Source organism: Manis pentadactyla, chromosome 18 (assembly GCF_030020395.1).
Source record: "Manis pentadactyla isolate mManPen7 chromosome 18, mManPen7.hap1, whole genome shotgun sequence".
Classification (NCBI taxonomy): Eukaryota; Metazoa; Chordata; class Mammalia; order Pholidota; family Manidae; genus Manis; species Manis pentadactyla.
This window is the reverse complement of record NC_080036.1, coordinates 4,158,037-4,229,580: the sequence shown is the minus strand read 5'-3', so window position 1 is coordinate 4,229,580 and position 71,544 is coordinate 4,158,037.

Sequence of the window (71,544 nt, the reverse complement as noted above, 5' to 3'; positions counted from 1 at the left end):
TAGTGAAGTCTTGCTGAGGAAGGCTGGCTGTCAGAAAAATTCCCGCATACAACGAATTTACCTTGTAATTCTCAAAAGTTGCGTTTTTCTGCTACTTCCTGGATGCTTCAGAGAGGCCCAGGTAGTCTGGGTGGTATGGAAGCCGGTCTCCCATTCCACAGTCTGAGCTGTGAAACCTGAGTGAACATTTTTCAGTCCCCAAGCATCATGTAAGCAACAGGTGTGTGAAAGCTTCTCCAAAGCGTGGTTGTGATGAGGCCCCAGACCTCAGAGCTCTTGTCCTGCAGAGAAGGTATGGGACTGTCTCAGACCATGTGATTTGCTACTCAGCCATATTCAGAAAGGCAGCCAAACACTGCTGTGAAAACTAGAGCTTCTTTCATATACTTACACTCCCAGATACGAGAATACTGTGAAGAGGTCTTCTGCCCAGCCTCAGGGGAAGAGGCAAAGAAAGCTGCTTCCTGCACAGCATTTTAAGCAGGACGGATGGGCGTTCTGTTCAGCAGGTGAAAAGCAGGGAGGACCAGGATCCTCGGTCAAGTAAGCTCCTCCTATGGCTAGTGCAGCTTAATTCAAACGTGCAATGGAAATTTTTCTGGGGTCACTGAGATCAATCTTCACTATCTAACACTTTCAGTTGCTTTCTCCAAATTCATACACCGTGGAATGCCCAAACGTACGTGTGCATTGTGTCCTCTCTGAATCCAGCTTAAGTCCGAAACATACGTGTGCTGAGAGTAGGACTTGCAACAAGTTTTAGGGAAGAGGCAGTTGGAGTCCTTCATCTGATCATCCTTTCATCAGAACAAAGCATTTCTCTGGGCCACAACTCTATCAGCCTGAACTGACCACGTGCAGCACAGCACTCTCGTGATCTACATGGAGAAACCATCCTTTGCTGTCTCTCTAAAGCTAAATGCTTAAGGGCAGCCCTAAGACCTCTGCATTCAAGCACACTGAAGAAGGCCTTTCATGCTTGGATCTTTCGTCCAAACACTTGGAATCATGCGGGTGGTCCTGGTTTCCTGTAGGTGCTAGAAGAGGATGCAAAAGGCCACCTCATCACTTACTAGCAATGCCATGATGACGCCTTAGCTGTAAAGTGTCCGAAACTACTGCAGGAGAGCCTTATGCCAGACTTTGAAATAGGAAACAGTACACCGTGCACTGAGGAGACCCTCCCTGAGAGAACACAAGGTTGCTTTCGCCTTGCATGCAATTTGCTCCTATGTGGTATGGAAACCAGTAAACGTTGTAGTGGAAGGCTGTATTCTCTATACGGCCTCTATCTCAAAGACGTAAGTGGGCCCGGAATAGGCATTTCCACTAGCCACATGGGAAGTTAGAGAAGATGCTTTCAAATAATCGCAGTGGAGGCAAGTCAGCTTTGGATTCAGCTTATGTGGGTGAAAGGAAGCAGTGCAGAACGCCCCATTCAAGGAATCATTGACATCATTGCACTAGATGCTGAAACAGCTTTCAATGTGCTTTCCGTGTCTTTCCTGTGTGCGTGCACTCTAAGCACCTGAGTGAAGTCTGCTGGGTGGAGCAGTCTTAGGCTGAGCAGCAGATGCTCGCTGGTGGGGCCAGTCATATTCAGCCTTGCTGTGGAAGACTTTCTGTGAGAAAAATTCCCGCGTACAACGAATTTTTCTTGCAGTGTGCTTTCAGAGTCTGTCTTGTGTGCCTGCACTCTTAGCGACTGGGCGATTAATCCTGTGTAGTGCTCGCTTTTGCTGAGCGGCGAAGGGAGCTCGCTTGTTTTGCCATTTTAGTGAAGTCTTGCTGAGGAAGGCTGGCTATCAGAAAAAATCCCGCATACAAAGAATTTACCTTGTAATTCTCAAAAGTTGCATTTTCCTGCTACTTCCTGGATGCTTCAGAGAGCCCCAGGTAGTCCGGGTGGTATGGAAGCCGGTCTCCCATTCCACAGTCTGAGCTTTGAAACCTGAGTGCCCATTTTTCAGTCCCCAAGCATCATGTAAGCAACAGGTGTGTGAAAGCTTCTCCAAAGCGTGGTTGTGATGAGGCCCCAGACCTCAGAGCTGTTGTCCTGCAGAGTAGGCTCTGGGAGTGTCTCAGACCATGTGATTTGCTACTCAGCCATATTCAGAAAGGCAGCCAAACACTGCTGTGAAAAGTAGAGCTTCTTGCATATACTTATACTCCCAGATACGAGAATACTGTGAAGAGGTGTTCTGCCCAGCCTCAGGGGAAGAGGCAAAGAAAGCTGCTTTCTGCACAGCATTGGAAGCAGGACGGATGGGCGTTCTGTTCAACAGGTGAAAAGCAGGGAGGACCAGGAGCCTCGGTCAAGTAAGCTCCTCCTATGGCTAGTGCAGCTTAATTCAAACGTGCAATGGAAATTTTTCTGGGGTCACTGAGATCAATCTACACTATCTAACACTTTCAGTTGCTTTCTCCAAATTCATACACTGTGGAATGCCCTAACGTACGTGTGCATGATGTCCTCTGTGAATTCATATTATGTCTGAAACATGCATGTGCTGAAGTAGGACTTGCAACAAGTTTTAGGGAAGAGGCTGTTGGAGTCCTTCATCTGATCATCCTTTCATCAGAACGACGCTTTTCTCTGGCTACAACTCTATCAGCCTGAACTGACCACATGCAGCACAGCACTCTCGTGATCTACATGGAGAAACCATCCTTTGCTGTGTTTCTAAAGCTAAATGCTTAAGGGCAGCCCTAAGACCTCTGCATTCAAGCACACTGGAGAAGGCCTTTCATGCTTGGATTTTTCGTCCAAAGACTTGGAATCATGCGGGAGGTCCTGGTTTCCTGTACGTGCTAGAAGAGGATGCAAAAGGCCAACTCATCCCGTTACTAGAAATGCCATGATGATGCCTTCGCTGTAAATTGCCCGAAACTCCATCAGGAGTGCCTTATGCAAGACTTTGAAATAGGAAATAGTCCACCGTGCACTGAGGAAACCCTCCCTGAGAACACAAGGTTGCTTTCGCCTTGCATGCAATTTGCTCCTATGTGGTTTGGAATCCAGTAAACGTTGTAGTGGAAGGCTGTATTCCCTATAAGGCCTCTATCTCAAGACGTAATTGGGTCTGGAATAGGCATTCCCACTAGCCACATGGGAAGTTAGAGAAGATGCTTTCAAATAATCGCAGTGGAGGCAAGTCAGCTTTGGATTCAGCTTATGTGGGTGAAAGGAAGCAGTGCAGAATGCCCCATTCAAGGACTCATTGACATCATTGCACTAGATGCTGGAACAGCTTTCAATGTGCTTTCCATGTCTGTCCTGTGTGCGTGCACTCTAAGCACCTGAGTGAAGTCTGCTGTGTGGAGCTGTTTTCGGCTGAGCAACAGATGCTCGCTTGTAGGGCCAGTCATATGCGGCCATGCTTTGCAAGACTTTCTGTGATAAATATTCCCGCGTACAACGAATTTTTCTTGCATTGTGATTTCAGTGTCTATCTTGTGTGCCTGCACTATGAGCTTCTGGCTATTAATCCTGTGTAGTGCTCGCTTTTGCTGAGCGGCAACGGGGTGCTCGCTTGCTTTGCCATTTTAGTGAAGTCTTGCTGAGGAAGGCTGGCTGTCAGAAAAATTCCCGCATACAACGAATTTACCTTGTAATTCTCAAAAGTTGCGTTTTTCTGCTACTTCCTGGATGCTTCAGAGAGGCCCAGGTAGTCTGGGTGGTATGGAAGCCGGTCTCCCATTCCACAGTCTGAGCTGTGAAACCTGAGTGAACATTTTTCAGTCCCCAAGCATCATGTAAGCAACAGGTGTGTGAAAGCTTCTCCAAAGCTTGGTTGTGATGAGGCCCCAGACCTCAGAGCTCTTGTCCTGCAGAGAAGGTATGGGACTGTCTCAGACCATGTGATTTGCTACTCAGCCATATTCAGAAAGGCAGCCAAACACTGCTGTGAAAACTAGAGCTTCTTTCATATACTTACACTCCCAGATACGAGAATACTGTGAAGAGGTCTTCTGCCCAGCCTCAGGGGAAGAGGCAAAGAAAGCTGCTTCCTGCACAGCATTTTAAGCAGGACGGATGGGCGTTCTGTTCAGCAGGTGAAAAGCAGGGAGGACCAAGAGCCTCGGTCAAGTAAGCTCCTCCTATGGCTAGTGCAGCTTAATTCAAACGTGCAATGGAAATTTTTCTGGGGTCACTGAGATCAATCTTCACTATCTAACACTTTCAGTTGCTTTCTCCAAATTCATACACCGTGGAATGCCCAAACGTACGTGTGCATTGTGTCCTCTCTGAATCCAGCTTAAGTCCGAAACATACGTGTGCTGAGAGTAGGACTTGCAACAAGTTTTAGGGAAGAGGCAGTTGGAGTCCTTCATCTGATCATCCTTTCATCAGAACAAAGCATTTCTCTGGGCCACAACTCTATCAGCCTGAACTGACCACGTGCAGCACAGCACTCTCGTGATCTACATGGAGAAACCATCCTTTGCTGTCTCTCTAAAGCTAAATGCTTAAGGGCAGCCCTAAGACCTCTGCATTCAAGCACACTGAAGAAGGCCTTTCATGCTTGGATATTTCGTCCAAACACTTGGAATCATGCGGGTGGTCCTGGTTTCCTGTAGGTGCTAGAAGAGGATGCAAAAGGCCACCTCATCACTTACTAGCAATGCCATGATGACGCCTTAGCTGTAAAGTGTCCGAAACTACTGCAGGAGAGCCTTATGCCAGACTTTGAAATAGGAAACAGTACACCGTGCACTGAGGAGACCCTCCCTGAGAGAACACAAGGTTGCTTTCGCCTTGCATGCAATTTGCTCCTATGTGGTATGGAAACCAGTAAACGTTGTAGTGGAAGGCTGTATTCTCTATACGGCCTCTATCTCAAAGACGTAAGTGGGCCCGGAATAGGCATTTCCACTAGCCACATGGGAAGTTAGAGAAGATGCTTTCAAATAATCGCAGTGGAGGCAAGTCAGCTTTGGATTCAGCTTATGTGGGTGAAAGGAAGCAGTGCAGAACGCCCCATTCAAGGAATCATTGACATCATTGCACTAGATGCTGAAACAGCTTTCAATGTGCTTTCCGTGTCTTTCCTGTGTGCGTGCAATCTAAGCACCTGAGTGAAGTCTGCTGGGTGGAGCAGTCTTAGGCTGAGCAGCAGATGCTCGCTGGTGGGGCCAGTCATATTCAGCCTTGCTGTGGAAGACTTTCTGTGAGAAAAATTCCCGCGTACAACGAATTTTTCTTGCAGTGTGCTTTCAGAGTCTGTCTTGTGTGCCTGCACTCTTAGCGACTGGGCGATTAATCCTGTGTAGTGCTCGCTTTTGCTGAGCGGCGACGGGAGCTCGCTTGTTTTGCCATTTTAGTGAAGTCTTGCTGAGGAAGGCTGGCTATCAGAAAAAATCCCGCATACAAAGAATTTACCTTGTAATTCTCAAAAGTTGCGTTTTCCTGCTACTTCCTGGATGCTTCAGAGAGCCCCAGGTAGTCCGGGTGGTATGGAAGCCGGTCTCCCATTCCACAGTCTGAGCTTTGAAACCTGAGTGCCCATTTTTCAGTCCCCAAGCATCATGTAAGCAACAGGTGTGTGAAAGCTTCTCCAAAGCGTGGTTGTGATGAGGCCCCAGACCTCAGAGCTGTTGTCCTGCAGAGTAGGCTCTGGGAGTGTCTCAGACCATGTGATTTGCTACTCAGCCATATTCAGAAAGGCAGCCAAACACTGCTGTGAAAAGTAGAGCTTCTTGCATATACTTATACTCCCAGATACGAGAATACTGTGAAGAGGTGTTCTGCCCAGCCTCAGGGGAAGAGGCAAAGAAAGCTGCTTTCTGCACAGCATTGGAAGCAGGACGGATGGGCGTTCTGTTCAACAGGTGAAAAGCAGGGAGGACCAGGAGCCTCGGTCAAGTAAGCTCCTCCTATGGCTAGTGCAGCTTAATTCAAACGTGCAATGGAAATTTTTCTGGGGTCACTGAGATCAATCTACACTATCTAACACTTTCAGTTGCTTTCTCCAAATTCATACACTGTGGAATGCCCTAACGTACGTGTGCATGACGTCCTCTGTGAATTCATATTATGTCTGAAACATGCATGTGCTGAAGTAGGACTTGCAACAAGTTTTAGGGAAGAGGCTGTTGGAGTCCTTCATCTGATCATCCTTTCATCAGAACGACGCTTTTCTCTGGCTACAACTCTATCAGCCTGAACTGACCACATGCAGCACAGCACTCTCGTGATCTACATGGAGAAACCATCCTTTGCTGTGTTTCTAAAGCTAAATGCTTAAGGGCAGCCCTAAGACCTCTGCATTCAAGCACACTGGAGAAGGCCTTTCATGCTTGGATTTTTTGTCCAAAGACTTGGAATCATGCGGGAGGTCCTGGTTTCCTGTACGTGCTAGAAGAGGATGCAAAAGGCCAACTCATCCCGTTACTAGAAATGCCATGATGATGCCTTCGCTGTAAATTGCCCGAAACTCCATCAGGAGTGCCTTATGCAAGACTTTGAAATAGGAAATAGTCCACCGTGCACTGAGGAAACCCTCCCTGAGAACACAAGGTTGCTTTCGCCTTGCATGCAATTTGCTCCTATGTGGTTTGGAATCCAGTAAACGTTGTAGTGGAAGGCTGTATTCCCTATAAGGCCTCTATCTCAAGACGTAATTGGGCCTGGAATAGGCATTCCCACTAGCCACATGGGAAGTTAGAGAAGATGCTTTCAAATAATCGCAGTGGAGGCAAGTCAGCTTTGGATTCAGCTTATGTGGGTGAAAGGAAGCAGTGCAGAATGCCCCATTCAAGGACTCATTGACATCATTGCACTAGATGCTGGAACAGCTTTCAATGTGCTTTCCATGTCTGTCCTGTGTGCGTGCACTCTAAGCACCTGAGTGAAGTCTGCTGTGTGGAGCTGTTTTCGGCTGAGCAACAGATGCTCGCTTGTAGGGCCAGTCATATGCGGCCATGCTTTGCAAGACTTTCTGTGATAAATATTCCCGCGTACAACGAATTTTTCTTGCATTGTGATTTCAGTGTCTATCTTGTGTGCCTGCACTATGAGCTTCTGGCTATTAATCCTGTGTAGTGCTCGCTTTTGCTGAGCGGCAACGGGGTGCTCGCTTGCTTTGCCATTTTAGTGAAGTCTTGCTGAGGAAGGCTGGCTGTCAGAAAAATTCCCGCATACAACGAATTTACCTTGTAATTCTCAAAAGTTGCGTTTTTCTGCTACTTCCTGGATGCTTCAGAGAGGCCCAGGTAGTCTGGGTGGTATGGAAGCCGGTCTCCCATTCCACAGTCTGAGCTGTGAAACCTGAGTGAACATTTTTCAGTCCCCAAGCATCATGTAAGCAACAGGTGTGTGAAAGCTTCTCCAAAGCTTGGTTGTGATGAGGCCCCAGACCTCAGAGCTCTTGTCCTGCAGAGAAGGTATGGGACTGTCTCAGACCATGTGATTTGCTACTCAGCCATATTCAGAAAGGCAGCCAAACACTGCTGTGAAAACTAGAGCTTCTTTCATATACTTACAGTCCCAGATACGAGAATACTGTGAAGAGGTCTTCTGCCCAGCCTCAGGGGAAGAGGCAAAGAAAGCTGCTTCCTGCACAGCATTTTAAGCAGGACGGATGGGCGTTCTGTTCAGCAGGTGAAAAGCAGGGAGGACCAAGAGCCTCGGTCAAGTAAGCTCCTCCTATGGCTAGTGCAGCTTAATTCAAACGTGCAATGGAAATTTTTCTGGGGTCACTGAGATCAATCTTCACTATCTAACACTTTCAGTTGCTTTCTCCAAATTCATACACCGTGGAATGCCCAAACGTACGTGTGCATTGTGTCCTCTCTGAATCCAGCTTAAGTCCGAAACATACGTGTGCTGAGAGTAGGACTTGCAACAAGTTTTAGGGAAGAGGCAGTTGGAGTCCTTCATCTGATCATCCTTTCATCAGAACAAAGCATTTCTCTGGGCCACAACTCTATCAGCCTGAACTGACCACGTGCAGCACAGCACTCTCGTGATCTACATGGAGAAACCATCCTTTGCTGTCTCTCTAAAGCTAAATGCTTAAGGGCAGCCCTAAGACCTCTGCATTCAAGCACACTGAAGAAGGCCTTTCATGCTTGGATCTTTCGTCCAAACACTTGGAATCATGCGGGAGGTCCTGGTTTCCTGTACGTGCTAGAAGAGGACGCAAAAGGCCACCTCATCACTTTACTAGCAATGCCATGATGACGCCTTAGCTGTAAAGTGTCCGAAACTACTGCAGGAGAGCCTTATGCCAGACTTTGAAATAGGAAACAGTACACCGTGCACTGAGGAGACCCTCCCTGAGAGAACACAAGGTTGCTTTCGCCTTGCATGCAATTTGCTCCTATGTGGTATGGAAACCAGTAAACGTTGTAGCGGAAGGCTGTATTCTCTATACGGCCTCTATCTCAAAGACGTAAGTGGGCCCGGAATAGGCATTTCCACTAGCCACATGGGAAGTTAGAGAAGATGCTTTCAAATAATCGCAGTGGAGGCAAGTCAGCTTTGGATTCAGCTTATGTGGGTGAAAGGAAGCAGTGCAGAACGCCCCATTCAAGGAATCATTGACATCATTGCACTAGATGCTGAAACAGCTTTCAATGTGCTTTCCGTGTCTTTCCTGTGTGCGTGCACTCTAAGCACCTGAGTGAAGTCTGCTGGGTGGAGCAGTCTTAGGCTGAGCAGCAGATGCTCGCTGGTGGGGCCAGTCATATTCAGCCTTGCTGTGGAAGACTTTCTGTGAGAAAAATTCCCGCGTACAACGAATTTTTCTTGCAGTGTGCTTTCAGAGTCTGTCTTGTGTGCCTGCACTCTTAGCGACTGGGCGATTAATCCTGTGTAGTGCTCGCTTTTGCTGAGCGGCGACGGGAGCTCGCTTGTTTTGCCATTTTAGTGAAGTCTTGCTGAGGAAGGCTGGCTATCAGAAAAAATCCCGCATACAAAGAATTTACCTTGTAATTCTCAAAAGTTGCGTTTTCCTGCTACTTCCTGGATGCTTCAGAGAGGCCCAGGTAGTCTGGGTGGTATGGAAGCCGGTCTCCCATTCCACAGTCTGAGCTTTGAAACCTGAGTGCCCATTTTTCAGTCCCCAAGCATCATGTAAGCAACAGGTGTGTGAAAGCTTCTCCAAAGCGTGGTTGTGATGAGGCCCCAGACCTCAGAGCTGTTGTCCTGCAGAGTAGGCTCTGGGAGTGTCTCAGACCATGTGATTTGCTACTCAGCCATATTCAGAAAGGCAGCCAAACACTGCTGTGAAAAGTAGAGCTTCTTGCATATACTTATACTCCCAGATACGAGAATACTGTGAAGAGGTGTTCTGCCCAGCCTCAGGGGAAGAGGCAAAGAAAGCTGCTTTCTGCACAGCATTGGAAGCAGGACGGATGGGCGTTCTGTTCAACAGGTGAAAAGCAGGGAGGACCAGGAGCCTCGGTCAAGTAAGCTCCTCCTATGGCTAGTGCAGCTTAATTCAAACGTGCAATGGAAATTTTTCTGGGGTCACTGAGATCAATCTACACTATCTAACACTTTCAGTTGCTTTCTCCAAATTCATACACTGTGGAATGCCCTAACGTACGTGTGCATGACGTCCTCTGTGAATTCATATTATGTCTGAAACATGCATGTGCTGAAGTAGGACTTGCAACAAGTTTTAGGGAAGAGGCTGTTGGAGTCCTTCATCTGATCATCCTTTCATCAGAACGACGCTTTTCTCTGGCTACAACTCTATCAGCCTGAACTGACCACATGCAGCACAGCACTCTCGTGATCTACATGGAGAAACCATCCTTTGCTGTGTTTCTAAAGCTAAATGCTTAAGGGCAGCCCTAAGACCTCTGCATTCAAGCACACTGGAGAAGGCCTTTCATGCTTGGATTTTTTGTCCAAAGACTTGGAATCATGCGGGAGGTCCTGGTTTCCTGTACGTGCTAGAAGAGGATGCAAAAGGCCAACTCATCCCGTTACTAGAAATGCCATGATGATGCCTTCGCTGTAAATTGCCCGAAACTCCATCAGGAGTGCCTTATGCAAGACTTTGAAATAGGAAATAGTCCACCGTGCACTGAGGAAACCCTCCCTGAGAACACAAGGTTGCTTTCGCCTTGCATGCAATTTGCTCCTATGTGGTTTGGAATCCAGTAAACGTTGTAGTGGAAGGCTGTATTCCCTATAAGGCCTCTATCTCAAGACGTAATTGGGCCTGGAATAGGCATTCCCACTAGCCACATGGGAAGTTACAGAAGATGCTTTGAAATAACCCCAGTGGAGGCAAGTCAGCTTTGGATTCAGCTTATGTGGGTGAAAGGAAGCAGTGCAGAATGCCCCATTCAAGGACTCATTGACATCATTGCACTAGATGCTGGAACAGCTTTCAATGTGCTTTCCATGTCTGTCCTGTGTGCGTGCACTCTAAGCACCTGAGTGAAGTCTGCTGTGTGGAGCTGTTTTCGGCTGAGCAACAGATGCTCGCTTGTAGGGCCAGTCATATGCGGCCATGCTTTGCAAGACTTTCTGTGATAAATATTCCCGCGTACAACGAATTTTTCTTGCATTGTGATTTCAGTGTCTATCTTGTGTGCCTGCACTATGAGCTTCTGGCTATTAATCCTGTGTAGTGCTCGCTTTTGCTGAGCGGCAACGGGGTGCTCGCTTGCTTTGCCATTTTAGTGAAGTCTTGCTGAGGAAGGCTGGCTGTCAGAAAAATTCCCGCATACAACGAATTTACCTTGTAATTCTCAAAAGTTGCGTTTTTCTGCTACTTCCTGGATGCTTCAGAGAGGCCCAGGTAGTCTGGGTGGTATGGAAGCCGGTCTCCCATTCCACAGTCTGAGCTGTGAAACCTGAGTGAACATTTTTCAGTCCCCAAGCATCATGTAAGCAACAGGTGTGTGAAAGCTTCTCCAAAGCTTGGTTGTGATGAGGCCCCAGACCTCAGAGCTCTTGTCCTGCAGAGAAGGTATGGGACTGTCTCAGACCATGTGATTTGCTACTCAGCCATATTCAGAAAGGCAGCCAAACACTGCTGTGAAAACTAGAGCTTCTTTCATATACTTACAGTCCCAGATACGAGAATACTGTGAAGAGGTCTTCTGCCCAGCCTCAGGGGAAGAGGCAAAGAAAGCTGCTTCCTGCACAGCATTTTAAGCAGGACGGATGGGCGTTCTGTTCAGCAGGTGAAAAGCAGGGAGGACCAAGAGCCTCGGTCAAGTAAGCTCCTCCTATGGCTAGTGCAGCTTAATTCAAACGTGCAATGGAAATTTTTCTGGGGTCACTGAGATCAATCTTCACTATCTAACACTTTCAGTTGCTTTCTCCAAATTCATACACCGTGGAATGCCCAAACGTACGTGTGCATTGTGTCCTCTCTGAATCCAGCTTAAGTCCGAAACATACGTGTGCTGAGAGTAGGACTTGCAACAAGTTTTAGGGAAGAGGCAGTTGGAGTCCTTCATCTGATCATCCTTTCATCAGAACAAAGCATTTCTCTGGGCCACAACTCTATCAGCCTGAACTGACCACGTGCAGCACAGCACTCTCGTGATCTACATGGAGAAACCATCCTTTGCTGTCTCTCTAAAGCTAAATGCTTAAGGGCAGCCCTAAGACCTCTGCATTCAAGCACACTGAAGAAGGCCTTTCATGCTTGGATCTTTCGTCCAAACACTTGGAATCATGCGGGAGGTCCTGGTTTCCTGTACGTGCTAGAAGAGGACGCAAAAGGCCACCTCATCACTTTACTAGCAATGCCATGATGACGCCTTAGCTGTAAAGTGTCCGAAACTACTGCAGGAGAGCCTTATGCCAGACTTTGAAATAGGAAACAGTACACCGTGCACTGAGGAGACCCTCCCTGAGAGAACACAAGGTTGCTTTCGCCTTGCATGCAATTTGCTCCTATGTGGTATGGAAACCAGTAAACGTTGTAGCGGAAGGCTGTATTCTCTATACGGCCTCTATCTCAAAGACGTAAGTGGGCCCGGAATAGGCATTTCCACTAGCCACATGGGAAGTTAGAGAAGATGCTTTCAAATAATCGCAGTGGAGGCAAGTCAGCTTTGGATTCAGCTTATGTGGGTGAAAGGAAGCAGTGCAGAACGCCCCATTCAAGGAATCATTGACATCATTGCACTAGATGCTGAAACAGCTTTCAATGTGCTTTCCGTGTCTTTCCTGTGTGCGTGCACTCTAAGCACCTGAGTGAAGTCTGCTGGGTGGAGCAGTCTTAGGCTGAGCAGCAGATGCTCGCTGGTGGGGCCAGTCATATTCAGCCTTGCTGTGGAAGACTTTCTGTGAGAAAAATTCCCGCGTACAACGAATTTTTCTTGCAGTGTGCTTTCAGAGTCTGTCTTGTGTGCCTGCACTCTTAGCGACTGGGCGATTAATCCTGTGTAGTGCTCGCTTTTGCTGAGCGGCGACGGGAGCTCGCTTGTTTTGCCATTTTAGTGAAGTCTTGCTGAGGAAGGCTGGCTATCAGAAAAAATCCCGCATACAAAGAATTTACCTTGTAATTCTCAAAAGTTGCGTTTTCCTGCTACTTCCTGGATGCTTCAGAGAGGCCCAGGTAGTCTGGGTGGTATGGAAGCCGGTCTCCCATTCCACAGTCTGAGCTTTGAAACCTGAGTGCCCATTTTTCAGTCCCCAAGCATCATGTAAGCAACAGGTGTGTGAAAGCTTCTCCAAAGCGTGGTTGTGATGAGGCCCCAGACCTCAGAGCTGTTGTCCTGCAGAGTAGGCTCTGGGAGTGTCTCAGACCATGTGATTTGCTACTCAGCCATATTCAGAAAGGCAGCCAAACACTGCTGTGAAAAGTAGAGCTTCTTGCATATACTTATACTCCCAGATACGAGAATACTGTGAAGAGGTGTTCTGCCCAGCCTCAGGGGAAGAGGCAAAGAAAGCTGCTTTCTGCACAGCATTGGAAGCAGGACGGATGGGCGTTCTGTTCAACAGGTGAAAAGCAGGGAGGACCAGGAGCCTCGGTCAAGTAAGCTCCTCCTATGGCTAGTGCAGCTTAATTCAAACGTGCAATGGAAATTTTTCTGGGGTCACTGAGATCAATCTACACTATCTAACACTTTCAGTTGCTTTCTCCAAATTCATACACTGTGGAATGCCCTAACGTACGTGTGCATGACGTCCTCTGTGAATTCATATTATGTCTGAAACATGCATGTGCTGAAGTAGGACTTGCAACAAGTTTTAGGGAAGAGGCTGTTGGAGTCCTTCATCTGATCATCCTTTCATCAGAACGACGCTTTTCTCTGGCTACAACTCTATCAGCCTGAACTGACCACATGCAGCACAGCACTCTCGTGATCTACATGGAGAAACCATCCTTTGCTGTGTTTCTAAAGCTAAATGCTTAAGGGCAGCCCTAAGACCTCTGCATTCAAGCACACTGGAGAAGGCCTTTCATGCTTGGATTTTTTGTCCAAAGACTTGGAATCATGCGGGAGGTCCTGGTTTCCTGTACGTGCTAGAAGAGGATGCAAAAGGCCAACTCATCCCGTTACTAGAAATGCCATGATGATGCCTTCGCTGTAAATTGCCCGAAACTCCATCAGGAGTGCCTTATGCAAGACTTTGAAATAGGAAATAGTCCACCGTGCACTGAGGAAACCCTCCCTGAGAACACAAGGTTGCTTTCGCCTTGCATGCAATTTGCTCCTATGTGGTTTGGAATCCAGTAAACGTTGTAGTGGAAGGCTGTATTCCCTATAAGGCCTCTATCTCAAGACGTAATTGGGCCTGGAATAGGCATTCCCACTAGCCACATGGGAAGTTAGAGAAGATGCTTTCAAATAATCGCAGTGGAGGCAAGTCAGCTTTGGATTCAGCTTATGTGGGTGAAAGGAAGCAGTGCAGAATGCCCCATTCAAGGACTCATTGACATCATTGCACTAGATGCTGGAACAGCTTTCAATGTGCTTTCCATGTCTGTCCTGTGTGCGTGCACTCTAAGCACCTGAGTGAAGTCTGCTGTGTGGAGCTGTTTTCGGCTGAGCAACAGATGCTCGCTTGTAGGGCCAGTCATATGCGGCCATGCTTTGCAAGACTTTCTGTGATAAATATTCCCGCGTACAACGAATTTTTCTTGCATTGTGATTTCAGTGTCTATCTTGTGTGCCTGCACTATGAGCTTCTGGCTATTAATCCTGTGTAGTGCTCGCTTTTGCTGAGCGGCAACGGGGTGCTCGCTTGCTTTGCCATTTTAGTGAAGTCTTGCTGAGGAAGGCTGGCTGTCAGAAAAATTCCCGCATACAACGAATTTACCTTGTAATTCTCAAAAGTTGCGTTTTTCTGCTACTTCCTGGATGCTTCAGAGAGGCCCAGGTAGTCTGGGTGGTATGGAAGCCGGTCTCCCATTCCACAGTCTGAGCTGTGAAACCTGAGTGAACATTTTTCAGTCCCCAAGCATCATGTAAGCAACAGGTGTGTGAAAGCTTCTCCAAAGCTTGGTTGTGATGAGGCCCCAGACCTCAGAGCTCTTGTCCTGCAGAGAAGGTATGGGACTGTCTCAGACCATGTGATTTGCTACTCAGCCATATTCAGAAAGGCAGCCAAACACTGCTGTGAAAACTAGAGCTTCTTTCATATACTTACACTCCCAGATACGAGAATACTGTGAAGAGGTCTTCTGCCCAGCCTCAGGGGAAGAGGCAAAGAAAGCTGCTTCCTGCACAGCATTTTAAGCAGGACGGATGGGCGTTCTGTTCAGCAGGTGAAAAGCAGGGAGGACCAAGAGCCTCGGTCAAGTAAGCTCCTCCTATGGCTAGTGCAGCTTAATTCAAACGTGCAATGGAAATTTTTCTGGGGTCACTGAGATCAATCTTCACTATCTAACACTTTCAGTTGCTTTCTCCAAATTCATACACCGTGGAATGCCCAAACGTACGTGTGCATTGTGTCCTCTCTGAATCCAGCTTAAGTCCGAAACATACGTGTGCTGAGAGTAGGACTTGCAACAAGTTTTAGGGAAGAGGCAGTTGGAGTCCTTCATCTGATCATCCTTTCATCAGAACAAAGCATTTCTCTGGGCCACAACTCTATCAGCCTGAACTGACCACGTGCAGCACAGCACTCTCGTGATCTACATGGAGAAACCATCCTTTGCTGTCTCTCTAAAGCTAAATGCTTAAGGGCAGCCCTAAGACCTCTGCATTCAAGCACACTGAAGAAGGCCTTTCATGCTTGGATCTTTCGTCCAAACACTTGGAATCATGCGGGAGGTCCTGGTTTCCTGTACGTGCTAGAAGAGGACGCAAAAGGCCACCTCATCACTTTACTAGCAATGCCATGATGACGCCTTAGCTGTAAAGTGTCCGAAACTACTGCAGGAGAGCCTTATGCCAGACTTTGAAATAGGAAACAGTACACCGTGCACTGAGGAGACCCTCCCTGAGAGAACACAAGGTTGCTTTCGCCTTGCATGCAATTTGCTCCTATGTGGTATGGAAACCAGTAAACGTTGTAGCGGAAGGCTGTATTCTCTATACGGCCTCTATCTCAAAGACGTAAGTGGGCCCGGAATAGGCATTTCCACTAGCCACATGGGAAGTTAGAGAAGATGCTTTCAAATAATCGCAGTGGAGGCAAGTCAGCTTTGGATTCAGCTTATGTGGGTGAAAGGAAGCAGTGCAGAACGCCCCATTCAAGGAATCATTGACATCATTGCACTAGATGCTGAAACAGCTTTCAATGTGCTTTCCGTGTCTTTCCTGTGTGCGTGCACTCTAAGCACCTGAGTGAAGTCTGCTGGGTGGAGCAGTCTTAGGCTGAGCAGCAGATGCTCGCTGGTGGGGCCAGTCATATTCAGCCTTGCTGTGGAAGACTTTCTGTAGGAAAAATTCCCGCGTACAACGAATTTTTCTTGCAGTGTGCTTTCAGAGTCTGTCTTGTGTGCCTGCACTCTTAGCGACTGGGCGATTAATCCTGTGTAGTGCTCGCTTTTGCTGAGCGGCGACGGGAGCTCGCTTGTTTTGCCATTTTAGTGAAGTCTTGCTGAGGAAGGCTGGCTATCAGAAAAAATCCCGCATACAAAGAATTTACCTTGTAATTCTCAAAAGTTGCGTTTTCCTGCTACTTCCTGGATGCTTCAGAGAGCCCCAGGTAGTCCGGGTGGTATGGAAGCCGGTCTCCCATTCCACAGTCTGAGCTTTGAAACCTGAGTGCCCATTTTTCAGTCCCCAAGCATCATGTAAGCAACAGGTGTGTGAAAGCTTCTCCAAAGCGTGGTTGTGATGAGGCCCCAGACCTCAGAGCTCTTGTCCTGCAGAGAAGGTATGGGACTGTCTCAGACCATGTGATTTGCTACTCAGCCATATTCAGAAAGGCAGCCAAACACTGCTGTGAAAAGTAGAGCTTCTTTCATATACTTACACTCCCAGATACGAGAATACTGTGAAGAGGTGTTCTGCCCAGCCTCAGGGGAAGAGGCAAAGAAAGCTGCTTTCTGCACAGCATTGGAAGCAGGACGGATGGGCGTTCTGTTCAACAGGTGAAAAGCAGGGAGGACCAGGAGCCTCGGTCAAGTAAGCTCCTCCTATGGCTAGTGCAGCTTAATTCAAACGTGCAATGGAAATTTTTCTGGGGTCACTGAGATCAATCTACACTATCTAACACTTTCAGTTGCTTTCTCCAAATTCATACACTGTGGAATGCCCTAACGTACGTGTGCATGACGTCCTCTGTGAATTCATATTATGTCTGAAACATGCATGTGCTGAAGTAGGACTTGCAACAAGTTTTAGGGAAGAGGCTGTTGGAGTCCTTCATATGATCATCCTTTCATCAGAACGACGCTTTTCTCTGGCTACAACTCTATCAGCCTGAACTGACCACATGCAGCACAGCACTCTCGTGATCTACATGGAGAAACCATCCTTTGCTGTGTTTCTAAAGCTAAATGCTTAAGGGCAGCCCTAAGACCTCTGCATTCAAGCACACTGAAGAAGGCCTTTCATGCTTGGATTTTTCGTCCAAAGACTTGGAATCATGCGGGAGGTCCTGGTTTCCTGTACGTGCTAGAAGAGGATGCAAAAGGCCAACTCATCCCGTTACTAGAAATGCCATGATGATGCCTTAGCTGTAAATTGCCCGAAACTCCATCAGGAGTGCCTTATGCAAGACTTTGAAATAGGAAATAGTCCACCGTGCACTGAGGAAACCCTCCCTGAGAACACAAGGTTGCTTTCGCCTTGCATGCAATTTGCTCCTATGTGGTTTGGAATCCAGTAAACGTTGTAGTGGAAGGCTGTATTCTCTATACGGCCTCTATCTCAAAGACGTAAGTGGGCCTGGAATAGGCATTCCCACTAGCCACATGGGAAGTTACAGAAGATGCTTTCAAATAATCGCAGTGGAGGCAAGTCAGCTTTGGATTCAGCTTATGTGGGTGAAAGGAAGCAGTGCAGAATGCCCCATTCAAGGACTCATTGACATCATTGCACTAGATGCTGGAACAGCTTTCAATGTGCTTTCCATGTCTGTCCTGTGTGCGTGCACTCTAAGCACCTGAGTGAAGTCTGCTGTGTGGAGCTGTTTTCGGCTGAGCAACAGATGCTCGCTTGTAGGGCCAGTCATATGCGGCCATGCTTTGCAAGACTTTCTGTGATAAATATTCCCGCGTACAACGAATTTTTCTTCCATTGTGATTTCAGTGTCTATCTTGTGTGCCTGCACTATGAGCTTCTGGCTATAAATCCTGTGTAGTGCTCGCTTTTGCTGAGCGGCAACGGGGTGCTCGCTTGCTTTGCCATTTTAGTGAAGTCTTGCTGAGGAAGGCTGGCTGTCAGAAAAATTCCCGCATACAACGAATTTACCTTGTAATTCTCAAAAGTTGCGTTTTTCTGCTACTTCCTGGATGCTTCAGAGAGGCCCAGGTAGTCTGGGTGGTATGGAAGCCGGTCTCCCATTCCACAGTCTGAGCTGTGAAACCTGAGTGAACATTTTTCAGTCCCCAAGCATCATGTAAGCAACAGGTGTGTGAAAGCTTCTCCAAAGCTTGGTTGTGATGAGGCCCCAGACCTCAGAGCTCTTGTCCTGCAGAGAAGGTATGGGACTGTCTCAGACCATGTGATTTGCTACTCAGCCATATTCAGAAAGGCAGCCAAACACTGCTGTGAAAACTAGAGCTTCTTTCATATACTTACACTCCCAGATACGAGAATACTGTGAAGAGGTCTTCTGCCCAGCCTCAGGGGAAGAGGCAAAGAAAGCTGCTTCCTGCACAGCATTTTAAGCAGGACGGATGGGCGTTCTGTTCAGCAGGTGAAAAGCAGGGAGGACCAAGAGCCTCGGTCAAGTAAGCTCCTCCTATGGCTAGTGCAGCTTAATTCAAACGTGCAATGGAAATTTTTCTGGGGTCACTGAGATCAATCTTCACTATCTAACACTTTCAGTTGCTTTCTCCAAATTCATACACCGTGGAATGCCCAAACGTACGTGTGCATTGTGTGCTCTCTGAATCCAGCTTAAGTCCGAAACATACGTGTGCTGAGAGTAGGACTTGCAACAAGTTTTAGGGAAGAGGCAGTTGGAGTCCTTCATCTGATCATCCTTTCATCAGAACAAAGCATTTCTCTGGGCCACAACTCTATCAGCCTGAACTGACCACGTGCAGCACAGCACTCTCGTGATCTACATGGAGAAACCATCCTTTGCTGTCTCTCTAAAGCTAAATGCTTAAGGGCAGCCCTAAGACCTCTGCATTCAAGCACACTGAAGAAGGCTTTTCATGCTTGGATCTTTCGTCCAAACACTTGGAATCATGCGGGAGGTCCTGGTTTCCTGTACGTGCTAGAAGAGGACGCAAAAGGCCACCTCATCACTTTACTAGCAATGCCATGATGACGCCTTAGCTGTAAAGTGTCCGAAACTACTGCAGGAGAGCCTTATGCCAGACTTTGAAATAGGAAACAGTTCACCGTGCACTGAGGAGACCCTCCCTGAGAGAACACAAGGTTGCTTTCGCCTTGCATGCAATTTGCTCCTATGTGGTATGGAAACCAGTAAACGTTGTAGCGGAAGGCTGTATTCTCTATACGGCCTCTATCTCAAAGACGTAAGTGGGCCCGGAATAGGCATTTCCACTAGCCACATGGGAAGTTAGAGAAGATGCTTTCAAATAATCGCAGTGGAGGCAAGTCAGCTTTGGATTCAGCTTATGTGGGTGAAAGGAAGCAGTGCAGAACGCCCCATTCAAGGAATCATTGACATCATTGCACTAGATGCTGAAACAGCTTTCAATGTGCTTTCCGTGTCTTTCCTGTGTGCGTGCACTCTAAGCACCTGAGTGAAGTCTGCTGGGTGGAGCAGTCTTAGGCTGAGCAGCAGATGCTCGCTGGTGGGGCCAGTCATATTCAGCCTTGCTGTGGAAGACTTTCTGTGAGAAAAATTCCCGCGTACAACGAATTTTTCTTGCAGTGTGCTTTCAGAGTCTGTCTTGTGTGCCTGCACTCTTAGCGACTGGGCGATTAATCCTGTGTAGTGCTCGCTTTTGCTGAGCGGCGACGGGAGCTCGCTTGTTTTGCCATTTTAGTGAAGTCTTGCTGAGGAAGGCTGGCTATCAGAAAAAATCCCGCATACAAAGAATTTACCTTGTAATTCTCAAAAGTTGTGTTTTTCTGCTTCTTCCTGGATGCTTCAGAGAGGCCCAGGTAGTCTGGGTGGTATGGAAGCCGGTCTCCCATTCCACAGTCTGAGCTTTGAAACCTGAGTGCCCATTTTTCAGTCCCCAAGCATCATGTAAGCAACAGGTGTGTGAAAGCTTCTCCAAAGCGTGGTTGTGATGAGGCCCCAGACCTCAGAGCTGTTGTCCTGCAGAGAAGGCTCTGGGAGTGTCTCAGACCATGTGATTTGCTACTCAGCCATATTCAGAAAGGCAGCCAAACACTGCTGTGAAGAGTAGAGCTTCTTGAATATACTTATACTCCCAGATACGAGAATACTGTGAAGAGGTGTTCTGCCCAGCCTCAGGGGAAGAGGCAAAGAAAGCTGCTTTCTGCACAGCATTGGAAGCAGGACGGATGGGCGTTCTGTTCAACAGGTGAAAAGCAGGGAGAACCAGGAGCCTCGGTCAAGTAAGCTCCTCCTATGGCTAGTGCAGCTTAATTCAAACGTGCAATGGAAAATTTTCTGGGGTCACTGAGATCAATCTACACTATCTAACACTTTCAGTTGCTTTCTCCAAATTCATACACTGTGGAATGCCCTAACGTACGTGTGCATGACGTCCTCTGTGAATTCATATTATGTCTGAAACATGCATGTGCTGATGTAGGACTTGCAACAAGTTTTAGGGAAGAGGCTGTTGGAGTCCTTCATCTGATCATCCTTTCATCAGAACGACGCTTTTCTCTGGCTACAACTCTATCAGCCTGAACTGACCACATGCAGCACAGCACTCTCGTGATCTACATGGAGAAACCATCCTTTGCTGTGTTTCTAAAGCTAAATGCTTAAGGGCAGCCCTAAGACCTCTGCATTCAAGCACACTGAAGAAGGCCTTTCATGCTTGGATTTTTCGTCCAAAGACTTGGAATCATGCGGGAGGTCCTGGTTTCCTGTACGTGCTAGAAGAGGATGCAAAAGGCCAACTCATCCCGTTACTAGAAATGCCATGATGATGCCTTAGCTGTAAATTGCCCGAAACTCCATCAGGAGTGCCTTATGCAAGACTTTGAAATAGGAAATAGTCCACCGTGCACTGAGGAAACCCTCCCTGAGAACACAAGGTTGCTTTCGCCTTGCATGCAATTTGCTCCTATGTGGTTTGGAATCCAGTAAACGTTGTAGTGGAAGGCTGTATTCTCTATAAGGCCTCTATCTCAAGACGTAATTGGGCCTGGAATAGGCATTCCCACTAGCCACATGGGAAGTTACAGAAGATGATTTGAAATAACCCCAGTGGAGGCAAGTCAGCTTTGGATTCAACTTATGTGGGTGAAAGGAAGCAGTGCAGAATGCCCCATTCAAGGACTCATTGACATCATTGCACTAGATGCTGGAACAGCTTTCAATGTGCTTTCCATGTCTGTCCTGTGTGCGTGCACTCTAAGCACCTGAGTGAAGTCTGCTGTGTGGAGCTGTTTTCGGCTGAGCAACAGATGCTCGCTTGTAGTGCCAGTCATATGCGGCCATGCTTTGCAAGACTTTCTGTGATAAATATTCCCACGTACAACGAATTTTTCTTGCATTGTGATTTCAGTGTCTATCTTGTGTGCCTGCACTATGAGCTTCTGGCTATTAATCCTGTGTAGTGCTCGCTTTTGCTGAGCGGCAACGGGGTGCTCGCTTGCTTTGCCATTTTAGTGAAGTCTTGCTGAGGAAGGCTGGCTGTCAGAAAAATTCCCGCATACAACGAATTTACCTTGTAATTCTCAAAAGTTGCGTTTTTCTGCTACTTCCTGGATGCTTCAGAGAGGCCCAGGTAGTCTGGGTGGTATGGAAGCCGGTCTCCCATTCCACAGTCTGAGCTGTGAAACCTGAGTGAACATTTTTCAGTCCCCAAGCATCATGTAAGCAACAGGTGTGTGAAAGATCCTCCAAAGCGTGGTTGTGATGAAGCCCCAGACCTCAGAACTCTTGTCCTGCAGAGAAGGTATGGGACTGTCTCAGACCATGTGATTTGCTACTCAGCCATATTCAGAAAGGCAGCCAAACACTGCTGTGAAAACTAGAGCTTCTTTCATATACTTACACTCCCAGATACGAGAATACTGTGAAGAGGTCTTCTGCCCAGCCTCAGGGGAAGAGGCAAAGAAAGCTGCTTCCTGCACAGCATTTTAAGCAGGACGGATGGGCGTTCTGTTCAGCAGGTGAAAAGCAGGGAGGACCAAGAGCCTCGGTCAAGTAAGCTCCTCCTATGGCTAGTGCAGCTTAATTCAATCGTGCAATGGAAATTTTTCTGGGGTCACTGAGATCAATCTTCACTATCTAACACTTTCAGTTGCTTTCTCCAAATTCATACACTGTGGAATGCCCAAACGTACGTGTGCATTGTGTCCACTCTGAATCCAGCTTAAGTCCGAAACATACGTGTGCTGAGAGTAGGACTTGCAACAAGTTTTAGGGAAGAGGCAGTTGGAGTCCTTCATCTGATCATCCTTTCATCAGAACAAAGCATTTCTCTGGGCCACAACTCTATCAGCCTGAACTGACCACGTGCAGCACAGCACTCTCGTGATCTACATGGAGAAACCATCCTTTGCTGTCTCTCTAAAGCTAAATGCTTAAGGGCAGCCCTAAGACCTCTGCATTCAAGCACACTGAAGAAGGCCTTTCATGCTTGGATCTTTCGTCCAAACACTTGGAATCATGCGGGTGGTCCTGGTTTCCTGTAGGTGCTAGAAGAGGATGCAAAAGGCCACCTCATCACTTACTAGCAATGCCATGATGACGCCTTAGCTGTAAAGTGTCCGAAACTACTGCAGGAGTGCCTTATGCCAGACTTTGAAATAGGAAACAGTACACCGTGCACTGAGGAGACCCTCCCTGAGAGAACACAAGGTTGCTTTCGCCTTGCATGCAATTTGCTCCTATGTGGTATGGAAACCAGTAAACGTTGTAGTGGAAGGCAGTATTCTCTATACGGCCTCTATCTCAAAGACGTAAGTGGGCCCGGAACAGGCATTTCCACTAGCCACATGGGAAGTTAGAGAAGATGCTTTCAAATAATCGCAGTGGAGGCAAGTCAGCTTTGGATTCAGCTTATGTGGGTGAAAGGAAGCAGTGCAGAACGCCCCACTCAAGGAATCATTGACATCATTGCACTAGATGCTGAAACAGCTTTCAATGTGCTTTCCGTGTCTTTCCTGTGTGCGTGCACTCTAAGCACCTGAGTGAAGTCTGCTGGGTGGAGCAGTCTTAGGCTGAGCAGCAGATGCTCGCTGGTGGGGCCAGTCATATTCAGCCTTGCTGTGGAAGACTTTCTGTGAGAAAAATTCCCGCGTACAACGAATTTTTCTTGCAGTGTGCTTTCAGAGTCTGTCTTGTGTGCCTGCACTCTTAGCGACTGGGCGATTAATCCTGTGTAGTGCTCGCTTTTGCTGAGCGGCGACGGGAGCTCGCTTGTTTTGCCATTTTAGTGAAGTCTTGCTGAGGAAGGCTGGCTATCAGAAAAAATCCCGCATACAAAGAATTTACCTTGTAATTCTCAAAAGTTGTGTTTTTCTGCTACTTCCTGGATGCTTCAGAGAGGCCCAGGTAGTCCGGGTGGTATGGAAGGCGGTCTCCCATTCCACAGTCTGAGCTTTGAAACCTGAGTGCCCATTTTTCAGTCCCCTAGCATCATGTAAGCAACAGGTGTGTGAAAGCTTCTCCAAAGCGTGGTTGTGATGAGGCCCCAGACCTCAGAGCTCTTGTCCTGCAGAGAAGGCTCTGGGAGTGTCTCAGACCATGTGATTTGCTACTCAGCCATATTCAGAAAGGCAGCCAAACACTGCTGTGAAAAGTAGAGCTTCTTGAATATACTTATACTCCCAGATACGAGAATACTGTGAAGAGGTGTTCTGCCCAGCCTCAGGGGAAGAGGCAAAGAAAGCTGCTTTCTGCACAGAATTGGAAGCAGGACGGATGGGCGTTCTGTTCAACAGGTGAAAAGCAGGGAGGACCAGGAGCCTCGGTCAAGTAAGCTCCTCCTATGGCTAGTGCAGCTTAATTCAAACGTGCAATGGAAATTTTTCTGGGGTCACTGAGATCAATCTACACTATCTAACACTTTCAGTTGCTTTCTCCAAATTCATACACTGTGGAATACCCTAACGTACGTGTGCATGACGTCCTCTGTGAATTCATATTATGTCTGAAACATGCATGTGCTGAAGTAGGACTTGCAACAAGTTTTAGGGAAGAGGCTGTTGGAGTCCTTCATCTGATCATCCTTTCATCAGAACGACGCTTTTCTCTGGCTACAACTCTATCAGCCTGAACTGACCACATGCAGCACAGCACTCTCGTGATCTACATGGAGAAACCATCCTTTGCTGTGTTTCTAAAGCTAAATGCTTAAGGGCAGCCCTAAGACCTCTGCATTCAAGCACACTGGAGAAGGCCTTTCATGCTTGGATTTTTCGTCCAAAGACTTGGAATCATGCGGGAGGTCCTGGTTTCCTGTACGTGCTAGAAGAGGATGCAAAAGGCCAACTCATCCCGTTACTAGAAATGCCATGATGATGCCTTAGCTGTAAATTGCCCGAAACTCCATCAGGAGTGCCTTATGCAAGACTTTGAAATAGGAAATAGTCCACCGTGCACTGAGGAAACCCTCCCTGAGAACACAAGGTTGCTTGCGCCTTGCATGCAATTTGCTCCTATGTGGTTTGGAATCGAGTAAACGTTGTAGTGGAAGGCTGTATTCCCTATAAGGCCTCTATCTCAAGACGTAATTGGGTCTGGAATAGGCATTCCCACTAGCCACATGGGAAGTTAGAGAAGATGCTTTCAAATAATCGCAGTGGAGGCAAGTCAGCTTTGGATTCAGCTTATGTGGGTGAAAGGAAGCAGTGCAGAATGCCCCATTCAAGGACTCATTGACATCATTGCACTAGATGCTGGAACAGCTTTCAATGTGCTTTCCATGTCTGTCCTGTGTGCGTGCACTCTAAGCACCTGAGTGAAGTCTGCTGTGTGGAGCTGTTTTCGGCTGAGCAACAGATGCTCGCTTGTAGTGCCAGTCATATGCGGCCATGCTTTGCAAGACTTTCTGTGATAAATATTCCCACGTACAACGAATTTTTCTTGCATTGTGATTTCAGTGTCTATCTTGTGTGCCTGCACTATGAGCTTCTGGCTATTAATCCTGTGTAGTGCTCGCTTTTGCTGAGCGGCAACGGGGTGCTCGCTTGCTTTGCCATTTTAGTGAAGTCTTGCTGAGGAAGGCTGGCTGTCAGAAAAATTCCCGCATACAACGAATTTACCTTGTAATTCTCAAAAGTTGCGTTTTTCTGCTACTTCCTGGATGCTTCAGAGAGGCCCAGGTAGTCTGGGTGGTATGGAAGCCGGTCTCCCATTCCACAGTCTGAGCTGTGAAACCTGAGTGCCCATTTTTCAGTCCCCAAGCATCATGTAAGCAACAGGTGTGTGAAAGCTTCTCCAAATCGTGGTTGTGATGAGGCCCCAGACCTCAGAGCTCTTGTCCTGCAGAGAAGGCTCTGGGAGTGTCTCAGACCATGTGATTTGCTACTCAGCCATACTCAGAAAGGCAGCCAAACACTGCTGTGAAAAGTAGAGCTTCTTGAATATACTTATACTCCCAGATACGGGAATACTGTGAAGAGGTGTTCTGCCCAGCCTCAGGGGAAGAGGCAAAGAAAGCTGCTTTCTGCACAGCATTGGAAGCAGGACGGATGGGCGTTCTGTTCAACAGGTGAAAAGCAGGGAGAACCAGGAGCCTCGGTCAAGTAAGCTCCTCCTATGGCTAGTGCAGCTTAATTCAAACGTGCAATGGAAATTTTTCTGGGGTCACTGAGATCAATCTACACTATCTAACACTTTCAGTTGCTTTCTCCAAATTCATACACTGTGGAATGCCCAAACGTACGTGTGCATTGTGTCCTCTCTGAATCCAGCTTAAGTCCGAAACATACGTGTGCTGAGAGTAGGACTTGCAACAAGTTTTAGGGAAGAGGCAGTTGGAGTCCTTCATCTGATCATCCTTTCATCAGAACAATGCATTTCTCTGGGCCACAACTCTATCAGCCTGAACTGACCACGTGCAGCACAGCACTCTCGTGATCTACATGGAGAAACCATCCTTTGCTGTCTCTCTAAAGCTAAATGCTTAAGGGCAGCCCTAAGACCTCTGCATTCAAGCACACTGAAGAAGGCCTTTCATGCTTGGATCTTTCGTCCAAACACTTGGAATCATGCGGGTGGTCCTGGTTTCCTGTAGGTGCTAGAAGAGGATGCAAAAGGCCACCTCATCACTTACTAGCAATGCCATGATGACGCCTTAGCTGTAAAGTGTCCGAAACTACTGCAGGAGAGCCTTATGCCAGACTTTGAAATAGGAAACAGTACACCGTGCACTGAGGAGACCCTCCCTGAGAGAACACAAGGTTGCTTTCGCCTTGCATGCAATTTGCTCCTATGTGGTATGGAAACCAGTAAACGTTGTAGTGGAAGGCTGTATTCTCTATACGGCCTCTATCTCAAAGACGTAAGTGGGCCCGGAATAGGCATTTCCACTAGCCACATGGGAAGTTAGAGAAGATGCTTTCAAATAATCGCAGTGGAGGCAAGTCAGCTTTGGATTCAGCTTATGTGGGTGAAAGGAAGCAGTGCAGAACGCCCCATTCAAGGAATCATTGACATCATTGCACTAGATGCTGAAACAGCTTTCAATGTGCTTTCCGTGTCTTTCCTGTGTGCGTGCACTCTAAGCACCTGAGTGAAGTCTGCTGGGTGGAGCAGTCTTAGGCTGAGCAGCAGATGCTCGCTGGTGGGGCCAGTCATATTCAGCCTTGCTGTGGAAGACTTTCTGTGAGAAAAATTCCCGCGTACAACGAATTTTTCTTGCAGTGTGCTTTCAGAGTCTGTCTTGTGTGCCTGCACTCTTAGCGACTGGGCGATTAATCCTGTGTAGTGCTCGCTTTTGCTGAGCGGCGAAGGGAGCTCGCTTGTTTTGCCATTTTAGTGAAGTCTTGCTGAGGAAGGCTGGCTATCAGAAAAAATCCCGCATACAAAGAATTTACCTTGTAATTCTCAAAAGTTGCGTTTTTCTGCTACTTCCTGGATGCTTCAGAGAGGCCCAGGTAGTCTGGGTGGTATGGAAGCCGGTCTCCCATTCCACAGTCTGAGCTTTGAAACCTGAGTGCCCATTTTTCAGTCCCCAAGCATCATGTAAGCAACAGGTGTGTGAAAGCTTCTCCAAAGCGTGGTTGTGATGAGGCCCCAGACCTCAGAGCTGTTGTCCTGCAGAGAAGGCTCTGGGAGTGTCTCAGACCATGTGATTTGCTACTCAGCCATATTCAGAAAGGCAGCCAAACACTGCTGTGAAAAGTAGAGCTTCTTGAATATACTTATACTCCCAGATACGAGAATACTGTGAAGAGGTGTTCTGCCCAGCCTCAGGGGAAGAGGCAAAGAAAGCTGCTTTCTGCACAGCATTGGAAGCAGGACGGATGGGCGTTCTGTTCAACAGGTGAAAAGCAGGGAGGACCAGGAGCCTCGGTCAAGTAAGCTCCTCCTATGGCTAGTGCAGCTTAATTCAAACGTGCAATGGAAATTTTTCTGGGGTCACTGAGATCAATCTACACTATCTAACACATTCAGTTGCTTTCTCCAAATTCATACACTGTGGAATGCCCTAACGTACGTGTGCATGACGTCCTCTGTGAATTCATATTATGTCTGAAACATGCATGTGCTGAAGTAGGACTTGCAACAAGTTTTAGGGAAGAGGCTGTTGGAGTCCTTCATCTGATCATCCTTTCATCAGAACGACGCTTTTCTCTGGCTACAACTCTATCAGCCTGAACTGACCACATGCAGCACAGCACTCTCGTGATCTACATGGAGAAACCATCCTTTGCTGTGTTTCTAAAGCTAAATGCTTAAGGGCAGCCCTAAGACCTCTGCATTCAAGCACACTGAAGAAGGCCTTTCATGCTTGGATTTTTCGTCCAAAGACTTGGAATCATGCGGGAGGTCCTGGTTTCCTGTACGTGCTAGAAGAGGATGCAAAAGGCCAACTCATCCCGTTACTAGAAATGCCATGATGATGCCTTAGCTGTAAATTGCCCGAAACTCCATCAGGAGTGCCTTATGCAAGACTTTGAAATAGGAAATAGTCCACCGTGCACTGAGGAAACCCTCCCTGAGAACACAAGGTTGCTTTCGCCTTGCATGCAATTTGCTCCTATGTGGTTTGGAATCCAGTAAACGTTGTAGTGGAAGGCTGTATTCTCTATAAGGCCTCTATCTCAAGACGTAATTGGGCCTGGAATAGGCATTCCCACTAGCCACATGGGAAGTTACAGAAGATGATTTGAAATAACCCCAGTGGAGGCAAGTCAGCTTTGGATTCAACTTATGTGGGTGAAAGGAAGCAGTGCAGAATGCCCCATTCAAGGACTCATTGACATCATTGCACTAGATGCTGGAACAGCTTTCAATGTGCTTTCCATGTCTGTCCTGTGTGCGTGCACTCTAAGCACCTGAGTGAAGTCTGCTGTGTGGAGCTGTTTTCGGCTGAGCAACAGATGCTCGCTTGTAGGGCCAGTCATATGCGGCCATGCTTTGCAAGACTTTCTGTGATAAATATTCCCGCGTACAACGAATTTTTCTTGCATTGTGATTTCAGTGTCTATCTTGTGTGCCTGCACTATGAGCTTCAGGCTATTAATCCTGTGTAGTGCTCGCTTTTGCTGAGCGGCAACGGGGTGCTCGCTTGCTTTGCCATTTTAGTGAAGTCTTGCTGAGGAAGGCTGGCTGTCAGAAAAATTCCCGCATACAACGAATTTACCTTGTAATTCTCAAAAGTTGCGTTTTTCTGCTACTTCCTGGATGCTTCAGAGAGGCCCAGGTAGTCTGGGTGGTATGGAAGCCGGTCTCCCATTCCACAGTCTGAGCTGTGAAACCTGAGTGCCCATTTTTCAGTCCCCAAGCATCATGTAAGCAACAGGTGTGTGAAAGATCCTCCAAAGCGTGGTTGTGATGAAGCCCCAGACCTCAGAACTCTTGTCCTGCAGAGAAGGTATGGGAGTGTCTCAGACCATGTGATTTGCTACTCAGCCATATTCAGAAAGGCAGCCAAACACTGCTGTGAAAACTAGAGCTTCTTTCATATACTTACACTCCCAGATACGAGAATACTGTGAAGAGGTCTTCTGCCCAGCCTCAGGGGAAGAGGCAAAGAAAGCTGCTTCCTGCACAGCATTTTAAGCAGGACGGATGGGCGTTCTGTTCAGCAGGTGAAAAGCAGGGAGGACCAAGAGCCTCGGTCAAGTAAGCTCCTCCTATGGCTAGTGCAGCTTAATTCAAACGTGCAATGGAAATTTTTCTGGGGTCACTGAGATCAATCTTCACTATCTAACACTTTCAGTTGCTTTCTCCAAATTCATACACTGTGGAATGCCCAAACGTACGTGTGTATTGTGTCCACTCTGAATCCAGCTTAAGTCCGAAACATACGTGTGCTGAGAGTAGGACTTGCAACAAGTTTTAGGGAAGAGGCAGTTGGAGTCCTTCATCTGATCATCCTTTCATCAGAACAAAGCATTTCTCTGGGCCACAACTCTATCAGCCTGAACTGACCACGTGCAGCACAGCACTCTCGTGATCTACATGGAGAAACCATCCTTTGCTGTCTCTCTAAAGCTAAATGCTTAAGGGCAGCCCTAAGACCTCTGCATTCAAGCACACTGAAGAAGGCCTTTCATGCTTGGATCTTTCGTCCAAACACTTGGAATCATGCGGGTGGTCCTGGTTTCCTGTAGGTGCTAGAAGAGGATGCAAAAGGCCACCTCATCACTTACTAGCAATGCCATGATGACGCCTTAGCTGTAAAGTGTCCGAAACTACTGCAGGAGAGCCTTATGCCAGACTTTGAAATAGGAAACAGTTCACCGTGCACTGAGGAGACCCTCCCTGAGAGAACACAAGGTTGCTTTCGCCTTGCATGCAATTTGCTCCTATGTGGTATGGAAACCAGTAAACGTTGTAGCGGAAAACTGTATTCTCTATACGGCCTCTATCTCAAAGACGTAAGTGGGCCCGGAATAGGCATTTCCACTAGCCACATGGGAAGTTAGAGAAGATGCTTTCAAATAATCGCAGTGGAGGCAAGTCAGCTTTGGATTCAGCTTATGTGGGTGAAAGGAAGCAGTGCAGAACGCCCCACTCAAGGAATCATTGACATCATTGCACTAGATGCTGAAACAGCTTTCAATGTGCTTTCCGTGTCTTTCCTGTGTGCGTGCACTCTAAGCACCTGAGTGAAGTCTGCTGGGTGGAGCAGTCTTAGGCTGAGCAGCAGATGCTCGCTGGTGGGGCCAGTCATATTCAGCCTTGCTGTGGAAGACTTTCTGTGAGAAAAATTCCCGCGTACAACGAATTTTTCTTGCAGTGTGCTTTCAGAGTCTGTCTTGTGTGCCTGCACTCTTAGCGACTGGGCGATTAATCCTGTGTAGTGCTCGCTTTTGCTGAGCGGCGACGGGAGCTCGCTTGTTTTGCCATTTTAGTGAAGTCTTGCTGAGGAAGGCTGGCTATCAGAAAAAATCCCGCATACAAAGAATTTACCTTGTAATTCTCAAAAGTTGTGTTTTACTGCTACTTCCTGGATGCTTCAGAGAGGCCCAGGTAGTCCGGGTGGTATGGAAGCCGGTCTCCCATTCCACAGTCTGAGCTTTGAAACCTGAGTGCCCATTTTTCAGTCCCCTAGCATCATGTAAGCAACAGGTGTGTGAAAGCTTCTCCAAAGCGTGGTTGTGATGAGGCCCCAGACCTCAGAGCTCTTGTCCTGCAGAGAAGGCTCTGGGAGTGTCTCAGACCATGTGATTTGCTACTCAGCCATATTCAGAAAGGCAGCCAAACACTGCTGTGAAAAGTAGAGCTTCTTGAATATACTTATACTCCCAGATACGAGAATACTGTGAAGAGGTGTTCTGCCCAGCCTCAGGGGAAGAGGCAAAGAAAGCTGCTTTCTGCACAGCATTGGAAGCAGGACGGATGGGCGTTCTGTTCAACAGGTGAAAAGCAGGGAGGACCAGGAGCCTCGGTCAAGTAAGCTCCTCCTATGGCTAGTGCAGCTTAATTCAAACGTGCAATGGAAATTTTTCTGGGGTCACTGAGATCAATCTACACTATCTAACACTTTCAGTTGCTTTCTCCAAATTCATACACTGTGGAATGCCCTAACGTACGTGTGCATGACGTCCTCTGTGAATTCATATTATGTCTGAAACATGCATGTGCTGAAGTAGGACTTGCAACAAGTTTTAGGGAAGAGGCTGTTGGAGTCCTTCATCTGATCATCCTTTCATCAGAACGACGCTTTTCTCTGGCTACAACTCTATCAGCCTGAACTGACCACATGCAGCACAGCACTCTCGTGATCTACATGGAGAAACCATCCTTTGCTGTGTTTCTAAAGCTAAATGCTTAAGGGCAGCCCTAAGACCTCTGCATTCAAGCACACTGGAGAAGGCCTTTCATGCTTGGATTTTTCGTCCAAAGACTTGGAATCATGCGGGAGGTCCTGGTTTCCTGTACGTGCTAGAAGAGGATGCAAAAGGCCAACTCATCCCGTTACTAGAAATGCCATGATGATGCCTTAGCTGTAAATTGCCCGAAACTCCATCAGGAGTGCCTTATGCAAGACTTTGAAATAGGAAATAGTCCACCGTGCACTGAGGAAACCCTCCCTGAGAACACAAGGTTGCTTGCGCCTTGCATGCAATTTGCTCCTATGTGGTTTGGAATCCAGTAAACGTTGTAGTGGAAGGCTGTATTCCCTATAAGGCCTCTATCTCAAGACGTAATTGGGTCTGGAATAGGCATTCCCACTAGCCACATGGGAAGTTAGAGAAGATGCTTTCAAATAATCGCAGTGGAGGCAAGTCAGCTTTGGATTCAGCTTATGTGGGTGAAAGGAAGCAGTGCAGAATGCCCCATTCAAGGACTCATTGACATCATTGCACTAGATGCTGGAACAGCTTTCAATGTGCTTTCCATGTCTGTCCTGTGTGCGTGCACTCTAAGCACCTGAGTGAAGTCTGCTGTGTGGAGCTGTTTTCGGCTGAGCAACAGATGCTCGCTTGTAGGGCCAGTCATATGCGGCCATGCTTTGCAAGACTTTCTGTGATAAATATTCCCGCGTACAACGAATTTTTCTTGCATTGTGATTTCAGTGTCTATCTTGTGTGCCTGCACTATGAGCTTCTGGCTATTAATCCTGTGTAGTGCTCGCTTTTGCTGAGCGGCAACGGGGTGCTCGCTTGCTTTGCCATTTTAGTGAAGTCTTGCTGAGGAAGGCTGGCTGTCAGAAAAATTCCCGCATACAACGAATTTACCTTGTAATTCTCAAAAGTTGCGTTTTTCTGCTACTTCCTGGATGCTTCAGAGAGGCCCAGGTAGTCTGGGTGGTATGGAAGCCGGTCTCCCATTCCACAGTCTGAGCTGTGAAACCTGAGTGCCCATTTTTCAGTCCCCAAGCATCATGTAAGCAACAGGTGTGTGAAAGCTTCTCCAAAGCGTGGTTGTGATGAGGCCCCAGACCTCAGAGCTCTTGTCCTGCAGAGAAGGCTCTGGGAGTGTCTCAGACCATGTGATTTGCTACTCAGCCATACTCAGAAAGGCAGCCAAACACTGCTGTGAAAAGTAGAGCTTCTTGAATATACTTATACTCCCAGATACGGGAATACTGTGAAGAGGTGTTCTGCCCAGCCTCAGTGGAAGAGGCAAAGAAAGCTGCTTTCTGCACAGCATTGGAAGCAGGACGGATGGGCGTTCTGTTCAACAGGTGAAAAGCAGGGAGAACCAGGAGCCTCGGTCAAGTAAGCTCCTCCTATGGCTAGTGCAGCTTAATTCAAACGTGCAATGGAAATTTTTCTGGGGTCACTGAGATCAATCTACACTATCTAACACTTTCAGTTGCTTTCTCCAAATTCATACACTGTGGAATGCCCAAACGTACGTGTGCATTGTGTCCTCTCTGAATCCAGCTTAAGTCCGAAACATACGTGTGCTGAGAGTAGGACTTGCAACAAGTTTTAGGGAAGAGGCAGTTGGAGTCCTTCATCTGATCATCCTTTCATCAGAACAATGCATTTCTCTGGGCCACAACTCTATCAGCCTGAACTGACCACGTGCAGCACAGCACTCTCGTGATCTACATGGAGAAACCATCCTTTGCTGTCTCTCTAAAGCTAAATGCTTAAGGGCAGCCCTAAGACCTCTGCATTCAAGCACACTGAAGAAGGCCTTTCATGCTTGGATCTTTCGTCCAAACACTTGGAATCATGCGGGTGGTCCTGGTTTCCTGTAGGTGCTAGAAGAGGATGCAAAAGGCCACCTCATCACTTACTAGCAATGCCATGATGACGCCTTAGCTGTAAAGTGTCCGAAACTACTGCAGGAGAGCCTTATGCCAGACTTTGAAATAGGAAACAGTACACCGTGCACTGAGGAGACCCTCCCTGAGAGAACACAAGGTTGCTTTCGCCTTGCATGCAATTTGCTCCTATGTGGTATGGAAACCAGTAAACGTTGTAGTGGAAGGCTGTATTCTCTATACGGCCTCTATCTCAAAGACGTAAGTGGGCCCGGAATAGGCATTTCCACTAGCCACATGGGAAGTTAGAGAAGATGCTTTCAAATAATCGCAGTGGAGGCAAGTCAGCTTTGGATTCAGCTTATGTGGGTGAAAGGAAGCAGTGCAGAACGCCCCATTCAAGGAATCATTGACATCATTGCACTAGATGCTGAAACAGCTTTCAATGTGCTTTCCGTGTCTTTCCTGTGTGCGTGCACTCTAAGCACCTGAGTGAAGTCTGCTGGGTGGAGCAGTCTTAGGCTGAGCAGCAGATGCTCGCTGGTGGGGCCAGTCATATTCAGCCTTGCTGTGGAAGACTTTCTGTGAGAAAAATTCCCGCGTACAACGAATTTTTCTTGCAGTGTGCTTTCAGAGTCTGTCTTGTGTGCCTGCACTCTTAGCGACTGGGCGATTAATCCTGTGTAGTGCTCGCTTTTGCTGAGCGGCGACGGGAGCTCGCTTGTTTTGCCATTTTAGTGAAGTCTTGCTGAGGAAGGCTGGCTATCAGAAAAAATCCCGCATACAAAGAATTTACCTTGTAATTCTCAAAAGTTGCGTTTTTCTGCTACTTCCTGGATGCTTCAGAGAGGCCCAGGTAGTCTGGGTGGTATGGAAGCCGGTCTCCCATTCCACAGACTGAGCTTTGAAACCTGAGTGCCCATTTTTCAGTTCCCAAGCATCATGTAAGCAACAGGTGTGTGAAAGCTTCTCCAAAGCGTGGTTGTGATGAGGCCCCAGACCTCAGAGCTGTTGTCCTGCAGAGAAGGCTCTGGGAGTGTCTCAGACCATGTGATTTGCTACTCAGCCATATTCAGAAAGGCAGCCAAACACTGCTGTGAAAAGTAGAGCTTCTTGAATATACTTATACTCCCAGATACGAGAATACTGTGAAGAGGTGTTCTGCCCAGCCTCAGGGGAAGAGGCAAAGAAAGCTGCTTTCTGCACAGCATTGGAAGCAGGACGGATGGGCGTTCTGTTCAACAGGTGAAAAGCAGGGAGAACCAGGAGCCTCGGTCAAGTAAGCTCCTCCTATGGCTAGTGCAGCTTAATTCAAACGTGCAATGGAAATTTTTCTGGGGTCACTGAGATCAATCTACACTATCTAACACTTTCAGTTGCTTTCTCCAAATTCATACACTGTGGAATGCCCTAACGTACGTGTGCATGACGTCCTCTGTGAATTCATATTATGTCTGAAACATGCATGTGCTGAAGTAGGACTTGCAACAAGTTTTAGGGAAGAGGCTGTTGGAGTCCTTCATCTGATCATCCTTTCATCAGAACGACGCTTTTCTCTGGCTACAACTCTATCAGCCTGAACTGACCACATGCAGCACAGCACTCTCGTGATCTACATGGAGAAACCATCCTTTGCTGTGTTTCTAAAGCTAAATGCTTAAGGGCAGCCCTAAGACCTCTGCATTCAAGCACACTGGAGAAGGCCTTTCATGCTTGGATTTTTCGTCCAAAGACTTGGAATCATGCGGGAGGTCCTGGTTTCCTGTACGTGCTAGAAGAGGATGCAAAAGGCCAACTCATCCCGTTACTAGAAATGCCATGATGATGCCTTAGCTGTAAATTGCCCGAAACTCCATCAGGAGTGCCTTATGCAAGACTTTGAAATAGGAAATAGTCCACCGTGCACTGAGGAAACCCTCCCTGAGAACACAAGGTTGCTTGCGCCTTGCATGCAATTTGCTCCTATGTGGTTTGGAATCCAGTAAACGTTGTAGTGGAAGGCTGTATTCCCTATAAGGCCTCTATCTCAAGACGTAATTGGGTCTGGAATAGGCATTCCCACTAGCCACATGGGAAGTTAGAGAAGATGCTTTCAAATAATCGCAGTGGAGGCAAGTCAGCTTTGGATTCAGCTTATGTGGGTGAAAGGAAGCAGTGCAGAATGCCCCATTCAAGGACTCATTGACATCATTGCACTAGATGCTGGAACAGCTTTCAATGTGCTTTCCATGTCTGTCCTGTGTGCGTGCACTCTAAGCACCTGAGTGAAGTCTGCTGTGTGGAGCTGTTTTCGGCTGAGCAACAGATGCTCGCTTGTAGGGCCAGTCATATGCGGCCATGCTTTGCAAGACTTTCTGTGATAAATATTCCCGCGTACAACGAATTTTTCTTGCATTGTGATTTCAGTGTCTATCTTGTGTGCCTGCACTATGAGCTTCTGGCTATTAATCCTGTGTAGTGCTCGCTTTTGCTGAGCGGCAACGGGGTGCTCGCTTGCTTTGCCATTTTAGTGAAGTCTTGCTGAGGAAGGCTGGCTGTCAGAAAAATTCCCGCATACAACGAATTTACCTTGTAATTCTCAAAAGTTGCGTTTTTCTGCTACTTCCTGGATGCTTCAGAGAGGCCCAGGTAGTCTGGGTGGTATGGAAGCCGGTCTCCCATTCCACAGTCTGAGCTGTGAAACCTGAGTGCCCATTTTTCAGTCCCCAAGCATCATGTAAGCAACAGGTGTGTGAAAGCTTCTCCAAAGCGTGGTTGTGATGAGGCCCCAGACCTCAGAGCTCTTGTCCTGCAGAGAAGGCTCTGGGAGTGTCTCAGACCATGTGATTTGCTACTCAGCCATACTCAGAAAGGCAGCCAAACACTGCCGTGAAAAGTAGAGCTTCTTGAATATACTTATACTCCCAGATACGGGAATACTGTGAAGAGGTGTTCTGCCCAGCCTCAGGGGAAGAGGCAAAGAAAGCTGCTTTCTGCACAGCATTGGAAGCAGGACGGATGGGCGTTCTGTTCAACAGGTGAAAAGCAGGGAGAACCAGGAGCCTCGGTCAAGTAAGCTCCTCCTATGGCTAGTGCAGCTTAATTCAAACGTGCAATGGAAATTTTTCTGGGGTCACTGAGATCAATCTACACTATCTAACACTTTCAGTTGCTTTCTCCAAATTCATACACTGTGGAATGCCCAAACGTACGTGTGCATTGTGTCCTCTCTGAATCCAGCTTAAGTCCGAAACATACGTGTGCTGAGAGTAGGACTTGCAACAAGTTTTAGGGAAGAGGCAGTTGGAGTCCTTCATCTGATCATCCTTTCATCAGAACAATGCATTTCTCTGGGCCACAACTCTATCAGCCTGAACTGACCACGTGCAGCACAGCACTCTCGTGATCTACATGGAGAAACCATCCTTTGCTGTCTCTCTAAAGCTAAATGCTTAAGGGCAGCCCTAAGACCTCTGCATTCAAGCACACTGAAGAAGGCCTTTCATGCTTGGATCTTTCGTCCAAACACTTGGAATCATGCGGGTGGTCCTGGTTTCCTGTAGGTGCTAGAAGAGGATGCAAAAGGCCACCTCATCACTTACTAGCAATGCCATGATGACGCCTTAGCTGTAAAGTGTCCGAAACTACTGCAGGAGAGCCTTATGCCAGACTTTGAAATAGGAAACAGTACACCGTGCACTGAGGAGACCCTCCCTGAGAGAACACAAGGTTGCTTTCGCCTTGCATGCAATTTGCTCCTATGTGGTATGGAAACCAGTAAACGTTGTAGTGGAAGGCTGTATTCTCTATACGGCCTCTATCTCAAAGACGTAAGTGGGCCCGGAATAGGCATTTCCACTAGCCACATGGGAAGTTAGAGAAGATGCTTTCAAATAATCGCAGTGGAGGCAAGTCAGCTTTGGATTCAGCTTATGTGGGTGAAAGGAAGCAGTGCAGAACGCCCCATTCAAGGAATCATTGACATCATTGCACTAGATGCTGAAACAGCTTTCAATGTGCTTTCCGTGTCTTTCCTGTGTGCGTGCACTCTAAGCACCTGAGTGAAGTCTGCTGGGTGGAGCAGTCTTAGGCTGAGCAGCAGATGCTCGCTGGTGGGGCCAGTCATATTCAGCCTTGCTGTGGAAGACTTTCTGTGAGAAAAATTCCCGCGTACAACGAATTTTTCTTGCAGTGTGCTTTCAGAGTCTGTCTTGTGTGCCTGCACTCTTAGCGACTGGGCGATTAATCCTGTGTAGTGCTCGCTTTTGCTGAGCGGCGACGGGAGCTCGCTTGTTTTGCCATTTTAGTGAAGTCTTGCTGAGGAAGGCTGGCTATCAGAAAAAATCCCGCATACAAAGAATTTACCTTGTAATTCTCAAAAGTTGTGTTTTTCTGCTTCTTCCTGGATGCTTCAGAGAGGCCCAGGTAGTCTGGGTGGTATGGAAGCCGGTCTCCCATTCCACAGTCTGAGCTTTGAAACCTGAGTGCCCATTTTTCAGTCCCCAAGCATCATGTAAGCAACAGGTGTGTGAAAGCTTCTCCAAAGCGTGGTTGTGATGAGGCCCCAGACCTCAGAGCTCTTGTCCTGCAGAGAAGGCTCTGGGAGTGTCTCAGACCATGTGATTTGCTACTCAGCCATATTCAGAAAGGCAGCCAAACACTGCTGTGAAGAGTAGAGCTTCTTGAATATACTTATACTCCCAGATACGAGAATACTGTGAAGAGGTGTTCTGCCCAGCCTCAGGGGAAGAGGCAAAGAAAGCTGCTTTCTGCACAGCATTGGAAGCAGGACGGATGGGCGTTCTGTTCAACAGGTGAAAAGCAGGGAGAACCAGGAGCCTCGGTCAAGTAAGCTCCTCCTATGGCTAGTGCAGCTTAATTCAACCGTGCAATGGAAATTTTTCTGGGGTCACTGAGATCAATCTACACTATCTAACACTTTCAGTTGCTTTCTCCAAATTCATACACTGTGGAATGCCCTAACGTACGTGTGCATGACGTCCTCTGTGAATTCATATTATGTCTGAAACATGCATGTGCTGAAGTAGGACTTGCAACAAGTTTTAGGGAAGAGGCTGTTGGAGTCCTTCATATGATCATCCTTTCATCAGAACGACGCTTTTCTCTGGCTACAACTCTATCAGCCTGAACTGACCACATGCAGCACAGCACTCTCGTGATCTACATGGAGAAACCATCCTTTGCTGTGTTTCTAAAGCTAAATGCTTAAGGGCAGCCCTAAGACCTCTGCATTCAAGCACACTGGAGAAGGCCTTTCATGCTTGGATTTTTCGTCCAAAGACTTGGAATCATGCGGGAGGTCCTGGTTTCCTGTACGTGCTAGAAGAGGATGCAAAAGGCCAACTCATCCCGTTACTAGAAATGCCATGATGATGCCTTAGCTGTAAATTGCCCGAAACTCCATCAGGAGTGCCTTATGCAAGACTTTGAAATAGGAAATAGTCCACCGTGCACTGAGGAAACCCTCCCTGAGAACACAAGGTTGCTTGCGCCTTGCATGCAATTTGCTCCTATGTGGTTTGGAATCCAGTAAACGTTGTAGTGGAAGGCTGTATTCCCTATAAGGCCTCTATCTCAAGACGTAATTGGGTCTGGAATAGGCATTCCCACTAGCCACATGGGAAGTTAGAGAAGATGCTTTCAAATAATCGCAGTGGAGGCAAGTCAGCTTTGGATTCAGCTTATGTGGGTGAAAGGAAGCAGTGCAGAATGCCCCATTCAAGGACTCATTGACATCATTGCACTAGATGCTGGAACAGCTTTCAATGTGCTTTCCATGTCTGTCCTGTGTGCGTGCACTCTAAGCACCTGAGTGAAGTCTGCTGTGTGGAGCTGTTTTCGGCTGAGCAACAGATGCTCGCTTGTAGGGCCAGTCATATGCGGCCATGCTTTGCAAGACTTTCTGTGATAAATATTCCCGCGTACAACGAATTTTTCTTGCATTGTGATTTCAGTGTCTATCTTGTGTGCCTGCACTATGAGCTTCTGGCTATTAATCCTGTGTAGTGCTCGCTTTTGCTGAGCGGCAACGGGGTGCTCGCTTGCTTTGCCATTTTAGTGAAGTCTTGCTGAGGAAGGCTGGCTGTCAGAAAAATTCCCGCATACAACGAATTTACCTTGTAATTCTCAAAAGTTGCGTTTTTCTGCTACTTCCTGGATGCTTCAGAGAGGCCCAGGTAGTCTGGGTGGTATGGAAGCCGGTCTCCCATTCCACAGTCTGAGCTGTGAAACCTGAGTGCCCATTTTTCAGTCCCCAAGCATCATGTAAGCAACAGGTGTGTGAAAGCTTCTCCAAAGCGTGGTTGTGATGAGGCCCCAGACCTCAGAGCTCTTGTCCTGCAGAGAAGGCTCTGGGAGTGTCTCAGACCATGTGATTTGCTACTCAGCCATACTCAGAAAGGCAGCCAAACACTGCTGTGAAAAGTAGAGCTTCTTGAATATACTTATACTCCCAGATACGGGAATACTGTGAAGAGGTGTTCTGCCCAGCCTCAGGGGAAGAGGCAAAGAAAGCTGCTTTCTGCACAGCATTGGAAGCAGGACGGATGGGCGTTCTGTTCAACAGGTGAAAAGCAGGGAGAACCAGGAGCCTCGGTCAAGTAAGCTCCTCCTATGGCTAGTGCAGCTTAATTCAAACGTGCAATGGAAATTTTTCTGGGGTCACTGAGATCAATCTACACTATCTAACACTTTCAGTTGCTTTCTCCAAATTCATACACTGTGGAATGCCCAAACGTACGTGTGCATTGTGTCCTCTCTGAATCCAGCTTAAGTCCGAAACATACGTGTGCTGAGAGTAGGACTTGCAACAAGTTTTAGGGAAGAGGCAGTTGGAGTCCTTCATCTGATCATCCTTTCATCAGAACAATGCATTTCTCTGGGCCACAACTCTATCAGCCTGAACTGACCACGTGCAGCACAGCACTCTTGTGATCTACATGGAGAAACCATCCTTTGCTGTCTCTCTAAAGCTAAATGCTTAAGGGCAGCCCTAAGACCTCTGCATTCAAGCACACTGAAGAAGGCCTTTCATGCTTGGATCTTTCGTCCAAACACTTGGAATCATGCGGGTGGTCCTGGTTTCCTGTAGGTGCTAGAAGAGGATGCAAAAGGCCACCTCATCACTTACTAGCAATGCCATGATGACGCCTTAGCTGTAAAGTGTCCGAAACTACTGCAGGAGAGCCTTATGCCAGACTTTGAAATAGGAAACAGTACACCGTGCACTGAGGAGACCCTCCCTGAGAGAACACAAGGTTGCTTTCGCCTTGCATGCAATTTGCTCCTATGTGGTATGGAAACCAGTAAACGTTGTAGTGGAAGGCTGTATTCTCTATACGGCCTCTATCTCAAAGACGTAAGTGGGCCCGGAATAGGCATTTCCACTAGCCACATGGGAAGTTAGAGAAGATGCTTTCAAATAATCGCAGTGGAGGCAAGTCAGCTTTGGATTCAGCTTATGTGGGTGAAAGGAAGCAGTGCAGAACGCCCCATTCAAGGAATCATTGACATCATTGCACTAGATGCTGAAACAGCTTTCAATGTGCTTTCCGTGTCTTTCCTGTGTGCGTGCACTCTAAGCACCTGAGTGAAGTCTGCTGGGTGGAGCAGTCTTAGGCTGAGCAGCAGATGCTCGCTGGTGGGGCCAGTCATATTCAGCCTTGCTGTGGAAGACTTTCTGTGAGAAAAATTCCCGCGTACAACGAATTTTTCTTGCAGTGTGCTTTCAGAGTCTGTCTTGTGTGCCTGCACTCTTAGCGACTGGGCGATTAATCCTGTGTAGTGCTCGCTTTTGCTGAGCGGCGACGGGAGCTCGCTTGTTTTGCCATTTTAGTGAAGTCTTGCTGAGGAAGGCTGGCTATCAGAAAAAATCCCGCATACAAAGAATTTACCTTGTAATTCTCAAAAGTTGCGTTTTTCTGCTACTTCCTGGATGCTTCAGAGAGGCCCAGGTAGTCTGGGTGGTATGGAAGCCGGTCTCCCATTCCACAGTCTGAGCTTTGAAACCTGAGTGCCCATTTTTCAGTCCCCAAGCATCATGTAAGCAACAGGTGTGTGAAAGCTTCTCCAAAGCGTGGTTGTGATGAGGCCCCAGACCTCAGAGCTGTTGTCCTGCAGAGAAGGCTCTGGGAGTGTCTCAGACCATGTGATTTGCTACTCAGCCATATTCAGAAAGGCAGCCAAACACTGCTGTGAAAAGTAGAGCTTCTTGAATATACTTATACTCCCAGATACGAGAATACTGTGAAGAGGTGTTCTGCCCAGCCTCAGGGGAAGAGGCAAAGAAAGCTGCTTTCTGCACAGCATTGGAAGCAGGACGGATGGGCGTTCTGTTCAACAGGTGAAAAGCAGGGAGAACCAGGAGCCTCGGTCAAGTAAGCTCCTCCTATGGCTAGTGCAGCTTAATTCAAACGTGCAATGGAAATTTTTCTGGGGTCACTGAGATCAATCTACACTATCTAACACTTTCAGTTGCTTTCTCCAAATTCATACACTGTGGAATGCCCTAACGTACGTGTGCATGACGTCCTCTGTGAATTCATATTATGTCTGAAACATGCATGTGCTGAAGTAGGACTTGCAACAAGTTTTAGGGAAGAGGCTGTTGGAGTCCTTCATCTGATCATCCTTTCATCAGAACGACGCTTTTCTCTGGCTACAACTCTATCAGCCTGAACTGACCACATGCAGCACAGCACTCTCGTGATCTACATGGAGAAACCATCCTTTGCTGTGTTTCTAAAGCTAAATGCTTAAGGGCAGCCCTAAGACCTCTGCATTCAAGCACACTGGAGAAGGCCTTTCATGCTTGGATTTTTCGTCCAAAGACTTGGAATCATGCGGGAGGTCCTGGTTTCCTGTACGTGCTAGAAGAGGATGCAAAAGGCCAACTCATCCCGTTACTAGAAATGCCATGATGATGCCTTAGCTGTAAATTGCCCGAAACTCCATCAGGAGTGCCTTATGCAAGACTTTGAAATAGGAAATAGTCCACCGTGCACTGAGGAAACCCTCCCTGAGAACACAAGGTTGCTTGCGCCTTGCATGCAATTTGCTCCTATGTGGTTTGGAATCCAGTAAACGTTGTAGTGGAAGGCTGTATTCCCTATAAGGCCTCTATCTCAAGACGTAATTGGGTCTGGAATAGGCATTCCCACTAGCCACATGGGAAGTTAGAGAAGATGCTTTCAAATAATCGCAGTGGAGGCAAGTCAGCTTTGGATTCAGCTTATGTGGGTGAAAGGAAGCAGTGCAGAATGCCCCATTCAAGGACTCATTGACATCATTGCACTAGATGCTGGAACAGCTTTCAATGTGCTTTCCATGTCTGTCCTGTGTGCGTGCACTCTAAGCACCTGAGTGAAGTCTGCTGTGTGGAGCTGTTTTCGGCTGAGCAACAGATGCTCGCTTGTAGGGCCAGTCATATGCGGCCATGCTTTGCAAGACTTTCTGTGATAAATATTCCCGCGTACAACGAATTTTTCTTGCATTGTGATTTCAGTGTCTATCTTGTGTGCCTGCACTATGAGCTTCTGGCTATTAATCCTGTGTAGTGCTCGCTTTTGCTGAGCGGCAACGGGGTGCTCGCTTGCTTTGCCATTTTAGTGAAGTCTTGCTGAGGAAGGCTGGCTGTCAGAAAAATTCCCGCATACAACGAATTTACCTTGTAATTCTCAAAAGTTGCGTTTTTCTGCTACTTCCTGGATGCTTCAGAGAGGCCCAGGTAGTCTGGGTGGTATGGAAGCCGGTCTCCCATTCCACAGTCTGAGCTGTGAAACCTGAGTGCCCATTTTTCAGTCCCCAAGCATCATGTAAGCAACAGGTGTGTGAAAGCTTCTCCAAAGCGTGGTTGTGATGAGGCCCCAGACCTCAGAGCTCTTGTCCTGCAGAGAAGGCTCTGGGAGTGTCTCAGACCATGTGATTTGCTACTCAGCCATACTCAGAAAGGCAGCCAAACACTGCCGTGAAAAGTAGAGCTTCTTGAATATACTTATACTCCCAGATACGGGAATACTGTGAAGAGGTGTTCTGCCCAGCCTCAGGGGAAGAGGCAAAGAAAGCTGCTTTCTGCACAGCATTGGAAGCAGGACGGATGGGCGTTCTGTTCAACAGGTGAAAAGCAGGGAGAACCAGGAGCCTCGGTCAAGTAAGCTCCTCCTATGGCTAGTGCAGCTTAATTCAAACGTGCAATGGAAATTTTTCTGGGGTCACTGAGATCAATCTACACTATCTAACACTTTCAGTTGCTTTCTCCAAATTCATACACTGTGGAATGCCCAAACGTACGTGTGCATTGTGTCCTCTCTGAATCCAGCTTAAGTCCGAAACATACGTGTGCTGAGAGTAGGACTTGCAACAAGTTTTAGGGAAGAGGCAGTTGGAGTCCTTCATCTGATCATCCTTTCATCAGAACAATGCATTTCTCTGGGCCACAACTCTATCAGCCTGAACTGACCACGTGCAGCACAGCACTCTCGTGATCTACATGGAGAAACCATCCTTTGCTGTCTCTCTAAAGCTAAATGCTTAAGGGCAGCCCTAAGACCTCTGCATTCAAGCACACTGAAGAAGGCCTTTCATGCTTGGATCTTTCGTCCAAACACTTGGAATCATGCGGGTGGTCCTGGTTTCCTGTAGGTGCTAGAAGAGGATGCAAAAGGCCACCTCATCACTTACTAGCAATGCCATGATGACGCCTTAGCTGTAAAGTGTCCGAAACTACTGCAGGAGAGCCTTATGCCAGACTTTGAAATAGGAAACAGTACACCGTGCACTGAGGAGACCCTCCCTGAGAGAACACAAGGTTGCTTTCGCCTTGCATGCAATTTGCTCCTATGTGGTATGGAAACCAGTAAACGTTGTAGTGGAAGGCTGTATTCTCTATACGGCCTCTATCTCAAAGACGTAAGTGGGCCCGGAATAGGCATTTCCACTAGCCACATGGGAAGTTAGAGAAGATGCTTTCAAATAATCGCAGTGGAGGCAAGTCAGCTTTGGATTCAGCTTATGTGGGTGAAAGGAAGCAGTGCAGAACGCCCCATTCAAGGAATCATTGACATCATTGCACTAGATGCTGAAACAGCTTTCAATGTGCTTTCCGTGTCTTTCCTGTGTGCGTGCACTCTAAGCACCTGAGTGAAGTCTGCTGGGTGGAGCAGTCTTAGGCTGAGCAGCAGATGCTCGCTGGTGGGGCCAGTCATATTCAGCCTTGCTGTGGAAGACTTTCTGTGAGAAAAATTCCCGCGTACAACGAATTTTTCTTGCAGTGTGCTTTCAGAGTCTGTCTTGTGTGCCTGCACTCTTAGCGACTGGGCGATTAATCCTGTGTAGTGCTCGCTTTTGCTGAGCGGCGACGGGAGCTCGCTTGTTTTGCCATTTTAGTGAAGTCTTGCTGAGGAAGGCTGGCTATCAGAAAAAATCCCGCATACAAAGAATTTACCTTGTAATTCTCAAAAGTTGTGTTTTTCTGCTTCTTCCTGGATGCTTCAGAGAGGCCCAGGTAGTCTGGGTGGTATGGAAGCCGGTCTCCCATTCCACAGTCTGAGCTTTGAAACCTGAGTGCCCATTTTTCAGTCCCCAAGCATCATGTAAGCAACAGGTGTGTGAAAGCTTCTCCAAAGCGTGGTTGTGATGAGGCCCCAGACCTCAGAGCTCTTGTCCTGCAGAGAAGGCTCTGGGAGTGTCTCAGACCATGTGATTTGCTACTCAGCCATATTCAGAAAGGCAGCCAAACACTGCTGTGAAGAGTAGAGCTTCTTGAATATACTTATACTCCCAGATACGAGAATACTGTGAAGAGGTGTTCTGCCCAGCCTCAGGGGAAGAGGCAAAGAAAGCTGCTTTCTGCACAGCATTGGAAGCAGGACGGATGGGCGTTCTGTTCAACAGGTGAAAAGCAGGGAGGACCAGGAGCCTCGGTCAAGTAAGCTCCTCCTATGGCTAGTGCAGCTTAATTCAAACGTGCAATGGAAATTTTTCTGGGGTCACTGAGATCAATCTACACTATCTAACACTTTCAGTTGCTTTCTCCAAATTCATACACTGTGGAATGCCCTAACGTACGTGTGCATGACGTCCTCTGTGAATTCATATTATGTCTGAAACATGCATGTGCTGAAGTAGGACTTGCAACAAGTTTTAGGGAAGAGGCTGTTGGAGTCCTTCATATGATCATCCTTTCATCAGAACGACGCTTTTCTCTGGCTACAACTCTATCAGCCTGAACTGACCACATGCAGCACAGCACTCTCGTGATCTACATGGAGAAACCATCCTTTGCTGTGTTTCTAAAGCTAAATGCTTAAGGGCAGCCCTAAGACCTCTGCATTCAAGCACACTGGAGAAGGCCTTTCATGCTTGGATTTTTCGTCCAAAGACTTGGAATCATGCGGGAGGTCCTGGTTTCCTGTACGTGCTAGAAGAGGATGCAAAAGGCCAACTCATCCCGTTACTAGAAATGCCATGATGATGCCTTAGCTGTAAATTGCCCGAAACTCCATCAGGAGTGCCTTATGCAAGACTTTGAAATAGGAAATAGTCCACCGTGCACTGAGGAAACCCTCCCTGAGAACACAAGGTTGCTTGCGCCTTGCATGCAATTTGCTCCTATGTGGTTTGGAATCCAGTAAACGTTGTAGTGGAAGGCTGTATTCCCTATAAGGCCTCTATCTCAAGACGTAATTGGGTCTGGAATAGGCATTCCCACTAGCCACATGGGAAGTTAGAGAAGATGCTTTCAAATAATCGCAGTGGAGGCAAGTCAGCTTTGGATTCAGCTTATGTGGGTGAAAGGAAGCAGTGCAGAATGCCCCATTCAAGGACTCATTGACATCATTGCACTAGATGCTGGAACAGCTTTCAATGTGCTTTCCATGTCTGTCCTGTGTGCGTGCACTCTAAGCACCTGAGTGAAGTCTGCTGTGTGGAGCTGTTTTCGGCTGAGCAACAGATGCTCGCTTGTAGGGCCAGTCATATGCGGCCATGCTTTGCAAGACTTTCTGTGATAAATATTCCCGCGTACAACGAATTTTTCTTGCATTGTGATTTCAGTGTCTATCTTGTGTGCCTGCACTATGAGCTTCTGGCTATTAATCCTGTGTAGTGCTCGCTTTTGCTGAGCGGCAACGGGGTGCTCGCTTGCTTTGCCATTTTAGTGAAGTCTTGCTGAGGAAGGCTGGCTGTCAGAAAAATTCCCGCATACAACGAATTTACCTTGTAATTCTCAAAAGTTGCGTTTTTCTGCTACTTCCTGGATGCTTCAGAGAGGCCCAGGTAGTCTGGGTGGTATGGAAGCCGGTCTCCCATTCCACAGTCTGAGCTGTGAAACCTGAGTGCCCATTTTTCAGTCCCCAAGCATCATGTAAGCAACAGGTGTGTGAAAGCTTCTCCAAAGCGTGGTTGTGATGAGGCCCCAGACCTCAGAGCTCTTGTCCTGCAGAGAAGGCTCTGGGAGTGTCTCAGACCATGTGATTTGCTACTCAGCCATACTCAGAAAGGCAGCCAAACACTGCTGTGAAAAGTAGAGCTTCTTGAATATACTTATACTCCCAGATACGGGAATACTGTGAAGAGGTGTTCTGCCCAGCCTCAGGGGAAGAGGCAAAGAAAGCTGCTTTCTGCACAGCATTGGAAGCAGGACGGATGGGCGTTCTGTTCAACAGGTGAAAAGCAGGGAGAACCAGGAGCCTCGGTCAAGTAAGCTCCTCCTATGGCTAGTGCAGCTTAATTCAAACGTGCAATGGAAATTTTTCTGGGGTCACTGAGATCAATCTACACTATCTAACACTTTCAGTTGCTTTCTCCAAATTCATACACTGTGGAATGCCCAAACGTACGTGTGCATTGTGTCCTCTCTGAATCCAGCTTAAGTCCGAAACATACGTGTGCTGAGAGTAGGACTTGCAACAAGTTTTAGGGAAGAGGCAGTTGGAGTCCTTCATCTGATCATCCTTTCATCAGAACAATGCATTTCTCTGGGCCACAACTCTATCAGCCTGAACTGACCACGTGCAGCACAGCACTCTCGTGATCTACATGGAGAAACCATCCTTTGCTGTCTCTCTAAAGCTAAATGCTTAAGGGCAGCCCTAAGACCTCTGCATTCAAGCACACTGAAGAAGGCCTTTCATGCTTGGATCTTTCGTCCAAACACTTGGAATCATGCGGGTGGTCCTGGTTTCCTGTAGGTGCTAGAAGAGGATGCAAAAGGCCACCTCATCACTTACTAGCAATGCCATGATGACGCCTTAGCTGTAAAGTGTCCGAAACTACTGCAGGAGAGCCTTATGCCAGACTTTGAAATAGGAAACAGTACACCGTGCACTGAGGAGACCCTCCCTGAGAGAACACAAGGTTGCTTTCGCCTTGCATGCAATTTGCTCCTATGTGGTATGGAAACCAGTAAACGTTGTAGTGGAAGGCTGTATTCTCTATACGGCCTCTATCTCAAAGACGTAAGTGGGCCCGGAATAGGCATTTCCACTAGCCACATGGGAAGTTAGAGAAGATGCTTTCAAATAATCGCAGTGGAGGCAAGTCAGCTTTGGATTCAGCTTATGTGGGTGAAAGGAAGCAGTGCAGAACGCCCCATTCAAGGAATCATTGACATCATTGCACTAGATGCTGAAACAGCTTTCAATGTGCTTTCCGTGTCTTTCCTGTGTGCGTGCACTCTAAGCACCTGAGTGAAGTCTGCTGGGTGGAGCAGTCTTAGGCTGAGCAGCAGATGCTCGCTGGTGGGGCCAGTCATATTCAGCCTTGCTGTGGAAGACTTTCTGTGAGAAAAATTCCCGCGTACAACGAATTTTTCTTGCAGTGTGCTTTCAGAGTCTGTCTTGTGTGCCTGCACTCTTAGCGACTGGGCGATTAATCCTGTGTAGTGCTCGCTTTTGCTGAGCGGCGACGGGAGCTCGCTTGTTTTGCCATTTTAGTGAAGTCTTGCTGAGGAAGGCTGGCTATCAGAAAAAATCCCGCATACAAAGAATTTACCTTGTAATTCTCAAAAGTTGCGTTTTTCTGCTACTTCCTGGATGCTTCAGAGAGGCCCAGGTAGTCTGGGTGGTATGGAAGCCGGTCTCCCATTCCACAGTCTGAGCTTTGAAACCTGAGTGCCCATTTTTCAGTCCCCAAGCATCATGTAAGCAACAGGTGTGTGAAAGCTTCTCCAAAGCGTGGTTGTGATGAGGCCCCAGACCTCAGAGCTGTTGTCCTGCAGAGAAGGCTCTGGGAGTGTCTCAGACCATGTGATTTGCTACTCAGCCATATTCAGAAAGGCAGCCAAACACTGCTGTGAAAAGTAGAGCTTCTTGAATATACTTATACTCCCAGATACGAGAATACTGTGAAGAGGTGTTCTGCCCAGCCTCAGGGGAAGAGGCAAAGAAAGCTGCTTTCTGCACAGCATTGGAAGCAGGACGGATGGGCGTTCTGTTCAACAGGTGAAAAGCAGGGAGAACCAGGAGCCTCGGTCAAGTAAGCTCCTCCTATGGCTAGTGCAGCTTAATTCAAACGTGCAATGGAAATTTTTCTGGGGTCACTGAGATCAATCTACACTATCTAACACTTTCAGTTGCTTTCTCCAAATTCATACACTGTGGAATGCCCTAACGTACGTGTGCATGACGTCCTCTGTGAATTCATATTATGTCTGAAACATGCATGTGCTGAAGTAGGACTTGCAACAAGTTTTAGGGAAGAGGCTGTTGGAGTCCTTCATCTGATCATCCTTTCATCAGAACGACGCTTTTCTCTGGCTACAACTCTATCAGCCTGAACTGACCACATGCAGCACAGCACTCTCGTGATCTACATGGAGAAACCATCCTTTGCTGTGTTTCTAAAGCTAAATGCTTAAGGGCAGCCCTAAGACCTCTGCATTCAAGCACACTGGAGAAGGCCTTTCATGCTTGGATTTTTCGTCCAAAGACTTGGAATCATGCGGGAGGTCCTGGTTTCCTGTACGTGCTAGAAGAGGATGCAAAAGGCCAACTCATCCCGTTACTAGAAATGCCATGATGATGCCTTAGCTGTAAATTGCCCGAAACTCCATCAGGAGTGCCTTATGCAAGACTTTGAAATAGGAAATAGTCCACCGTGCACTGAGGAAACCCTCCCTGAGAACACAAGGTTGCTTGCGCCTTGCATGCAATTTGCTCCTATGTGGTTTGGAATCCAGTAAACGTTGTAGTGGAAGGCTGTATTCCCTATAAGGCCTCTATCTCAAGACGTAATTGGGTCTGGAATAGGCATTCCCACTAGCCACATGGGAAGTTAGAGAAGATGCTTTCAAATAATCGCAGTGGAGGCAAGTCAGCTTTGGATTCAGCTTATGTGGGTGAAAGGAAGCAGTGCAGAATGCCCCATTCAAGGACTCATTGACATCATTGCACTAGATGCTGGAACAGCTTTCAATGTGCTTTCCATGTCTGTCCTGTGTGCGTGCACTCTAAGCACCTGAGTGAAGTCTGCTGTGTGGAGCTGTTTTCGGCTGAGCAACAGATGCTCGCTTGTAGGGCCAGTCATATGCGGCCATGCTTTGCAAGACTTTCTGTGATAAATATTCCCGCGTACAACGAATTTTTCTTGCATTGTGATTTCAGTGTCTACCTTGTGTGCCTGCACTATGAGCTTCTGGCTATTAATCCTGTGTAGTGCTCGCTTTTGCTGAGCGGCAACGGGGTGCTCGCTTGCTTTGCCATTTTAGTGAAGTCTTGCTGAGGAAGGCTGGCTGTCAGAAAAATTCCCGCATACAACGAATTTACCTTGTAATTCTCAAAAGTTGCGTTTTTCTGCTACTTCCTGGATGCTTCAGAGAGGCCCAGGTAGTCTGGGTGGTATGGAAGCCGGTCTCCCATTCCACAGTCTGAGCTGTGAAACCTGAGTGCCCATTTTTCAGTCCCCAAGCATCATGTAAGCAACAGGTGTGTGAAAGCTTCTCCAAAGCGTGGTTGTGATGAGGCCCCAGACCTCAGAGCTCTTGTCCTGCAGAGAAGGCTCTGGGAGTGTCTCAGACCATGTGATTTGCTACTCAGCCATACTCAGAAAGGCAGCCAAACACTGCTGTGAAAAGTAGAGCTTCTTGAATATACTTATACTCCCAGATACGGGAATACTGTGAAGAGGTGTTCTGCCCAGCCTCAGGGGAAGAGGCAAAGAAAGCTGCTTTCTGCACAGCATTGGAAGCAGGACGGATGGGCGTTCTGTTCAACAGGTGAAAAGCAGGGAGAACCAGGAGCCTCGGTCAAGTAAGCTCCTCCTATGGCTAGTGCAGCTTAATTCAAACGTGCAATGGAAATTTTTCTGGGGTCACTGAGATCAATCTACACTATCTAACACTTTCAGTTGCTTTCTCCAAATTCATACACTGTGGAATGCCCAAACGTACGTGTGCATTGTGTCCTCTCTGAATCCAGCTTAAGTCCGAAACATACGTGTGCTGAGAGTAGGACTTGCAACAAGTTTTAGGGAAGAGGCAGTTGGAGTCCTTCATCTGATCATCCTTTCATCAGAACAATGCATTTCTCTGGGCCACAACTCTATCAGCCTGAACTGACCACGTGCAGCACAGCACTCTCGTGATCTACATGGAGAAACCATCCTTTGCTGTCTCTCTAAAGCTAAATGCTTAAGGGCAGCCCTAAGACCTCTGCATTCAAGCACACTGAAGAAGGCCTTTCATGCTTGGATCTTTCGTCCAAACACTTGGAATCATGCGGGTGGTCCTGGTTTCCTGTAGGTGCTAGAAGAGGATGCAAAAGGCCACCTCATCACTTACTAGCAATGCCATGATGACGCCTTAGCTGTAAAGTGTCCGAAACTACTGCAGGAGAGCCTTATGCCAGACTTTGAAATAGGAAACAGTACACCGTGCACTGAGGAGACCCTCCCTGAGAGAACACAAGGTTGCTTTCGCCTTGCATGCAATTTGCTCCTATGTGGTATGGAAACCAGTAAACGTTGTAGTGGAAGGCTGTATTCTCTATACGGCCTCTATCTCAAAGACGTAAGTGGGCCCGGAATAGGCATTTCCACTAGCCACATGGGAAGTTAGAGAAGATGCTTTCAAATAATCGCAGTGGAGGCAAGTCAGCTTTGGATTCAGCTTATGTGGGTGAAAGGAAGCAGTGCAGAACGCCCCATTCAAGGAATCATTGACATCATTGCACTAGATGCTGAAACAGCTTTCAATGTGCTTTCCGTGTCTTTCCTGTGTGCGTGCACTCTAAGCACCTGAGTGAAGTCTGCTGGGTGGAGCAGTCTTAGGCTGAGCAGCAGATGCTCGCTGGTGGGGCCAGTCATATTCAGCCTTGCTGTGGAAGACTTTCTGTGAGAAAAATTCCCGCGTACAACGAATTTTTCTTGCAGTGTGCTTTAAGAGTCTGTCTTGTGTGCCTGCACTCTTAGCGACTGGGCGATTAATCCTGTGTAGTGCTCGCTTTTGCTGAGCGGCGACGGGAGCTCGCTTGTTTTGCCATTTTAGTGAAGTCTTGCTGAGGAAGGCTGGCTATCAGAAAAAATCCCGCATACAAAGAATTTACCTTGTAATTCTCAAAAGTTGTGTTTTTCTGCTTCTTCCTGGATGCTTCAGAGAGGCCCAGGTAGTCTGGGTGGTATGGAAGCCGGTCTCCCATTCCACAGTCTGAGCTTTGAAACCTGAGTGCCCATTTTTCAGTCCCCAAGCATCATGTAAGCAACAGGTGTGTGAAAGCTTCTCCAAAGCGTGGTTGTGATGAGGCCCCAGACCTCAGAGCTCTTGTCCTGCAGAGAAGGCTCTGGGAGTGTCTCAGACCATGTGATTTGCTACTCAGCCATATTCAGAAAGGCAGCCAAACACTGCTGTGAAGAGTAGAGCTTCTTGAATATACTTATACTCCCAGATACGAGAATACTGTGAAGAGGTGTTCTGCCCAGCCTCAGGGGAAGAGGCAAAGAAAGCTGCTTTCTGCACAGCATTGGAAGCAGGACGGATGGGCGTTCTGTTCAACAGGTGAAAAGCAGGGAGAACCAGGAGCCTCGGTCAAGTAAGCTCCTCCTATGGCTAGTGCAGCTTAATTCAAACGTGCAATGGAAATTTTTCTGGGGTCACTGAGATCAATCTACACTATCTAACACTTTCAGTTGCTTTCTCCAAATTCATACACTGTGGAATGCCCTAACGTACGTGTGCATGACGTCCTCTGTGAATTCATATTATGTCTGAAACATGCATGTGCTGAAGTAGGACTTGCAACAAGTTTTAGGGAAGAGGCTGTTGGAGTCCTTCATCTGATCATCCTTTCATCAGAACGACGCTTTTCTCTGGCTACAACTCTATCAGCCTGAACTGACCACATGCAGCACAGCACTCTCGTGATCTACATGGAGAAACCATCCTTTGCTGTGTTTCTAAAGCTAAATGCTTAAGGGCAGCCCTAAGACCTCTGCATTCAAGCACACTGAAGAAGGCCTTTCATGCTTGGATTTTTCGTCCAAAGACTTGGAATCATGCGGGAGGTCCTGGTTTCCTGTACGTGCTAGAAGAGGATGCAAAAGGCCAACTCATCCCGTTACTAGAAATGCCATGATGATGCCTTAGCTGTAAATTGCCCGAAACTCCATCAGGAGTGCCTTATGCAAGACTTTGAAATAGGAAATAGTCCACCGTGCACTGAGGAAACCCTCCCTGAGAACACAAGGTTGCTTTCGCCTTGCATGCAATTTGCTCCTATGTGGTTTGGAATCCAGTAAACGTTGTAGTGGAAGGCTGTATTCTCTATAAGGCCTCTATCTCAAGACGTAATTGGGCCTGGAATAGGCATTCCCACTAGCCACATGGGAAGTTACAGTAGATGATTTGAAATAACCCCAGTGGAGGCAAGTCAGCTTTGGATTCAGCTTATGTGGGTGAAAGGAAGCAGTGCAGAATGCCCCATTCAAGGACTCATTGACATCATTGCACTAGATGCTGGAACAGCTTTCAATGTGCTTTCCATGTCTGTCCTGTGTGCGTGCACTCTAAGCACCTGAGTGAAGTCTGCTGTGTGGAGCTGTTTTCGGCTGAGCAACAGATGCTCGCTTGTAGGGCCAGTCATATGCGGCCATGCTTTGCAAGACTTTCTGTGATAAATATTCCCGCGTACAACGAATTTTTCTTGCATTGTGATTTCAGTGTCTATCTTGTGTGCCTGCACTATGAGCTTCTGGCTATTAATCCTGTGTAGTGCTCGCTTTTGCTGAGCGGCAACGGGGTGCTCGCTTGCTTTGCCATTTTAGTGAAGTCTTGCTGAGGAAGGCTGGCTGTCAGAAAAATTCCCGCATACAACGAATTTACCTTGTAATTCTCAAAAGTTGCGTTTTTCTGCTACTTCCTGGATGCTTCAGAGAGGCCCAGGTAGTCTGGGTGGTATGGAAGCCGGTCTCCCATTCCACAGTCTGAGCTGTGAAACCTGAGTGCCCATTTTTCAGTCCCCAAGCATCATGTAAGCAACAGGTGTGTGAAAGCTTCTCCAAAGCGTGGTTGTGATGAGGCCCCAGACCTCAGAGCTCTTGTCCTGCAGAGAAGGCTCTGGGAGTGTCTCAGACCATGTGATTTGCTACTCAGCCATACTCAGAAAGGCAGCCAAACACTGCTGTGAAAAGTAGAGCTTCTTGAATATACTTATACTCCCAGATACGGGAATACTGTGAAGAGGTGTTCTGCCCAGCCTCAGGGGAAGAGGCAAAGAAAGCTGCTTTCTGCACAGCATTGGAAGCAGGACGGATGGGCGTTCTGTTCAACAGGTGAAAAGCAGGGAGAACCAGGAGCCTCGGTCAAGTAAGCTCCTCCTATGGCTAGTGCAGCTTAATTCAAACGTGCAATGGAAATTTTTCTGGGGTCACTGAGATCAATCTACACTATCTAACACTTTCAGTTGCTTTCTCCAAATTCATACACTGTGGAATGCCCAAACGTACGTGTGCATTGTGTCCTCTCTGAATCCAGCTTAAGTCCGAAACATACGTGTGCTGAGAGTAGGACTTGCAACAAGTTTTAGGGAAGAGGCAGTTGGAGTCCTTCATCTGATCATCCTTTCATCAGAACAATGCATTTCTCTGGGCCACAACTCTATCAGCCTGAACTGACCACGTGCAGCACAGCACTCTCGTGATCTACATGGAGAAACCATCCTTTGCTGTCTCTCTAAAGCTAAATGCTTAAGGGCAGCCCTAAGACCTCTGCATTCAAGCCCACTGAAGAAGGCCTTTCATGCTTGGATCTTTCGTCCAAACACTTGGAATCATGCGGGTGGTCCTGGTTTCCTGTAGGTGCTAGAAGAGGATGCAAAAGGCCACCTCATCACTTACTAGCAATGCCATGATGACGCCTTAGCTGTAAAGTGTCCGAAACTACTGCAGGAGAGCCTTATGCCAGACTTTGAAATAGGAAACAGTACACCGTGCACTGAGGAGACCCTCCCTGAGAGAACACAAGGTTGCTTTCGCCTTGCATGCAATTTGCTCCTATGTGGTATGGAAACCAGTAAACGTTGTAGTGGAAGGCTGTATTCTCTATACGGCCTCTATCTCAAAGACGTAAGTGGGCCCGGAATAGGCATTTCCACTAGCCACATGGGAAGTTAGAGAAGATGCTTTCAAATAATCGCAGTGGAGGCAAGTCAGCTTTGGATTCAGCTTATGTGGGTGAAAGGAAGCAGTGCAGAACGCCCCATTCAAGGAATCATTGACATCATTGCACTAGATGCTGAAACAGCTTTCAATGTGCTTTCCGTGTCTTTCCTGTGTGCGTGCACTCTAAGCACCTGAGTGAAGTCTGCTGGGTGGAGCAGTCTTAGGCTGAGCAGCAGATGCTCACTGGTGGGGCCAGTCATATTCAGCCTTGCTGTGGAAGACTTTCTGTGAGAAAAATTCCCGCGTACAACGAATTTTTCTTGCAGTGTGCTTTAAGAGTCTGTCTTGTGTGCCTGCACTCTTAGCGACTGGGCGATTAATCCTGTGTAGTGCTCGCTTTTGCTGAGCGGCGACGGGAGCTCGCTTGTTTTGCCATTTTAGTGAAGTCTTGCTGAGGAAGGCTGGCTATCAGAAAAAATCCCGCATACAAAGAATTTACCTTGTAATTCTCAAAAGTTGTGTTTTTCTGCTTCTTCCTGGATGCTTCAGAGAGGCCCAGGTAGTCTGGGTGGTATGGAAGCCGGTCTCCCATTCCACAGTCTGAGCTTTGAAACCTGAGTGCCCATTTTTCAGTCCCCAAGCATCATGTAAGCAACAGGTGTGTGAAAGCTTCTCCAAAGCGTGGTTGTGATGAGGCCCCAGACCTCAGAGCTCTTGTCCTGCAGAGAAGGCTCTGGGAGTGTCTCAGACCATGTGATTTGCTACTCAGCCATATTCAGAAAGGCAGCCAAACACTGCTGTGAAGAGTAGAGCTTCTTGAATATACTTATACTCCCAGATACGAGAATACTGTGAAGAGGTGTTCTGCCCAGCCTCAGGGGAAGAGGCAAAGAAAGCTGCTTTCTGCACAGCATTGGAAGCAGGACGGATGGGCGTTCTGTTCAACAGGTGAAAAGCAGGGAGAACCAGGAGCCTCGGTCAAGTAAGCTCCTCCTATGGCTAGTGCAGCTTAATTCAAACGTGCAATGGAAATTTTTCTGGGGTCACTGAGATCAATCTACACTATCTAACACTTTCAGTTGCTTTCTCCAAATTCATACACTGTGGAATGCCCTAACGTACGTGTGCATGACGTCCTCTGTGAATTCATATTATGTCTGAAACATGCATGTGCTGAAGTAGGACTTGCAACAAGTTTTAGGGAAGAGGCTGTTGGAGTCCTTCATCTGATCATCCTTTCATCAGAACGACGCTTTTCTCTGGCTACAACTCTATCAGCCTGAACTGACCACATGCAGCACAGCACTCTCGTGATCTACATGGAGAAACCATCCTTTGCTGTGTTTCTAAAGCTAAATGCTTAAGGGCAGCCCTAAGACCTCTGCATTCAAGCACACTGAAGAAGGCCTTTCATGCTTGGATTTTTCGTCCAAAGACTTGGAATCATGCGGGAGGTCCTGGTTTCCTGTACGTGCTAGAAGAGGATGCAAAAGGCCAACTCATCCCGTTACTAGAAATGCCATGATGATGCCTTAGCTGTAAATTGCCCGAAACTCCATCAGGAGTGCCTTATGCAAGACTTTGAAATAGGAAATAGTCCACCGTGCACTGAGGAAACCCTCCCTGAGAACACAAGGTTGCTTTCGCCTTGCATGCAATTTGCTCCTATGTGGTTTGGAATCCAGTAAACGTTGTAGTGGAAGGCTGTATTCTCTATAAGGCCTCTATCTCAAGACGTAATTGGGCCTGGAATAGGCATTCCCACTAGCCACATGGGAAGTTACAGAAGATGCTTTGAAATAACCCCAGTGGAGGCAAGTCAGCTTTGGATTCAGCTTATGTGGGTGAAAGGAAGCAGTGCAGAATGCCCCATTCAAGGACTCATTGACATCATTGCACTAGATGCTGGAACAGCTTTCAATGTGCTTTCCATGTCTGTCCTGTGTGCGTGCACTCTAAGCACCTGAGTGAAGTCTGCTGTGTGGAGCTGTTTTCGGCTGAGCAACAGATGCTCGCTTGTAGGGACAGTCATATGCGGCCATGCTTTGCAAGACTTTCTGTGATAAATATTCCCGCGTACAACGAATTTTTCTTGCATTGTGATTTCAGTGTCTATCTTGTGTGCCTGCACTATGAGCTTCTGGCTATTAATCCTGTGTAGTGCTCGCTTTTGCTGAGCGGCAATGGGGTGCTCGCTTGCTTTGCCATTTTAGTGAAGTCTTGCTGAGGAAGGCTGGCTGTCAGAAAAATTCCCGCATACAACGAATTTACCTTGTAATTCTCAAAAGTTGCGTTTTTCTGCTACTTCCTGGATGCTTCAGAGAGGCCCAGGTAGTCTGGGTGGTATGGAAGCCGGTCTCCCATTCCACAGTCTGAGCTGTGAAACCTGAGTGAACATTTTTCAGTCCCCAAGCATCATGTAAGCAACAGGTGTGTGAAAGCTTCTCCAAAGCGTGGTTGTGATGAGGCCCCAGACCTCAGAGCTCTTGTCCTGCAGAGAAGGCTCTGGGAGTGTCTCAGACCATGTGATTTGCTACTCAGCCATATTCAGAAAGGCAGCCAAACACTGCTGTGAAAAATAGAGCTTCTTTCATATACTTACACTCCCAGATACGAGAATACTGTGAAGAGGTCTTCTGCCCAGCCTCAGGGGAAGAGGCAAAGAAAGCTGCTTCCTGCACAGCATTTTAAGCAGGACGGATGGGCGTTCTGTTCAGCAGGTGAAAAGCAGGGAGGACCAAGAGCCTCGGTCAAGTAAGCTCCTCCTATGGCTAGTGCAGCTTAATTCAAACGTGCAATGGAAATTTTTCTGGGGTCACTGAGATCAATCTTCACTATCTAACACTTTCAGTTGCTTTCTCCAAATTCATACACCGTGGAATGCCCAAACGTACGTGTGCATTGTGTCCTCTCTGAATCCAGCTTAAGTCCGAAACATACGTGTGCTGAGAGTAGGACTTGCAACAAGTTTTAGGGAAGAGGCAGTTGGAGTCCTTCATCTGATCATCCTTTCATCAGAACAAAGCATTTCTCTGGGCCACAACTCTATCAGCCTGAACTGACCACGTGCAGCACAGCACTCTCGTGATCTACATGGAGAAACCATCCTTTGCTGTCTCTCTAAAGCTAAATGCTTAAGGGCAGCCCTAAGACCTCTGCATTCAAGCACACTGAAGAAGGCCTTTCATGCTTGGATCTTTCGTCCAAACACTTGGAATCATGCGGGTGGTCCTGGTTTCCTGTAGGTGCTAGAAGAGGATGCAAAAGGCCACCTCATCACTTACTAGCAATGCCATGATGACGCCTTAGCTGTAAAGTGTCCGAAACTACTGCAGGAGAGCCTTATGCCAGACTTTGAAATAGGAAACAGTACACCGTGCACTGAGGAGACCCTCCCTGAGAGAACACAAGGTTGCTTTCGCCTTGCATGCAATTTGCTCCTATGTGGTATGGAAACCAGTAAACGTTGTAGTGGAAGGCTGTATTCTCTATACGGCCTCTATCTCAAAGACGTAAGTGGGCCCGGAATAGGCATTTCCACTAGCCACATGGGAAGTTAGAGAAGATGCTTTCAAATAATCGCAGTGGAGGCAAGTCAGCTTTGGATTCAGCTTATGTGGGTGAAAGGAAGCAGTGCAGAATGCCCCATTCAAGGAATCATTGACATCATTGCACTAGATGCTGAAACAGCTTTCAATGTGCTTTCCGTGTCTTTCCTGTGTGCGTGCACTCTAAGCACCTGAGTGAAGTCTGCTGGGTGGAGCAGTCTTAGGCTGAGCAGCAGATGCTCGCTGGTGGGGCCAGTCATATTCAGCCTTGCTGTGGAAGACTTTCTGTGAGAAAAATTCCCGCGTACAACGAATTTTTCTTGCAGTGTGCTTTCAGAGTCTGTCTTGTGTGCCTGCACTCTTAGCGACTGGGCGATTAATCCTGTGTAGTGCTCGCTTTTGCTGAGCGGCGACGGGAGCTCGCTTGTTTTGCCATTTTAGTGAAGTCTTGCTGAGGAAGGCTGGCTATCAGAAAAAATCCCGCATACAAAGAATTTACCTTGTAATTCTCAAAAGTTGCGTTTTCCTGCTACTTCCTGGATGCTTCAGAGAGCCCCAGGTAGTCCGGGTGGTATGGAAGCCGGTCTCCCATTCCACAGTCTGAGCTTTGAAACCTGAGTGCCCATTTTTCAGTCCCCAAGCATCATGTAAGCAACAGGTGTGTGAAAGCTTCTCCAAAGCGTGGTTGTGATGAGGCCCCAGACCTCAGAGCTGTTGTCCTGCATAGTAGGCTCTGGGAGTGTCTCAGACCATGTGATTTGCTACTCAGCCATATTCAGAAAGGCAGCCAAACACTGCTGTGAAAAGTAGAGCTTCTTGCATATACTTATACTCCCAGATACGAGAATACTGTGAAGAGGTGTTCTGCCCAGCCTCAGGGTAAGAGGCAAAGAAAGCTGCTTTCTGCACAGCATTGGAAGCAGGACGGATGGGCGTTCTGTTCAACAGGTGAAAAGCAGGGAGGACCAGGAGCCTCGGTCAAGTAAGCTCCTCCTATGGCTAGTGCAGCTTAATTCAAACGTGCAATGGAAATTTTTCTGGGGTCACTGAGATCAATCTACACTATCTAACACTTTCAGTTGCTTTCTCCAAATTCATACACTGTGGAATGCCCTAACGTACGTGTGCATGATGTCCTCTGTGAATTCATATTATGTCTGAAACATGCATGTGCTGAAGTAGGACTTGCAACAAGTTTTAGGGAAGAGGCTGTTGGAGTCCTTCATATGATCATCCTTTCATCAGAACGACGCTTTTCTCTGGCTACAACTCTATCAGCCTGAACTGACCACATGCAGCACAGCACTCTCGTGATCTACATGGAGAAACCATCCTTTGCTGTGTTTCTAAAGCTAAATGCTTAAGGGCAGCCCTAAGACCTCTGCATTCAAGCACACTGGAGAAGGCCTTTCATGCTTGGATTTTTCGTCCAAAGACTTGGAATCATGCGGGAGGTCCTGGTTTCCTGTACGTGCTAGAAGAGGATGCAAAAGGCCAACTCATCCCGTTACTAGAAATGCCATGATGATGCCTTAGCTGTAAATTGCCCGAAACTCCATCAGGAGTGCCTTATGCAAGACTTTGAGATAGGAAATAGTCCACCGTGCACTGAGGAAACCCTCCCTGAGAACACAAGGTTGCTTTCGCCTTGCATGCAATTTGCTCCTATGTGGTTTGGAATCCAGTAAACGTTGTAGTGGAAGGCTGTATTCCCTATAAGGCCTCTATCTCAAGACGTAATTGGGTCTGGAATAGGCAATCCCACTAGCCACATGGGAAGTTAGAGAAGATGCTTTCAAATAATCGCAGTGGAGGCAAGTCAGCTTTGGATTCAGCTTATGTGGGTGAAAGGAAGCAGTGCAGAATGCCCCATTCAAGGACTCATTGACATCATTGCACTAGATGCTGGAACAGCTTTCAATGTGCTTTCCATGTCTGTCCTGTGTGCGTGCACTCTAAGCACCTGAGTGAAGTCTGCTGTGTGGAGCTGTTTTCGGCTGAGCAACAGATGCTCGCTTGTAGGGCCAGTCATATGCGGCCATGCTTTGCAAGACTTTCTGTGATAAATATTCCCGCGTACAACGAATTTTTCTTGCATTGTGATTTCAGTGTCTATCTTGTGTGCCTGCACTATGAGCTTCTGGCTATTAATCCTGTGTAGTGCTCGCTTTTGCTGAGCGGCAACGGGGTGCTCGCTTGCTTTGCCATTTTAGTGAAGTCTTGCTGAGGAAGGCTGGCTGTCAGAAAAATTCCCGCATACAACGAATTTACCTTGTAATTCTCAAAAGTTGCGTTTTTCTGCTACTTCCTGGATGCTTCAGAGAGGCCCAGGTAGTCCGGGTGGTATGGAAGCCGGTCTCCCATTCCACAGTCTGAGCTTTGAAACCTGAGTGCCCATTTTTCAGTCCCCAAGCATCATGTAAGCAACAGGTGTGTGAAAGCTTCTCCAAAGCGTGGTTGTGATGAGGCCCCAGACCTCAGAGCTGTTGTCCTGCATAGTAGGCTCTGGGAGTGTCTCAGACCATGTGATTTGCTACTCAGCCATATTCAGAAAGGCAGCCAAACACTGCTGTGAAAAGTAGAGCTTCTTGCATATACTTATACTCCCAGATACGAGAATACTGTGAAGAGGTGTTCTGCCCAGCCTCAGGGGAAGAGGCAAAGAAAGCTGCTTTCTGCACAGCATTGGAAGCAGGACGGATGGGCGTTCTGTTCAACAGGTGAAAAGCAGGGAGGACCAGGAGCCTCGGTCAAGTAAGCTCCTCCTATGGCTAGTGCAGCTTAATTCAAACGTGCAATGGAAATTTTTCTGGGGTCACTGAGATCAATCTACACTATCTAACACTTTCAGTTGCTTTCTCCAAATTCATACACTGTGGAATGCCCTAACGTACGTGTGCATGACGTCCTCTGTGAATTCATATTATGTCTGAAACATGCATGTGCTGAAGTAGGACTTGCAACAAGTTTTAGGGAAGAGGCTGTTGGAGTCCTTCATCTGATCATCCTTTCATCAGAACGACGCTTTTCTCTGGCTACAACTCTATCAGCCTGAACTGACCACATGCAGCACAGCACTCTCGTGATCTACATGGAGAAACCATCCTTTGCTGTGTTTCTAAAGCTAAATGCTTAAGGGCAGCCCTAAGACCTCTGCATTCAAGCACACTGGAGAAGGCCTTTCATGCTTGGATTTTTCGTCCAAAGACTTGGAATCATGCGGGAGGTCCTGGTTTCCTGTACGTGCTAGAAGAGGATGCAAAAGGCCAACTCATCCCGTTACTAGAAATGCCATGATGATGCCTTAGCTGTAAATTGCCCGAAACTCCATCAGGAGTGCCTTATGCAAGACTTTGAAATAGGAAATAGTCCACCGTGCACTGAGGAAACCCTCCCTGAGAACACAAGGTTGCTTGCGCCTTGCATGCAATTTGCTCCTATGTGGTTTGGAATCCAGTAAACGTTGTAGTGGAAGGCTGTATTCCCTATAAGGCCTCTATCTCAAGACGTAATTGGGTCTGGAATAGGCATTCCCACTAGCCACATGGGAAGTTAGAGAAGATGCTTTCAAATAATCGCAGTGGAGGCAAGTCAGCTTTGGATTCAGCTTATGTGGGTGAAAGGAAGCAGTGCAGAATGCCCCATTCAAGGACTCATTGACATCATTGCACTAGATGCTGGAACAGCTTTCAATGTGCTTTCCATGTCTGTCCTGTGTGCGTGCACTCTAAGCACCTGAGTGAAGTCTGCTGTGTGGAGCTGTTTTCGGCTGAGCAACAGATGCTCGCTTGTAGGGCCAGTCATATGCGGCCATGCTTTGCAAGACTTTCTGTGATAAATATTCCCGCGTACAACGAATTTTTCTTGCATTGTGATTTCAGTGTCTACCTTGTGTGCCTGCACTATGAGCTTCTGGCTATTAATCCTGTGTAGTGCTCGCTTTTGCTGAGCGGCAACGGGGTGCTCGCTTGCTTTGCCATTTTAGTGAAGTCTTGCTGAGGAAGGCTGGCTGTCAGAAAAATTCCCGCATACAACGAATTTACCTTGTAATTCTCAAAAGTTGCGTTTTTCTGCTACTTCCTGGATGCTTCAGAGAGGCCCAGGTAGTCTGGGTGGTATGGAAGCCGGTCTCCCATTCCACAGTCTGAGCTGTGAAACCTGAGTGAACATTTTTCAGTCCCCAAGCATCATGTAAGCAACAGGTGTGTGAAAGCTTCTCCAAAGCTTGGTTGTGATGAGGCCCCAGACCTCAGAGCTGTTGTCCTGCAGAGAAGGTATGGGACTGTCTCAGACCATGTGATTTGCTACTCAGCCATATTCAGAAAGGCAGCCAAACACTGCTGTGAAAAATAGAGCTTCTTTCATATACTTACACTCCCAGATACGAGAATACTGTGAAGAGGTCTTCTGCCCAGCCTCAGGGGAAGAGGCAAAGAAAGCTGCTTCCTGCACAGCATTTTAAGCAGGACGGATGGGCGTTCTGTTCAGCAGGTGAAAAGCAGGGAGGACCAAGAGCCTCGGTCAAGTAAGCTCCTCCTATGGCTAGTGCAGCTTAATTCAAACGTGCAATGGAAATTTTTCTGGGGTCACTGAGATCAATCTTCACTATCTAACACTTTCAGTTGCTTTCTCCAAATTCATACACCGTGGAATGCCCAAACGTACGTGTGCATTGTGTCCTCTCTGAATCCAGCTTAAGTCCGAAACATACGTGTGCTGAGAGTAGGACTTGCAACAAGTTTTAGGGAAGAGGCAGTTGGAGTCCTTCATCTGATCATCCTTTCATCAGAACAAAGCATTTCTCTGGGCCACAACTCTATCAGCCTGAACTGACCACGTGCAGCACAGCACTCTCGTGATCTACATGGAGAAACCATCTTTTGCTGTCTCTCTAAAGCTAAATGCTTAAGGGCAGCCCTAAGACCTCTGCATTCAAGCACACTGAAGAAGGCCTTTCATGCTTGGATCTTTCGTCCAAACACTTGGAATCATGCGGGAGGTCCTGGTTTCCTGTACGTGCTAGAAGAGGACGCAAAAGGCCACCTCATCACTTTACTAGCAATGCCATGATGACGCCTTAGCTGTAAAGTGTCCGAAACTACTGCAGGAGAGCCTTATGCCAGACTTTGAAATAGGAAACAGTACACCGTGCACTGAGGAGACCCTCCCTGAGAGAACACAAGGTTGCTTTCGCCTTGCATGCAATTTGCTCCTATGTGGTATGGAAACCAGTAAACGTTGTAGTGGAAGGCTGTATTCTCTATACGGCCTCTATCTCAAAGACGTAAGTGGGCCCGGAATAGGCATTTCCACTAGCCACATGGGAAGTTAGAGAAGATGCTTTCAAATAATCGCAGTGGAGGCAAGTCAGCTTTGGATTCAGCTTATGTGGGTGAAAGGAAGCAGTGCAGAACGCCCCATTCAAGGAATCATTGACATCATTGCACTAGATGCTGAAACAGCTTTCAATGTGCTTTCCGTGTCTTTCCTGTGTGCGTGCACTCTAAGCACCTGAGTGAAGTCTGCTGGGTGGAGCAGTCTTAGGCTGAGCAGCAGATGCTCGCTGGTGGGGCCAGTCATATTCAGCCTTGCTGGGGAAGACTTTCTGTGAGAAAAATTCCCGCGTACAACGAATTTTTCTTGCAGTGTGCTTTCAGAGTCTGTCTTGTGTGCCTGCACTCTTAGCGACTGGGCGATTAATCCTGTGTAGTGCTCGCTTTTGCTGAGCGACGACGGGAGCTCGCTTGTTTTGCCATTTTAGTGAAGTCTTGCTGAGGAAGGCTGGCTATCAGAAAAAATCCCGCATACAAAGAATTTACCTTGTAATTCTCAAAAGTTGTGTTTTTCTGCTTCTTCCTGGATGCTTCAGAGAGGCCCAGGTAGTCTCGGTGGTATGGAAGCCGGTCTCCCATTCCACAGTCTGAGCTTTGAAACCTGAGTGCCCATTTTTCAGTCCCCAAGCATCATGTAAGCAACAGTTGTGTGAAAGCTTCTCCAAAGCGTGGTTGTGATGAGGCCCCAGACCTCAGAGCTGTTGTCCTGCAGAGAAGGCTCTGGGAGTGTCTCAGACCATGTGATATGCTACTCAGCCATATTCAGAAAGGCAGCCAAACACTGCTGTGAAAAGTAGAGCTTCTTGAATATACTTATACTCCCAGATACGAGAATACTGTGAAGAGGTGTTCTGCCCAGCCTCAGGGGAAGAGGCAAAGAAAGCTGCTTTCTGCACAGCATTGGAAGCAGGACGGATGGGCGTTCTGTTCAACAGGTGAAAAGCAGGGAGAACCAGGAGCCTCGTTCAAGTAAGCTCCTCCTATGGCTAGTGCAGCTTAATTCAAACGTGCAATGGAAATTTTTCTGGGGTCACTGAGATCAATCTACACTATCTAACACTTTCAGTTGCTTTCTCCAAATTCATACACTGTGGAATGCCCTAACGTACGTGTGCATGACGTCCTCTGTGAATTCATATTATGTCTGAAACATGCATGTGCTGAAGTAGGACTTGCAACAAGTTTTAGGGAAGAGGCTGTTGGAGTCCTTCATCTGATCATCCTTTCATCAGAACGACGCTTTTCTCTGGCTACAACTCTATCAGCCTGAACTGACCACATGCAGCACAGCACTCTCGTGATCTACATGGAGAAACCATCCTTTGCTGTGTTTCTAAAGCTAAATGCTTAAGGGCAGCCCTAAGACCTCTGCATTCAAGCACACTGAAGAAGGCCTTTCATGCTTGGATTTTTCGTCCAAAGACTTGGAATCATGCGGGAGGTCCTGGTTTCCTGTACGTGCTAGAAGAGGATGCAAAAGGCCAACTCATCCCGTTACTAGAAATGCCATGATGATGCCTTAGCTGTAAATTGCCCGAAACTCCATCAGGAGTGCCTTATGCAAGACTTTGAAATAGGAAATAGTCCACCGTGCACTGAGGAAACCCTCCCTGAGAACACAAGGTTGCTTTCGCCTTGCATGCAATTTGCTCCTATGTGGTTTGGAATCCAGTAAACGTTGTAGTGGAAGGCTGTATTCTCTATAAGGCCTCTATCTCAAGACGTAATTGGGCCTGGAATAGGCATTCCCACTAGCCACATGGGAAGTTACAGAAGATGCTTTCAAATAATCGCAGTGGAGGCAAGTCAGCTTTGGATTCAGCTTATGTGGGTGAAAGGAAGCAGTGCAGAATGCCCCATTCAAGGACTCATTGACATCATTGCACTAGATGCTGGAACAGCTTTCAATGTGCTTTCCATGTCTGTCCTGTGTGCGTGCACTCTAAGCACCTGAGTGAAGTCTGCTGTGTGGAGCTGTTTTCGGCTGAGCAACAGATGCTCGCTTGTAGGGCCAGTCATATGCGGCCATGCTTTGCAAGACTTTCTGTGATAAATATTCCCGCGTACAACGAATTTTTCTTGCATTGTGATTTCAGTGTCTATCTTGTGTGCCTGCACTATGAGCTTCTGGCTATTAATCCTGTGTAGTGCTCGCTTTTGCTGAGCGGCAACGGGGTGCTCGCTTGCTTTGCCATTTTAGTGAAGTCTTGCTGAGGAAGGCTGGCTGTCAGAAAAATTCCCGCATACAACGAATTTACCTTGTAATTCTCAAAAGTTGCGTTTTTCTGCTACTTCCTGGATGCTTCAGAGAGGCCCAGGTAGTCTGGGTGGTATGGAAGCCGGTCTCCCATTCCACAGTCTGAGCTGTGAAACCTGAGTGAACATTTTTCAGTCCCCAAGCATCATGTAAGCAACAGGTGTGTGAAAGCTTCTCCAAAGCTTGGTTGTGATGAGGCCCCAGACCTCAGAGCTGTTGTCCTGCAGAGAAGGTATGGGACTGTCTCAGACCATGTGATTTGCTACTCAGCCATATTCAGAAAGGCAGCCAAACACTGCTGTGAAAAATAGAGCTTCTTTCATATACTTACACTCCCAGATACGAGAATACTGTGAAGAGGTCTTCTGCCCAGCCTCAGGGGAAGAGGCAAAGAAAGCTGCTTCCTGCACAGCATTTTAAGCAGGACGGATGGGCGTTCTGTTCAGCAGGTGAAAAGCAGGGAGGACCAAGAGCCTCGGTCAAGTAAGCTCCTCCTATGGCTAGTGCAGCTTAATTCAAACGTGCAATGGAAATTTTTCTGGGGTCACTGAGATCAATCTTCACTATCTAACACTTTCAGTTGCTTTCTCCAAATTCATACACCGTGGAATGCCCAAACGTACGTGTGCATTGTGTCCTCTCTGAATCCAGCTTAAGTCCGAAACATACGTGTGCTGAGAGTAGGACTTGCAACAAGTTTTAGGGAAGAGGCAGTTGGAGTCCTTCATCTGATCATCCTTTCATCAGAACAAAGCATTTCTCTGGGCCACAACTCTATCAGCCTGAACTGACCACGTGCAGCACAGCACTCTCGTGATCTACATGGAGAAACCATCCTTTGCTGTCTCTCTAAAGCTAAATGCTTAAGGGCAGCCCTAAGACCTCTGCATTCAAGCACACTGAAGAAGGCCTTTCATGCTTGGATATTTCGTCCAAACACTTGGAATCATGCGGGAGGTCCTGGTTTCCTGTACGTGCTAGAAGAGGACGCAAAAGGCCACCTCATCACTTTACTAGCAATGCCATGATGACGCCTTAGCTGTAAAGTGTCCGAAACTACTGCAGGAGAGCCTTATGCCAGACTTTGAAATAGGAAACAGTACACCGTGCACTGAGGAGACCCTCCCTGAGAGAACACAAGGTTGCTTTCGCCTTGCATGCAATTTGCTCCTATGTGGTATGGAAACCAGTAAACGTTGTAGTGGAAGGCTGTATTCTCTATACGGCCTCTATCTCAAAGACGTAAGTGGGCCCGGAATAGGCATTTCCACTAGCCACATGGGAAGTTAGAGAAGATGCTTTCAAATAATCGCAGTGGAGGCAAGTCAGCTTTGGATTCAGCTTATGTGGGTGAAAGGAAGCAGTGCAGAACGCCCCATTCAAGGAATCATTGACATCATTGCACTAGATGCTGAAACAGCTTTCAATGTGCTTTCCGTGTCTTTCCTGTGTGCGTGCACTCTAAGCACCTGAGTGAAGTCTGCTGGGTGGAGCAGTCTTAGGCTGAGCAGCAGATGCTCGCTGGTGGGGCCAGTCATATTCAGCCTTGCTGTGGAAGACTTTCTGTGAGAAAAATTCCCGCGTACAACGAATTTTTCTTGCAGTGTGCTTTCAGAGTCTGTCTTGTGTGCCTGCACTCTTAGCGACTGGGCGATTAATCCTGTGTAGTGCTCGCTTTTGCTGAGCGGCGACGGGAGCTCGCTTGTTTTGCCATTTTAGTGAAGTCTTGCTGAGGAAGGCTGGCTATCAGAAAAAATCCTGCATACAAAGAATTTACCTTGTAATTCTCAAAAGTTGTGTTTTTCTGCTTCTTCCTGGATGCTTCAGAGAGGCCCAGGTAGTCTGGGTGGTATGGAAGCCGGTCTCCCATTCCACAGTCTGAGCTTTGAAACCTGAGTGCCCATTTTTCAGTCCCCAAGCATCATGTAAGCAACAGGTGTGTGAAAGCTTCTCCAAAGCGTGGTTGTGATGAGGCCCCAGACCTCAGAGCTCTTGTCCTGCAGAGAAGGCTCTGGGAGTGTCTCAGACCATGTGATTTGCTACTCAGCCATATTCAGAAAGGCAGCCAAACACTGCTGTGAAGAGTAGAGCTTCTTGAATATACTTATACTCCCAGATACGAGAATACTGTGAAGAGGTGTTCTGCCCAGCCTCAGGGGAAGAGGCAAAGAAAGCTGCTTTCTGCACAGCATTGGAAGCAGGACGGATGGGCGTTCTGTTCAACAGGTGAAAAGCAGGGAGAACCAGGAGCCTCGGTCAAGTAAGCTCCTCCTATGGCTAGTGCAGCTTAATTCAAACGTGCAATGGAAATTTTTCTGGGGTCACTGAGATCAATCTACACTATCTACCACTTTCAGTTGCTTTCTCCAAATTCATACACTGTGGAATGCCCTAACGTACGTGTGCATGACGTCCTCTGTGAATTCATATTATGTCTGAAACATGCATGTGCTGAAGTAGGACTTGCAACAAGTTTTAGGGAAGAGGCTGTTGGAGTCCTTCATCTGATCATCCTTTCATCAGAACGACGCTTTTCTCTGGCTACAACTCTATCAGCCTGAACTGACCACATGCAGCACAGCACTCTCGTGATCTACATGGAGAAACCATCCTTTGCTGTGTTTCTAAAGCTAAATGCTTAAGGGCAGCCCTAAGACCTCTGCATTCAAGCACACTGAAGAAGGCCTTTCATGCTTGGATTTTTCGTCCAAAGACTTGGAATCATGCGGGAGGTCCTGGTTTCCTGTACGTGCTAGAAGAGGATGCAAAAGGCCAACTCATCCCGTTACTAGAAATGCGAAGATGATGTCTTAGCTGTAAATTGCCCGAAACTCCATCAGGAGTGCCTTATGCAAGACTTTGAAATAGGAAATAGTCCACCGTGCACTGAGGAAACCCTCCCTGAGAACACAAGGTTGCTTTCGCCTTGCATGCAATTTGCTCCTATGTGGTTTGGAATCCAGTAAACGTTGTAGTGGAAGGCTGTATTCTCTATAAGGCCTCTATCTCAAGACGTAATTGGGCCTGGAATAGGCATTCCCACTAGCCACATGGGAAGTTACAGAAGATGCTTTCAAATAATCGCAGTGGAGGCAAGTCAGCTTTGGATTCAGCTTATGTGGGTGAAAGGAAGCAGTGCAGAATGCCCCATTCAAGGACTCATTGACATCATTGCACTAGATGCTGGAACAGCTTTCAATGTGCTTTCCATGTCTGTCCTGTGTGCGTGCACTCTAAGCACCTGAGTGAAGTCTGCTGTGTGGAGCTGTTTTCGGCTGAGCAACAGATGCTCGCTTGTAGGGCCAGTCATATGCGGCCATGCTTTGCAAGACTTTCTGTGATAAATATTCCCGCGTACAACGAATTTTTCTTGCATTGTGATTTCAGTGTCTATCTTGTGTGCCTGCACTATGAGCTTCTGGCTATTAATCCTGTGTAGTGCTCGCTTTTGCTGAGCGGCAACGGGGTGCTCGCTTGCTTTGCCATTTTAGTGAAGTCTTGCTGAGGAAGGCTGGCTGTCAGAAAAATTCCCGCATACAACGAATTTACCTTGTAATTCTCAAAAGTTGTGTTTTTCTGCTACTTCCTGGATGCTTCAGAGAGGCCCAGGTAGTCTGGGTGGTATGGAAGCCGGTCTCCCATTCCACAGTCTGAGCTGTGAAACCTGAGTGAACATTTTTCAGTCCCCAAGCATCATGTAAGCAACAGGTGTGTGAAAGCTTCTCCAAAGCTTGGTTGTGATGAGGCCCCAGACCTCAGAGCTGTTGTCCTGCAGAGAAGGTATGGGACTGTCTCAGACCATGTGATTTGCTACTCAGCCATATTCAGAAAGGCAGCCAAACACTGCTGTGAAAAATAGAGCTTCTTTCATATACTTACACTCCCAGATACGAGAATACTGTGAAGAGGTCTTCTGCCCAGCCTCAGGGGAAGAGGCAAAGAAAGCTGCTTCCTGCACAGCATTTTAAGCAGGACGGATGGGCGTTCTGTTCAGCAGGTGAAAAGCAGGGAGGACCAAGAGCCTCGGTCAAGTAAGCTCCTCCTATGGCTAGTGCAGCTTAATTCAAACGTGCAATGGAAATTTTTCTGGGGTCACTGAGATCAATCTTCACTATCTAACACTTTCAGTTGCTTTCTCCAAATTCATACACCGTGGAATGCCCAAACGTACGTGTGCATTGTGTCCTCTCTGAATCCAGCTTAAGTCCGAAACATACGTGTGCTGAGAGTAGGACTTGCAACAAGTTTTAGGGAAGAGGCAGTTGGAGTCCTTCATCTGATCATCCTTTCATCAGAACAAAGCATTTCTCTGGGCCACAACTCTATCAGCCTGAACTGACCACGTGCAGCACAGCACTCTCGTGATCTACATGGAGAAACCATCCTTTGCTGTCTCTCTAAAGCTAAATGCTTAAGGGCAGCCCTAAGACCTCTGCATTCAAGCACACTGAAGAAGGCCTTTCATGCTTGGATCTTTCGTCCAAACACTTGGAATCATGCGGGAGGTCCTGGTTTCCTGTACGTGCTAGAAGAGGACGCAAAAGGCCACCTCATCACTTTACTAGCAATGCCATGATGACGCCTTAGCTGTAAAGTGTCCGAAACTACTGCAGGAGAGCCTTATGCCAGACTTTGAAATAGGAAACAGTACACCGTGCACTGAGGAGACCCTCCCTGAGAGAACACAAGGTTGCTTTCGCCTTGCATGCAATTTGCTCCTATGTGGTATGGAAACCAGTAAACGTTGTAGTGGAAGGCTGTATTCTCTATACGGCCTCTATCTCAAAGACGTAAGTGGGCCCGGAATAGGCATTTCCACTAGCCACATGGGAAGTTAGAGAAGATGCTTTCAAATAATCGCAGTGGAGGCAAGTCAGCTTTGGATTCAGCTTATGTGGGTGAAAGGAAGCAGTGCAGAACGCCCCATTCAAGGAATCATTGACATCATTGCACTAGATGCTGAAACAGCTTTCAATGTGCTTTCCGTGTCTTTCCTGTGTGCGTGCACTCTAAGCACCTGAGTGAAGTCTGCTGTGTGGAGCAGTCTTAGGCTGAGCAGCAGATGCTCGCTGGTGGGGCCAGTCATATTCAGCCTTGCTGTGGAAGACTTTCTGTGAGAAAAATTCCCGCGTACAACGAATTTTTCTTGCAGTGTGCTTTCAGAGTCTGTCTTGTGTGCCTGCACTCTTAGCGACTGGGCGATTAATCCTGTGTAGTGCTCGCTTTTGCTGAGCGGCGACGGGAGCTCGCTTGTTTTGCCATTTTAGTGAAGTCTTGCTGAGGAAGGCTGGCTGTCAGAAAAATTCCCGCATACAACGAATTTACCTTGTAATTCTCAAAAGTTGCGTTTTTCTGCTACTTCCTGGATGCTTCAGAGAGGCCCAGGTAGTCTGGGTGGTATGGAAGCCGGTCTCCCATTCCACAGTCTGAGCTGTGAAACCTGAGTGAACATTTTTCAGTCCCCAAGCATCATGTAAGCAACAGGTGTGTGAAAGCTTCTCCAAAGCTTGGTTGTGATGAGGCCCCAGACCTCAGAGCTGTTGTCCTGCAGAGAAGGTATGGGACTGTCTCAGACCATGTGATTTGCTACTCAGCCATATTCAGAAAGGCAGCCAAACACTGCTGTGAAAAATAGAGCTTCTTTCATATACTTACACTCCCAGATACGAGAATACTGTGAAGAGGTCTTCTGCCCAGCCTCAGGGGAAGAGGCAAAGAAAGCTGCTTCCTGCACAGCATTTTAAGCAGGACGGATGGGCGTTCTGTTCAGCAGGTGAAAAGCAGGGAGGACCAAGAGCCTCGGTCAAGTAAGCTCCTCCTATGGCTAGTGCAGCTTAATTCAAACGTGCAAT